The sequence below is a fragment of the Protomyctophum bolini genome (genome assembly GCF_963924005.1).
Source record: "Protomyctophum bolini genome assembly, chromosome: 3".
NCBI lineage: Eukaryota > Metazoa > Chordata > Actinopteri > Myctophiformes > Myctophidae > Protomyctophum > Protomyctophum bolini.
In genome coordinates, this window is record NC_137864.1 from 41153054 (window position 1) to 41225142 (window position 72089).

The following is a 72089-nucleotide window of genomic DNA, read 5'->3' on the forward strand; positions in this document are numbered from 1 at the left end:
TATGAATAATGACCTCATAGACAAACGGCTCCTACTATAATATGAATAATGACCTCATAGACCAATGGCTCCTACTATAATATGAATAATGACCTCATAGACGAATGGCTCCTACTATAATATGAATAATGACCTCATAGACGAACGGCTCCTACTATGATATGAATAATGACCTCATAGACGAATGGCTCCTACTATAATATGAATAATGACCTCATAGACGAATGGCTCCTACTATAATACGAATAATGACCTCATAGACGAATGGCTCCTACTATAATATGAATAATGACCTCATAGACGAATGGCTCCTACTATAATATGAATCATGACCTCATAGACGAATGGCTCCTACTATGATATGAATAATGACCTCATAGACGAATGGCTCCTACTATAATATCAATAATGACCTCATAGACGAACGGCTCCTACTATAATATGAATAATGACCTCATAGACGAATGGCTCCTACTATAATACCAAGAATGACCTCATAGACGAATGGCTCCTACTATGATATGAATAATGACCTCATAGACGAACGGCTCCTACTATAATATGAATAATGACCTCATAGACGAATGGCTCCTACTATGATATGAATAATGACCTCATAGACGAATGGCTCCTACTATAATATGAATAATGACCTCATAGACGAATGGCTCCTACTATAATATGAATAATGACCTCATAGACGAATGGCTCCTACTATAATATGAATAATGACCTCATAGACGAATGGCTCCTACTATAATATGAATAATGACCTCATAGACGAATGGCTCCTACTATAAAATGAATAATGACCTCATAGACGAATGGCTCCTACTATAATATGAATAATGACCTCATAGACGAATGGCTCCTACTATAATATGAATAATGACCTCATAGACGAATGGCTCCTACTATAATATGAATAATGACCTCATAGACGAATGGCTCCTACTATAATATGAATAATGACCTCATAGACGAATGGCTCCTACTATAATATGAATAATGACCTCATAGACGAATGGCTCCTACTATAATATGAATAATGACCTCATAGACGAATGGCTCCTACTATAATATGAATAATGACCTCATAGACGAATGGCTCCTACTATGATATGAATAATGACCTCATAGACGAATGGCTCCTACTATAATATGAATAATGACCTCATAGACGAATGGCTCCTACTATAATATGAATAATGACCTCATAGACGAATGGCTCCTACTATAATATGAATAATGACCTCATAGACGAATGGCTCCTACTATAATATGAATAATGACCTCATAGACGAATGGCTCCTACTATGATATGAATAATGACCTCATAGACGAATGGCTCCTACTATAATATGAATAATGACCTCATAGACCAATGGCTCCTACTATAATATGAATAATGACCTCATAGACGAATGGCTCCTACTATAATATGAATAATGACCTCATAGACGAATGGCTCCTACTATAATATCAATAATGACCTCATAGACGAATGGCTCCTACTATAATATGAATAATGACCTCATAGACGAATGGCTCCTACTATAATATGAATAATGACCTCATAGACGAATGGCTCCTACTATAATATGAATAATGACCTCATAGACGAATGGCTCCTACTATAATACGAATAATGACCTCATAGACGAATGGCTCCTACTATAATATGAATAATGACCTCATAGACGAATGGCTCCTACTATAATATGAATAATGACCTCATAGACGAATGGCTCCTACTATAATATGAATAATGACCTCATAGACGAATGGCTCCTACTATAATATGAATAATGACCTCATAGACGAATGGCTCCTACTATAATATGAATAATGACCTCATAGACGAATGGCTGACCTCATAGACCAATGGCTCCTACTATGATATGAATAATGACCTCATAGACGAATGGCTCCTACTATGATATGAATAATGACCTCATAGACGAATGGCTCCTACTATAATATGAATAATGACCTCATAGACGAATGGCTCCTACTATAATATGAATAATGACCTCATAGACGAATGGCTCCTACTATAATACGAATAATGACCTCATAGACGAATGGCTCCTACTATAATATGAATAATGACCTCATAGACGAATGGCTCCTACTATAATACGAATAATGACCTCATAGACGAATGGCTCCTACTATAATATGAATAATGACCTCATAGACGAATGGCTCCTACTATAATATGAATAATTACCTCATAGACGAACGGCTCCTACTATAATATGAATAATGACCTCATAGACGAATGGAGAGAACTAGGCATGTAACAATACACTCAACACACGATACGATACGTATCACGATATGAGGTTCACGATTCACAATTTATCACGATATTGTCAACACAATGATTTTCCAGACAAATGACCAATTTATTTTTTATGACTTCCCCCAAAGCTTTTTTCACAATTTTTATTTAACTACATTGCAAAGACAATTGCTTTCCTTGATGTATTAATGATTATTACATTTTTTATAACTCGATACATATCGTCGGGATATAATATCGATATATATCACGATATACGATATATTGTTACATGCCTAGAGAGAACGTTGCAGTTCTCCTACTAATAACCAAATAATGACCTCATAGACGAATGGCTGCTATCTGTGAACCAGCACAGCACAAAGGAACAGGGGTTCAACATCTTTACATCGTGCCTCGTGAGTCATTTTGATTCATTCTCATGGGGGACGGGGGGACCACTCTTATCAGCTACATCTAAATGTCTAAATTAAATGTAATTGCTCTGCATTCAAACATTTCAAAGGCCTCTGTTTCGGCTGCAAAGTGACCTTTGATTGCAGAGGCACTGAGCAGCGTTCAGCGTCCCGTGGATTCCCCACATACTGTATAGCAGTGTTTAGTTCCTCTGTGGAGGAGATCATGTGGTGGCAATCAGCAGAGATCAGAAAAGTCCCCACGATGAAGTATACCTAAACCACAATGTAGGGTTTGTGCATGTGTGAGTGAGTGCGTGCGTGCTTGGTGTGTGTGCTAGTGCGTGCTTGCTGTGCGTGCTTGGTGTGTGTGTGTGCTAGTGCGTGCTTGGTGTGCGTGCGTGGTCTGCGTGCATGTGTGCGTGCGTGGTGTGCATACATGTGTATGCATGTGTGCGTGCATACGTGTGGTGTGGCGTGTGCGTGGCGTGCATACATGCATGCGTGTGTGCTTGTCTTCCAGAACCACATCGTTCTTTAGCCCCGTGCCTGCCTCGCTTGCTTGTAACATTTTGTACTTCATGCCGTTCTATCATGTAAGAACTTCTCTTTTCATTTCCAGCACGCACAGCAGCGTTGACGTTAGGCAGGATTCCCATGTCAGCGTGTCAGCCATGCTGGTGTGATGAGGCACACACACATAGACACACAGCAGTGAGACACTAGACAGAGAACCAGAATAGATTATGAAAAGGCTTCTGTTCAAGTGGTGCAATATTATAATATACGCGTCGTACGGTTGTTTCTGTTCCGTCGCGTTGCCGTTATCAAATTAAATATACGCGTGGTTGTTTCTGTTCTGTCGCGTCGCCGTTATCAAATTCCCTTCAAATGAAACACACGTTATGCCTGCATGTTCTGTTCCACTCTCTCTACTTATACGCAAACAATGTTCTCTCCAGTAGTTCTCTGTCTATGATATGCAGATACTGTAGGTGGTGATCCAGTAGTTATCTGGCATACGTGATCATAAATGTTGGTGTGTTGGTTAGGGTTATCTGTGTGTTAGTTATCTGCAGACTGAACATGTATTGAAGATGTACTGTATTTGTTTCCCTGGCACAAAAGGGGAGGAAATAAAAACAACAAAAACTACATATATGTATCGGTATATCGGCTAAAACAAATTCTAGTGTGAAGTCTGTCCTGGTCCTAACCCTTTCTTTTTGAGTGGCGCAACCGCTCCTATCGACAGCTATGTGTGTGTTTGTCCCTGTGTCGGAGCAGCACGGAAATATATAGCGTTTGTTACTTTTGTACAGCCTATAAATATAACATACAGACACACACACACACAGGCCAGGGAGGAAGGCTTGTACAGCACAAGTACAGTACAAGTACAGCACCACTTTTTAAAGCATCACAGAGCATGATTAAACATAAAAAGGAGGAGGGAATGAAAAGAAGACGAAAACAACTGCGTGGGTGAACTTAAGAAACAAATACAAAAAGTAGCTGGAGTTCATTATCCCATTTAGGCCTGACGTCGACATTTAAAAAAATGTTTTCTGAAATACCTCATGTTTCTGACTGTATCAGTGGTGCTCCATATTTCATGTCAAGGAACCCCAAAAATGATTGGCCACCAACCTCCATCTGAAAATTCCAGGACACTCTCAGAAGCAAAAGATTTTAGTTAAAAACGTTAAAAACGCTCTGAAAGAATATACACTCAAAGATTTGAGTTAAAAAACGATCGCTCTGAAAGAATATACACTCAGCCACATTTTCAAGAATTTTCTAAAACAGCAGACCTACAAGCTCGCAGCGCGGCACTCGCGCTGCGAGCTTGTAGATCTGCTTTTTTTCAATCGCTAAAGTATAGCTATAAAGGCTTAAAACACCATTCATTCCCGTCCAAAATGGGTTATTCAGTGAGAACTCTGAGTCTGCATTCTTTTCCACACAAGTCGTCTTTCTCTTCACATTCTGGCTGTTCATGCTGTTCAGTTTTAGAGGCTCTCACTGATCCCAGAATGTCTTTTATAGTTACACTGGAACATGACTTTGATTGTGTTATTCCCATGGCAGAGAGAGTGAGCTTCAAAGAACCCAGAAGCAGGTCAGGAACTCCTCTGCCCACACTGGATTAATCCATTCTGGGTGGGAAAAAACACCCTTTTGGTGTTTTATAAAAAGCATTATATTATGCTTTAGCTCGTAGCGCGGCCGCGCTACGAGCTTGTAGATCTTATATTGTTTTGAAAAATCGTGAAAATTGAGGCACAAATCTTTGAATATATGTTCTTTCAGAGCGAATGTTTTTAACTCAAATCTTTGCTTCTGGGGGGGTTCCTAGCTGGGACAACATATTTTCAGATGGGGATCGGCGGCCAATTTCATATAATTTTTGGGGGTCCTTGACTTGAAATATTGAGCACCACTGATACAGAAACATGAGGTATTTCAGAAAACTGAAAACATTTTAGATTTTTTTTTTAAATGTATTTCGACGTCTGGTCTAAACGGGTTAATTCAGAACACGGGACATCCAAAGATATGTCCACACCCTCCTCCTCCTCCTCCTCCCCCTCCTCCTCCTCCTCCTCCTCCTCCTCCTCCTCCTCTTCTTTGAGGATGTTGTTGTCGTGCTGCAGTTCAATGAGTTTCTCCATTTATAACGTGTTGGGTGTGACGGTTATGACACTCATAGTGAAGTGTATAAGTGGCTCGCCTTCGCCTCGCGTCGCGTCGCCTGTTCTCTGTCAACGGCAAGCAGGGATTTTCAAGGACTTTATGTCCACGGAAACTGGAGGAACAATTCCTGCTTCAGCTCCGTTATGGCGAGGCGCGGTGAAAATGAACCAGGTCGAGACTAAGAGACACTGCAGGGTGTAAAACAGGATATTATTGTTTAATCTGCTGTTCAAACAGGCTCCGTTTGCTTTCAAATGCAGCTTATAGCGTTAGACATATTATTATTGCAGAATATTTCTTCCCCCCCCCTATCCTGAAGTTTCAGTACTCAGAGCAACACAGACCTGTTGCACCTACATGAATCTGACCCGTTGCCCAGGCAAGGTGCCAGTAAATCGCACTGCCCAATTTTCACACAACTTTGCCAGCTAATTCCAATAACTGCTTTTACCATGCAGGCATTCAACAGGCAACAAAACTAAGCTTATTTTTTTTACCTATATTAGATGATCGTGACTACAGGGGGAATTGGTGTTTAGGGCCAAATTGCCTGTGATGCATCATTTTGACATACTGTAGCTAAATGGACGTTTTCATTTATTTTTTTTATTTTTTTACTATTTGTGGCTTGTCATTTCAGTCCTTTTACGAACAATAAGGAGGAAGACAATTAACACACTTAGTCATGGTAAAAAAAATAAAAAAATCATTTTACAATAAATAAGAAAAATGTACAATGTATGCATTTAGCAGACGCTCTTAATCCAGAACGACTTACATTAAGTAAGAACAAAAAGCATGGCAATACATCACATGCATAAAAAAGTAGTTATCATGAAACATGCGTAAGCTAAGAGCGTAAGAGTGGAATATCTACTGTATATAGGCTAATTAAACTATACATATAAACTAGGCATATATACTATACTATACTATACTATAAAGTGCTAGGACTACATAAAATGCAATTCTAGTGCTGTCTACGTAACATGCTATAAGTCTGTATAAAAGTATATCTAAGTGTACACAGGCGGTACTGCACCCTGGGTGCGTTTTCGTTTTTTATTCACTAATAAATTCATTATTAATTTCTAATTTGTTAAATTGGAAAAAGGGGATTCGTTAAGACCTCCATATTATTATGGTCAAGGCCTGTTGTGAAAAGTGGGAGCGTTTGGTGCTGGCAGTGAGGAGATATGGCGGTGTTTCTGACAGACACTCAGACATTCAGACAGACAGACATTGACTGAATTATAGTATGATATGATATGATATGATGATGATGTAATTGTATATGTGAATTGCGTATTTGAATATCTAAAACTAATAGACTACGGTCAAGACGCTCACATGGTAGAGGTACTGCTGGGTTTCAAAAGTATTGCATCAGAAAAATAGGAAAGAGAAAATAACTCATTAATCTGCTCCAAAAGTTCTACTTTATGGAGGACGTTTGTAGCCAAGGCTCTTCATCTGGTCAGAGTTTGACCAGAGATGGAGAGCCTTGGCTCCAAACGTTCCTCCATAAAGTATCACTTTGTGTGCGCCGGTTTCTATAATATATCTAACCCGTTATGTTTTACCATCACCTATCCATGATACTTTATTGTTCTGGTTCGGTTTGTCCTTGACGCAGAGCCACAGTGTACTGTATTCTTTCCGCCCTGTGCTTTTGGTAGGACTAGCGTACGGTAGTTATTGTACTGTCTGCTACCCGTGCTATCATGTAACATATAAAGCATCACCGCCTGGAATGTCACAACACTGACGCAGTGGTGTGTTGTGTATACACTAGTATACTAACCCATTTAGACCTGAGGACGATTCTACAAAATATTGTCTTCTAAATCCTGACAGTTTTCTCTGGAAAAACCCTATGTTTCTACAGTATGTCAGTCGTTCTCAAACATTTTCATGTCAAGGACCCCCAAGATTATAATATGTAACCCGACTCCCATCTGGAAATATGTAGTTCCAGCATGGACCCCCCCCCCCCCCCCCCCCCCAGAAGCTAAGATATGAGTTAAAAACGTTCGCTCTGAAATAATATATACTGTATTCAAAGATCTGCACTACACAAGCTCATAGCGCGGCACCGAGTGCCGCGCTATGAGCTTGTGTAGTGCAGATCTTTGAATTTGAATTGAGCTTGTAGATCTGCTATTTTTATCAATAGCTAAAGTATAACCTAATGCTTTAAAACACCAAAAGGGATTCCCGCCCAGAATGGGCTAGAGTAGCCTACGTCACAGATCACCTTGAGTGAAGCCATTCGATGCTCTCCAGAGTCGATAATGGGTGGAGTTCATAACGGCAACAACAGCACAGAGACATACAGAACTTGTCATTGTGCCGTTTCTTTTATTCTATGGCATTATTGTCACGTTATTGATTTGTACTGTACATGTACTGTTCAATAGTCAATGGAGATGCACTGGGAGAGCCGAGGCAGCCGTTGGCACGCTCGGAGCACTGTCCTTGAGATCACGGACTAGTGTGCCTTATTGTTGCAATGGGTCTAATTGATATCGATAACACAGACGGAACGTATACATAACTTTCATTGTGCTGTCTTTATAATATCGTCACCTTATTGATTTGATGAGAGAGGGAGAGAATAAGAAGTATATGAGACCCAAACCACACCGATGCAACTCCTTGATTACAACTGCCATTTGGGAATAATGGTTGCAAGTATAGTTGCATGTAATGTACGTAACACAGCTCTGTTTACACCTTCTTTTTTGTATTGCTATTTTTGAGTGGTGCAACCACTCCCTAACGGAGAGGTGTGTGTGGGTGGGTGGGTGGGTGCGACTGAGCACGAAAACAGCATGGTTGTTTTTCACCACCTGTGCGCAACCTAACGCACACAATTCAATTAAATTCAATTCAAATGGCTTTATTGGCATGGAAAACATACGTTTACATTGCCAAAGCAGAAAGAACAATACAGCAATACAATCAAAACAAGAATGATGTATACATTTGAAGGTCAGAATCTTCAATAGATAAATGTATATGTACCAAGATCACTGGATGCAGGTATAGTGCAGGAATATACACAATGATTAGTCTTTAGGGTGGTTGTGTGCCATTTGATATATCCTTCTCCTATCACAGCAACTCACACATCTTGCTGCTGTGTTTGCACATTGTTGCACTTCGCCCAGCAGATATGGGAGTACAGTACAGGGACCCCCACACGGTAACACCCTGGGTGTGTTCCTGTGGTTCTGGAACTTCCGCCCCCCCCCCCCCCCCCCATCCCCACACAGAGTTGCACCACTCACTTCACACGGGTGTGATTTTTATTCAATATGTATTTTGTACATAAATTGTTTAATCGTCATTGTCTTGTTCCGCTTTTGCTTTGGCAATGTAAACGTTCATTTTCTCATGCAGCACACAGTACTGTATAGAGCCATGGCTGAGTGGAACAAACTGCCAGCTGCAGAGCTACCAACCTGCACACATGTTGTGTACCAACCACGCAATTCTAGGCGTATAGACACCTAGAATTGCGTGGTTGGTACACAAAATGTGTGCAGGTTGGTAGCTCTGCAGCTATAATCACAAAAGAAAAAACTAAGTTTCAAGAGACAACTGAAGAGGCATCTTGAAACCCAAAAACTGTAGGGCGCTCGAACTTGCACACACACACACACACACACACACACACACACACGCAGTCATGATTATGATTAGGATAATATTTTCAATGTATGTCCTGTAATGTCATTCATGTCGAATGTCATGTTTTTATGTTCTGTGTGGACCCCAGGAAGATTAGCTGCTGCTATGCACCAGCTAATGGGGATCCTAATACAACTCTAAACTCTTTGAAGTTAATTGACTTGAGAGAGAGTTCTAGACAGAGTGAGGGGAAGTGAGGCTGCGAAAAAAGTGCTTTTTTTTGTACATTCTACTAAAAACACAACCACAGAACCGGAGCAATAAAAAAGCTGCCAAAAAGAGATTAAGAGTTCATCTGGCATTTTCAAAAGGCCAGGAGAACCTGTCAGTAATTTAATGGGGTTTTGGTTCAGGTTGATTCCTCTAGTGACTTGTTGACTGTGGCCTGAGAGATTATTGATAACTGCCTGGATGGAGTACATGTCAACAGGAGCTCACAGGTGGAAATAAAAATTGGCCAGTAAGATTTCTGGGAGAACCCAAAGCCCAACTTATAGATCTGTACAAGAGGCAGATGCTTAAGAGAACCTCCTCCCTCCTGGAGGTATCGGATCACCCACGTCGGTCTGAGTTTGAACTGTTGCCCTCAGGTCAGCTGAGGGTGCTCCGCCACAAAGACTAATCGGTTCAAACTATCCTTTGTTCCGGCTGCTATTCAACTGCTGAACAGCAAATAGCACTTTATTCCTGCCTCTTTGCACATACTGCCCACTAATGCACTTCTGCTGACTTTGCTTGACATGAATTATCCGTCTCTAGTGCCCTGTTCTTAGTCCTGTATTGAATGTTGTTGTTGTGTGTATTTTTACTATGATCTGGCTGCAAACCAAGTTCCCGCAAGGGACAATAAAGCTAACCTTGAACTTGAAATAAGTGCGACATGACTATAGCTCGGCTCACTTTGTATGATAGGATTTTGGGTTTTGGTCAATGGATACACACATGTTGACACAGCAACGTAATTGGCGATTAGCTGTGATCAGTGGTGGAAAGATACTTGTACTTTACTTGGGTGTTTTCAATTTCCAGTACTTTTACTTCTACTCCACTGCATCTCAGAGGCAAATATTGTACTTTTACTCCACGGCATTTATTTGAAAACTTTAGTTACTACTTACTTTGATTGTTATTACAAAACATAGGCCTACATGAACCACTTCAGCCCTATATACATTTTCAGCCATTTGAAAATAGCCGATCTACTTGTAGATCTGCTATTTTCAAAATATCTGTAAACATTTGAAACCTTGAAATGGGACCTTCTGCATAATGAGTATACTTTCTACTTTTGGTACTTTAAAGTACATTTTGATGCCAATGTTCTACATTGCAGTATTGATACTTTTATATGCGAGTAGTTTTTTGCACTACTACATTACTACCATGGTGTATCCATCTACTGACTATCTGAGTTTTGATTGATTGATTGAAATATTTATTAACAGTTTGCAGAATTACAGTACATTTCAAGCACAAACTCAATACAAAGACTGTTAACTGTGAGTCGACGACCCAATTAGGCATTACAATTGTTAAAACAGGGTCCACTTTGTTCAATTCATCAAAAACAATTCGAGTCGTACAAATAGACACTTATATATAGTTAAAGAACAGAACAGGAATTCATCATAAAGGAGGTAAAAAGGGAAAAGAAACATATACAGTGAGGGGAAAGGGCGGGGGGGATTCAGATTTTACAGGAGCCAGTTTAGAATTGCAGCCGTCCGTAGGTGCCCTTTGAGAGTGGTTTTGAAGGAGTCAAGGGATTCACATGTCTTAATGACTGTTGGTAGGGCGTTTCACATTTTGGTGGCATAGGAGGGAAAATAATTTAGTCTTGTTTGTGCCGAATCTGGGTTGTACATGGTTAGTTGCACTCCCTCTGGTGTTGTTAGTTAGTTAGTTAGTTTCATTTATTGTCCACGTGTGGAAATTCATCTTCGGTCTCAAACAGTAAAAAACAAACGGTTACAACAACAGCAACAACACTTAACACAATTATTTTCACATGGCAAAAAAGTGCAGGACAACAGTGGCAGATACATTGGAAAAACAAACAAATCTAGCGAGACATGGTATCATTTAGTGCCTTAATGGCATTTGGTATGAAAGAATTTTAAAAAATGTTACGGTTAGCTCTTGGTACTTTGTACCGTCTACCAGAGGGATGTAGTTGGAACTCCCTGCAGAGTGGATGAGAGGAGGTCGTTTGCTATCTTGATAGCTTTTTTTACGAAGTACCTCCTTGTAGATACAGCCTAATTGTTGCTGTCTCTTCCCAATTCTTTTTGAGGCTAGGTTTACTATTCGCTGCAGCTTGCTTCTTCCTTTTACATTTAGATTGCCAAACCACATTGCCATGTTAAAAGTCAAGATTCCCTCTATCAGGTTTTTATAGACTGTTTCCATAATATGCTTGCTCACTCTGAAGGAGTTGAGCTTGCGTAGTAGGTGGAGGCGTTGGTTACAAGTTTTAAAAATCTGGTCAGTATTTTCACTGAAATTGAGTTTGCTGTCAATATATGTGCCTAAGTATTTAAAAGTGTCTACTACCTCCACTATTTGTCCACCAATTGTAATGGACTGCACAGGTTCCTAGCCTCGGAAACCCAGACGTTTTTTTCCAGGGAGAAACGCACGCACGCACACATGCACGCGACGCACGCAAATCTTACAGGTTTAAATTCAAGCCGAACCCTGGACCATTAGCTTGTTGTTATGCAGCCAGGCAGCTACACAGAGATCCTAATGAACTCAAACTCCAAACCCCCAAACAGATAAATCTGCCTCCAATGCCTTCGTTCTGAAGTAAAAAGAAAAACATTTAACAGAATACATTCTACTCCAGGGAGTTAACGGAATAGATGAAGAGCCCTCTTTTGCGATCTATATGTACGATCCATTTGTAATAAAAAAGCATTCATATTGTGGAAGACATAATAAAAGCAACAGAGCCAATATACTTATCTGTAAAGATACACTATAATAGAATGGGAGCAGACCGAGAATAGTCTCATTTATAAAGGATTGATTATCCCATTCTGGGCGGGAATCCCTTTTGGTGTTAGCATTACGTTATGCTTTAGCTATTGAAAAATAGCAGATCTACAAGCTCATAGCGCGCCACCGAGTGGCGCACTATGAGCTTGTAGGTCTGCTATTTTTGAAAAGATCGAAGAGCGACTGACATGGAAACGTAGCTTTTTCAGAAAACTGTCAGGATGTAGAAGACATTTTTAGAATCTGATCTCAGGTCAGAATGGAAAACTGTCAGGATGCAGAAGACATTTTTTAGAATCTGATCTCAGGTCAGAATGAAAACTGTCAGGATTTAGAAGATATTTTAGAATCTGATCTCAGGTCAGAATGGAAAACTGTCAGAATGCAGAAGACATTTTTAGAATCTGATCTCAGGTCAGAATGGATTATACTTCCCGTGTCCCTGTTGGCTGCGAGCTGGGTTCACAGACACTGTACTTACTGTAGACTGCAGTGGTTCCCAAACTTTTCCATGTCAAGGACCCCCAAATTGACACTAATCAGCCCGTGGGCCCCCATTTGAAAAGATATGCCATGAGGGACAGTGATTCTCAACCCGTTTAATTTCAAGGACCCCCTCAGTTTTACATGCATTTAGGCTATGGATCTGTAGCCAAAGGCATTTATTTTTATCTCTGGGGCCGCAATATATATTGTAAAATCAATGTTAATTTAACTCTGAGTGTACAAATGGAACCAAATGGACCCGTCAGGGTCCGTTTGGTTCCATTTGTACACTCTCAGAGTTAAATGGTAAATGTGGTAAATGGTGCATTTATATAGCGCCTTTATCCAAGGCGCTTTTACAGAGATTGTGCATTACATTCACCCATTCATACACCGATGGCGGCGGAAACCATGCAAGGCACCAACCAGCACATCGGGAGCAATTAGGGGTTCAGTGTCTTGCTCAAGGACACTTCGACACTCTAACACACTAACTCTGGGGGAGCCCACAGGGTTCGAACTGGGAACCTTGCGGTTACCATCCAGCCACTCTACCCCTGAGCCACCGCCGCCCCTATATAGTTACAGACCCATAAGGGTCCATTTGGTCCATTTTTTATTCAATCCAAAAAACATGCTTGCTTTTTATGATCACCTCTTTCTGTGCAGGCTATTTCAATGGGATGTGTGTGTGTGTGTGTGTGTGTGTCTGTGCTCGTATTTGTTCATACTGTATTTGTGCGTGCGGTGGTCTTGTGGTTTATGTGTGTGTGAGACTGTGTGCTCGCCAGGCTGCTCGTGGTTAGAAGTAATTTTCCGCTCCACTTGTTCACTGTCTACCTTCAATTAAAGCAGGGGGTGATTGACAGGCCTGTATACTCTGACACCGGTCCTGACCATGTGTGCAGGATGCCATGCCCTGCCATGTATTGTGTGCATGCAAGCACGCACGCACGCACACACGCTCACGCACGTGTGCGTGTGTGTGTGTGTGTGTGTGTGTGTGTGGCATCCGGGTGACGAGAGGGGATAAACTGATCCACCCACCCCCCACCGCCCACGAAGACTGCCTAATTCTAAATGACGGAGCGGTTGCGCAAAGACCCGCCCGGCAGCACTGGGGAACCCCTTTTGGTGTTTTAATCATTATGTTATAATTTAGCTATTGAAAAATAGCAGGTCTGCTATTTTTGAAAAATCGTAAAAATTTGGCCCAAATCTTTGAATATATATTCTTTCTAAGTGAATGTTTTTAACTCTGGTCTAAATGGGTTAATGCAATGTATTTGTGCGACTTGTTATAAGTATTTTTTTGTTGAATTACTCATGACAAAGTTGTAAAAGTCAACAATATAACTATGTCCATAAAATAAGCAAGCGGCACGAGCAGACACAATTACACTAGTTCTCTAAAGAACTAGTGAATTGTTTGCTAGCGTGCTGCTTATTGTTTACGTTATGGATATACAATTATACATACTTTACAACTTTGTCATGAATAATGCAACAAAAAAATACTTAACACGCACAAATAAATTGCATTACACACTATAGTGCTGCCGGGCAACCGCTCCGTCATTTAGATATATGACGAGGAACACTGGGAGAGACACATTTTGCTCTCCAGGTGAATTAACCTATAATCAATTTGACACTTCAAATTCAATTCCCTGTCCATTGAAGCGTAATTACGTTTCAAATCGGTGTAATTACTCCCAATGCAGTGCAAGTCTGTTGATGATTGAATAATTCCATTGCACTGAAAGAGAATGATGCATATTATATATGGGTCTCACCAATGGAATGCTGATGCATCGTACTGTAAATAGCCAAAGCACAGAAAACATGATTCATTTATCAGTCCAATCATTTTCTTCACTTCACACAATGATTTATGTAGACCGTCATAGATGATAGAGAGATATTATTTCTACTTTTTGTCTTAATAGACACAGATATCTCTTTCCTGAAAATTAGATAAACAATAAAGGTCCCCACACACCGAGCGCAGATTTTTTGCGGCGTTTCTCTATCGGTTTTACGAAAAACGCTCCCCCAGTGTGCAAACCATCTTAAAGGAGAATTCTATGCTAGAATGCTTTCTTAACTTTTTTTACCTTTCTTTGTAGTTGTTACGTCCCCACCAAAGAGGTTCAGGTGTTTTTTTGTGCAAAAAACTCCTTATTGGCTATTTCCCCTACGATAAGCTCTCAATTAATTGCATTTAATTGAATGTGGCTATGGGATATTGTGCGAAATCGCTTATTTCCATATAAATAAGTAGTAAAGTGTGCCGCTTGGGATATTATTTACATTATGAAGAGAATATATATACAAAAAACTAATAAAAAATGAGCAAAGGAAATAAGCGAATTAGCACAACACCCCGTAGCCCCATTCGATTCCCATTAAATTAAATGCAATTCATTGAGGGCTTATGGTAGGGGAAATAGCCAATAAGGAGCTTTTGCACAAAATAACACCTCTGGACCTCTTTGGTGGGGACGTAACAACTACTGTACAAAGAAAGGTAAGAAAGCCTTTTAGTATGGAATTCTCCTTTAAGTGTGTGAACAAACTGACGTCCCTTTGTGGAACCTTTACTATGGTTGTAAGAAGGGGAAGCAAAAGACCACAGGCCAGACAGGCTGTGACCCATCGTACCGTCAACAGGCATTTCTTAAAGGTTTTCATAAGTGCGTACAGTATACGATATCGATCGCTGTGTCCATCCAGTCGTTGGGCTGCATGCACAACCCACCACTACTAAGCCACCAGTGACCTATTGGACACTAAGACCGCTCACTCACTCAAACCACTACTCTCAAAGTGCCCTCTTGTGCAAACGCTCTTCACCCCACCATGCATGCACACTGTCTACTCTTAAAGGTTTCGTGACATTCAGTTTCATTGATTTATTTTTTGATTTTTCGTTTTTCTTTCACAGGTTTTTATATGACCTCAATTACACCCAAACAAACTGAACTTTGAACATTCAGTGGGTTCTTCTGTGGTCTGGGGGGGGTTTCCTCTGTGTGTTCTGAAGCCTTTTGAGCCAGTTAACGATAACATTTTTGCCAGCAGATGCACTGCAATCGCCAGACCAATCACTGTCACCAGAATAGATAGTGTAGTATAACAAGACCAAGGCAGAAAATAACAGCACGCAAAGCTCAGCTCATCAGCTTCTCTGGACAGGTGTAGGTAATTAATTATACATCAATTTGATTGCTCTGACTAAATGAACGATAATTATCCGAGCCGATGCGGCTCAGTTAATTTGACCGCAGACAGTTAATTATTAGTCACACTTTGTTACAGTATGTATGTAGTGTTTCTTTTTTCTTTTATGGATCGAAGTGGTTGGCAGAACTATTTTGTGGGAATGGTAGAAGCAACAGAAAATATTCAGTGACTAGAAACTGACATGACAGAAAGTTCTGTCATCTCAGTTTCTTGTCACTGAATATTTTCTGTTGCTTCTACCATTCCGACAGAGGATAGTCTTATACCTCTTCTCTCGTTAATAACGCACACACGCACGCGCACACAAACACGCACGCACGCACACACGCACACGTACGCACGCACACACAAGTAGTGAAAGTAGACTAGGTATATTATGTGATCGGATTACTTTACTATCCACTGTCATCCCAGTTTCTCATCACTTCTTCTTATACCATTTTTCCTGTCAATTCTACATTCCCCCAAAATAGTTCTGTCACACAGTTTGATCCCTCACTCAAAAATAACTCTCAGCTGTCCTACAAACCTCAATAATGTTCTCATACCCCAAGAGCTAGAGTGGATAGACACGGATAATAACCCATTTTGACCTGGGAACGATTCTACTGACTACTTTTCTGTCCAAGGATCCTCAATATTTTATATGTAATTGGCCGCCGACCCCCATCTGAAAATATGTTGTTCCAGGGACCTCACAGAAGATTTTTCAAAAATAGCAGACCTACAAGCTCATAGCGCGGCACTCGGTGCCGCGCTATGAGCTTGTAGATCTGCTATTTTTGAATAGCTAAAGTATAACATACAGTAATGCTTACAACACCAAAACGGGTTCCCGACCAGAATGTGATAAATTCAGTACATGTTTTCAGCCCGAGTGCTGTGATCGGTTGAGGATGAGGATGATTCTCCCCAGAGACAGAAGCACTAGTAATTGCTACTGTAGTCGACCCACCCAAAAATAAAACATTCATGAAGGCATGAAGCCATTATTTTAAACAACTTGATAGGGTTGGCATGCCGTGGCTATGATCTGTCTATGGAGGTATGGAGCAGTTCGTTGCTTGGTATGTATAGAACGTTCCCTGTTCAATCACGGCAATTAGAATCTTTTGTCTAAGCGTGGTGCAAGATTAATAAAAAAACTGTTGGAGCCATCCAGCGTAAGAGTATGCATCTGCTCGATGTGTTTCATTTCTATCTGTCCCCATTAGATGTTCAGATAATGATGTGCAAGAATACAATCTGGCCTAATGTTAATGGTGGTGGAAAGGCTGTTGCATCACCAAAAAGCAGCGGGGGTCGCCATCTTGGGAGGAGCATGAATGTGCAAATCAAATTCCATGGCAGTGGCGATAAGACATTCATGTTTCAGATTACTTCTCAGGGACATTAGGCACATTAATAGAAATTAAGGTAAAATATGCAGGGATTACTTTAGGCCGTACATATAGTCCCTGGGCCAGTTGTGTAACGCTTGACAGGGAAATCATCACTGTAGTATGATGTACTGTACTGTAGTAGTGTGATTCAAAGATGCATTCCACATTCCAATATTTCAGGCAGGGGATAGGACCATCACTCCAGCCTCTGTAGGACAGCAACTAGCCCATTTAAATGAAGGGGGGGGGAGTATTTTCTTATGACCTTGCACCAGTGTTAACCAAGACAAATCTCAGTTACGCAACAAATTCTTATCCTGACACTTGACGCTGGCAATATAGTTTAGCGGAACACATTTGTTGCATTCTGTTAATGCCTGTAAGAGGCATGGCCTTGTGTCGTGGTGAGGTGACGGAGTCCACATGCATACCAGGCAGCATTCGCATTATTGTCAATTCAACCCTAATGGTACTTACCGGTGGTACTGCATGGGCACGGTCACGAGCCTCTGATCGTACTCCAGACAGTCTCTTCCCTCTCCGTTCCATTTGAATCGTACTCCAGACAGTCTCTTCCCTCGCCGTTCCATTTGAATCGTACTCCAGACAGTCTCTTCCCTCGCCGTTCCATTTGAATCGTACTCCAGACAGTCTCTTCCCTCGCCGTTCCATTTGAATCGTACTCCAGACAGTCTCTTCCCTCGCCGTTCCATTTGAATCGTACTCCAGACAGTCTCTTCCCTCGCCGTTCCATTTGAACACATCCCATAATATAACCTCGCCACATCTGTTGTCATTTGTTCAAAGATTGTTGGACAACCACTTCAGAAACGTTATACGTCCACGTACGATAACAGCATCCTAAGGTTAGCAAGGCATATCACCTCTAATACTAAGCATGTGTTGTATGGAGAATATATAGGTTGCTACCTTCAGGAAAGAGATAAGGTGTACCATCATACAATAAAGTCAGACTAAAGAGGTCCTTTGTTTGTACACCAGTCGACCTTGAGGCTTAATCAGGAGTTGTAGTAGCCACGGGGTAATCTAAGCGGTGGATAATGCTCTTGTCTTCATGTCTTGTCTTCTATGTAAATATGTGTTCTGCATCTCTTGGCTGCTGGGTCGCAAGACAAATATCATATCTATGTTACCATTATGTTCTTGACCTGGGAATAGTATTGCCATACTGGTAATGACACTTTACGTGAATAAACAATTCCAAAATAATTATTAGCCCAGCGACCCCAAGCATTAACACATTTGTTGCTAAGGACGGGTATACTTGTCCTATTAACACATTCTGTACAAAACACGTCTGGAAACGTCATAAGGATCAGAAACGAGTAATACCTTAGACGTCTGTGGACGTCCTAGCGACGTCCAAACGACGCGGGGCGAGATAATAATAATCAGAATTATTCCTATTTTTGGCATTTCGCTTTTCGCTTGCCGTATGCTAACGCTCTGTGCAAATATTAGCTTGTCATTGACTCCCATGTTAGCGCGGCGGAAAGAATGACTCGTATCTCCTGATCCAGGGCGCTCTCCGTGGTGATGAATGGATCGATATGCTGGCGCTGCATTTCTGCTCCTCATCCGTCTCTCCCGCAAAATATGAACGCTTTTTGGAGTTTATATAAATATATTAAGATGATCGGGGATTATGAGCTCACTTTGTCAAGTCAATTTTTTTAAGAAAGTATTTCCGGTTCATGGCTTTCAGAGTAAAAGCGATCAGACTACTCTGGCACTATAAGGGCCTTTATTTTGATGCACGTTGGCGTACTCAATGTGTTAATAAGGGTGGAGGTGAGCGGGCGGGGTCGACATTTGCCCTTACTGAGCTGCATTCAAGAAACGTGTCTTGTGTCTGACACCTGACTTGTGTCTGAACACAGCTTTGATTGATGTAGTCCAGTTCCCTATGTTCAGCCATATGAGTTTGTAGGCTTTAGACGAAGATTTTTAAAACTATATATTTTTGGAAACCTTATAGCCTAACTAATCAGAAAATGTTTGTTGCCATTTTTTCCGAGGTCGGTAAAGCGGCCATCTTGGAGCTTTAAAAATGGCTACTTTCAAAAACGAATTTCTCAATATCTTGCCTACTAAATGACCTAAAATCAAGATTGCAGTGGTTAAATCTACATTTTTGGGGTCAAGTAATCCAATGGAGCTATGACTACATTGTAAATGAGACATGTATGGGTGGGTATTTTGCATTTTTACATGATCAAATGGTATTATTCTGGTAATCTGGATATGTATATCTTATCTTGGATAAGACAGGAGACAACTTTAATCAAGAAAAAGGGACCTTTAAGATGATCGGGGATTGTGAGGTCACTTTGTCAAGTCAACTTTTTTAAGAAAGTGTTTCCGGTTCATGGCTTTCAGAGTAAAAGCGCTCAGACAACTCTGGCACCCCCGGAGCTTCTATTTTGATGCACTTCCGGCACCAATTGTTAATCAAGAAGTTAAAAAAAAAAAAAATCACACCTGTGTGAAGTGAGGGGCGCTCTTATCATCGTGCATCATCATGACGTAGTACACTATGGCATCATCAGACACTATGACGTAAAATTCTCGATTCAGGACAAAGTTTGTGAACATACACTAAAAGCTGGACATAGGAGGGGATAGCGCCCCTCAAAAATCCAACATATCCCATAATATCTGTACATTGAACGTTCAATGAACTCTAACAAACAAGTCCAACATAATATCCATCAAAATTGTTTAACATAATATGTACAATCTCTCATTGTCTTTGTTGTTGAAAACACAGGCTGTTGAGTCCACATATAAGCATAATCTCCATCATTGTCATCACTGTCACTTGCATAAGTGATATCACGACAGTCTTCCTCATTCTGGCAGTCAGAGCTACAATGGAATATTTCACAAACACGTTATCACATCTCTCAAAAGACAGGAGACAACTTTAATCAAGACAAAGGGAAAATCACACCTGTGTGAAGTGAAGTGAGAGGCGCTCTTATCATTGTACATCATCTGTGCAGTTCTGTGCAGGGGAGCCCCACTGAATTGCACGAACATCTGTGTGAAGAGCAGTCTGCTTTACACTGACATCTGACCATCTCCATGATAGATTCTGGTGCAGGGAGGAGCTCAGTTGTGACTGGTTTCAGCTGGCCATCCTTGTCCTTGTGGTAGCCGTTCTGTAGTGGGTCAAGGAACTCTTGCTGAGCGATGTCAGCCTGACCCCACACGCTGGCCTGGATATGGGCCCTTAGGACATGCTGCTTGAGGTCACCAAGTATGGGTGGAAGCTTCTCACATTCTGCCATGTGTTTGCAGAAAAGATGCCACCTCAGTTCAGGTATTTTGATCCCTTTCGGAGAGTATACAGTGCAAACAAACGTCGCTAATGCAGAATGAAGATCCTCTGTCACTTTCCTAGTCTGAGAAAGCATTTGAAGAGCCTTAACGGCATGGTCATCTGCTTTTAGGTAGATGCTCAGCCAGGTAGCTTTGCCTATTCTAGAAAAGCGCCCTGTGTTGTCTGCTCCTGTAAATGTGTGAAACGCTGGAAAAGCTTTTGCTCGATCTGCACCAAGAGCATTCCATAATTGGCTTCACTTCCAAAATCCCAGATGCCATGGAAACAGACGTATTTTGCAGCATGAATGAATGATGATAAGAGCGCCCCTCACTTCACACAGGAGAATAATACCATTTGATCATGTAAAAATGCAAAATACCCACCCATACATGTCTCATTTACAATGTAGTCGGCTCCATTGGATTACTTGACCCCAAAAATGTAGATTTAACCACTGCAATCTTGATTTTAGGTAATTTAGTAGGCGATATTTTGAGAAATTCGTTTTTGAAAGTAGCCATTTTTAAAGCTCCAAGATGGCCGCTTTACCGATCTCGGAAAAAATGGCAACACACATTTTCAAATTAGTTATAGGCTATATAAGGTTTCCAAAAATATATAGTTTTAAAAATCTTCGTCTAAAGCCTACAAAATTACATAAAGAACCGGACTAACGTGTTCTGCCCCCCTCCCCTCCATCAAACAAAATGTTTGGCCAAACCATATGGGCTTCCATTGGAAATGTATTGGAGCAGCCATTAAACACAGACAAGACAAACACAAGACAGGGGTCTTGAATGTGTGAACGCAGCCCAGTAAGGGGCATATGTCGACCCCACCCGCTCACCTCCATCCCACCCTTTCCTGGTGCTGTGGCCATCTTGGATCCTAAAACACAATATCAACAAATGGACAAAAGGCAGGGAAACAAACTGGTGAGTGCCGAATCAAAATACCATAAAACCAAAACTCTTATCAGTTGAAAAATGTAAATAACTTCTCTATAGACAAAAACAAAACCTGCTACACAAAAAAAATCAAACAAACACAAATACAGGGGTTTTGTTTTTTTTTACGTGAAATATTGAGCATCACTGATATAGAAACATGAGGTATTTCAGAAAACCGTCAGGATTTAGAAGACAATTTTTAATGTCGACGTCGGATCTAAATGGTTGCAGATAAAGTGCTAGTGGAGAATGTCAGTCCCACACAACGGTCCTCATGTGTGGCTGCTTCTGTCTTCACGTCTAAAACACGCACCTTGTGGTTACGGGAGAGATCATTAAATAAAGTAATTATGGAGGAGAGGAGGGAAAGACACTCCTCGTGACACAGAGAGAGAGGGGACATTCCCACCAGATAATTCACAGAGTCAGCAGCTTTTTTCTTTTATATATTTCACATGGTTAGAGGATTTCTTTTTTCTTCTTCTCACTAAATGCCAATTGGTTGGAAATCAGATTACAGACGGAATTGGCATCAGTGTGGGTTCATTTGCAGGTAAAAGTAAAGGGAGGATATACTGTATTACTGTTTTGCTTCAAAGGTAAAAAATTGGTTATTATTTCATACGGCACGTCGTACGACTCCCAATAATAATAATAATGACTGACTGGAATGGAACTGTCGCTCATTAGGCACCAGATTACGTTGACGGCTCTCACTCTCTGTTTTCCAACTCTCAGGTCTCCAGCACACTTGTCATTACCCAGTGTCTCTCTCTCTCTCTCTCTCTCTCTCTCTGTATCTCTCTATCTCTCTCTCTCTCTCTCTCCCTCTCTTTCAGCTGAATTGATTGGCACTAAACGGCTCATACTTTTAATCAGGCAAAATTACTGCCTGTCTTTAATTAATGCGCTTCAAACAACTCTCTGTCAGCTCAGGCACGCACGCACGCACACACACACACACACACACACACACACACACACACACACACACACACACAGCGTTGATCTATCCATGATCTCTCTCTCTCTCTTCACAAACACCACACTTGCATGGTCTCTCTCTCACTCTCTCTTTAAAAACAGAGTCTGTCTATTCACTGCATGAAGTCAGTCTCAGGTCAGTATCGAGTCCAACAGAGACAATCTGACTGACGGGCAACAAAGTCCTTCTCTTGGCGCTTTGTTTAACATCCAGGCTGATTGATTGAATTCCTTATAACCAGTACAGTCAGAAGTGTAAAGCAGCACGGGGTATATATATATGTATACAGTCAGACATTAAGGTTGAAAGGATAACCCTATAACCCACAACAACAACAACAAGTCCTGTGGGGTTTTTTTGCATTGTGGTACTGTTACCATGCCGGTGTCTGGGGGGGACGGGGAGTCGCATAGAGTTCTGGCGAATGGGATGGCCCCTCTACTGTGACACTCCAGGGCATGGCGAATGGGAAGGCTTGCCAGCCCTAACTCAGCTACATTTTTCTGCTGTGTCTTGCAGTACATTGCAGCAGGCTCGCTCCGGGCATAACAATTTACAATTTAGCAGACGCTCCTTTAATCCAGAGCGACTTAAAGTTAAAGCAAGAACAACACATACATCAAATACATGCAAAAGATTTGTCATCACACATTATATGTGAGAATAACCTAACAGTGGAATATCTATGTAATGAAACTATATGCACATTACACTAATATTGCTATGTCTACATAAAATGCTATTCTAAGTTACATAAGTTGAGCCTTTGCATACACGCCTGTAGGAGGTCGAGGCTAAGGCAAGTGCTACGTGCTGAGATGGAGTCTGAACTCTATATAGGTTGTGTGTACAAGTTATAGAAAACATTCCCTGGCTTTTTCTGCCATCTCTCTGTCACTTTGTAAACAAACCACTGTGCATGAGACGGACCTATGGGACCCATAGCCTGGAGGGATGCGACGCTCTGATTGGTTCAGAAACTTCAGAACCAGTGTTTCAAGCTGAAACTTAAAAATAAAATGCCCGCCATTTCCGTTTCACTACACCTTTAATCTCTGTGATGATGACCCAAAGTCTCAGTGATGAGCGAGCAGGAAACTTATACTTTATTCTGTTTGGTTATGTGAGACTTCAAGCACTAATGGAGTCAGTTGCATTGTAGCGATGACGATGCGCTAAAACATTCGAACAGGGATTTCTTCTGAGGTTTCCTTTTATTGTATAATATAGTGTTTTGCTTTGGGCAGGCAACGTGTCAATTTGTGTGAGTTGTAATGCCATGGTTCAGTTGGTTTTCAACCCTTTTCATATCAAGGCCCATTCATTTATTCTGCATTTGAGCCTGCACGGAACCTCCATTTTGATGAGGTTTAGCCTCTCAGACCCTAAAGAATAATGTCCAAAATGTCCATTTTGTATTGATTTTGGAGTGATAACGGGCCAACAAAGAAAAAAAAAACAATTCCTCTACAATTCCTCTTTATTCTCTAATAGAGTTGAATTAACTTAAGTTATGCTGATGTTTAAAAATAATTGGACTCTTGAGGGTGTAAAATGAAACCAAATTCTTCTCTGGAATCCTCCTGCCTCAAAGGCTGTCGAAGCAGATCCAGAGGTAGAAAACGGTGGTTCCCTGATGTCATCGCTAGGGACACGTGGGATGCTAGGGATGCGTGCATGGCATTGTGAAATCAATGATGCACAAAATGACCATGATGGCCTTCCCTTTGATCTGGTCATTGGGCAACTGAGTAGGTTTTTCTTCTGCTCCAAAATGGCTCACATGCCCTTTTTTTCTTGTTCTTTGTTTTCTTGCAAATCTTATTTTTTTTTATATATATACTGTATTATTTGCCGTCCTTGATGTGCAAAATGAGGGTTATTGAATTGCCGGTATAGTCTGCCACTGCTAATTAAGGACAGTTCAAATCAAATGAAAACCTCCCTCTCTCTCTCTCTCTCTCTCTCCCTCCCACACACATGCGCGCACACACACACACATCCACATCCATTTCTTAAACCTTTCTCACGTTGCATTTTTTATCAAAAGGAGCTTTATTCATGTTGTTACAGAATGTACTTTTCGGGTGAATGAAGAATGAGAAGAAAATACATAATGCACAGTCTAAATGTTGATTGTACTATAGGAGAAAGATATTTTTTAAAGTGTACAGAAAATGTTAAAATTATGGTTTTATGTGGCCACACGTACCCACCTTGGGAACCACAGACGTACACTGTAGTGCACCAGCAGCATCCTTACAGGAGACAATCTCTCCTCAACTCTACACAACTAATACACAACTCTACACGCGTTAACGCTGATGTTTGTCTCACTTCTCCTCTGCAGAGAGAGAGAGAGAGGGGGTTTGAGACGAGCCCCAGCTGTCTAGCACATCCTCCTCCCGTTGGAAGCATCCGTTGTTTGTTTCTACAGAAGGTCACAGATGTTTGGTGTGTTATTGCCGTAGCGCCGCGCCGCCCACTTAGCGGGACCTTTACAGCGACTCAGCCTCCGTCCCACCAGGGCACGGAGCGCTGCGTCTGCACCTCATAACAAGCCCTGCGAGGGGAGCACGCACACACACACACACACACACGCACACACACACTGTGTGTTGTACAGGCGTTCTTCGTCAAGCTATATCACACGGCCGCGTTGCTGGGCTCTCTCTCCCCCTGGTGTGATGCCTTCTGCTTCACCAGACATTCTACATGTCTGTCTGACTGTGGCGGTTAAATGGATCTCAACTGAGAATAATATTATGCACGTCAGGCAAAAAGTAAAAGAAAAGTTGTTTGTGCTTGTGTGTGTGTGTGTGTGTAGTCATTATGTCATGGGATAATACTAAGTATATGTCATTTTGATAATTGATATAGTAATTTATGATAAAAGTAAAAAGCGTAATCAACGTTGTTTGGCTTGTTTGGTTTTTAGTAGGCTACTCGCCGATACCGAGTACCGATACGAGTACTTTTTCTTTGTTGAGTAACCACTCATTTGACCCTTTTCCTCATAGATGCAGATGGATCTCCGATCTACACTTGTCAGTTGTCATTTATGCTTTATAGATCGGCTGTTTTTGGCGATTTTCTGCAGTGTTGGGGTCAGACTAGCTCCTGTTGCCATTCGTTCAGCCTATAGTGTCAATTGGATGTTTTGGTACTCGGGTCGGAGTATCGGGGGCCGGTTCCGAGTACGAGTGGTATTGGCCCGAGTAACCGATATACCAGTATCGGAACAACTCTAGTTGAACGTCTAATCTAAGCCTATAGACCGTTAAAAAAACATCTTTAGACGTCTAATAGCCTGCGGGGAAAAACCAGCTCAGTGTGATGTTTGCGTGCAGCAGGTTGAGCATCGGACATCTCCATCTATTCATCTCCCCAATGAGATATTCACAGCTCGCTATATAGCGTGCCCAGCTCCAGAATGGCCATCATCAACACATGCAGGCCATTCTGGAAGCATCCGACGCAATAGGGTCTGATGGCGTCCCACAGGGTGGGAAGCTATTAGCCGCGGCCGCGTGCTAAATGGTCCCAGTGAAGATGCTATATAGGCTATACGACATTAGCTTGATCTCACACCGCGGTCATCTCAATGAGCAGCACCATTACTTTACGCAGGCACGCACACGCACACGCACACACACACACACACACACACACACACACACACACACACACACCGACACAGGGCCAATGTGCCGACATGAGTGAAGAACTGGCTAAGCAAATGTTTGCACACATTTACGGAAGGTTACTAGTGCATGTGGCTGGAAGGGATACAAGTATGCTCATTATGATATAAGGTTGTCTGGTTGTCATGAGCTTGCTGCTCGCGCCAACTAAGCATTATACAAAGCTTTGCAGTTGTACAAACTGTGTGGGATCTACAGTAGGGCTGCATGGTGAAATATATCAATATTACAGGCTACTGTACTGATATGCAACTACGTATCATCTGAGATTGTGGTTCAGTCAGACAACTCACGGATAGATTTAACCAATATTTATTATAGAATAATAATAGTGCGTTCGGCTCTGCTGCATTTGCCATTCACTCTCTGCTCGACACGATTAAAGACCATTAATAAAAAAAAACAAGGCGAGCATAAATAACACAGCCCACCGGTGGTGCTGGGGTGGTGGTGCAGGGAGCAAAGAGAACTAATAGCAGAGCCCACCGGTGGTGCTGGGGTGGTGGTGGTGGGAGCAAACATCACACAACAACCAGGAACCATACAATGCAGAAGGAAGGGAAGGCAGGAAGAGCATGCAGTCTAGTGAGCTTAAGTATAGCCCGCCCAATTGGTCAGCTGACTGCCACATCAGCGGAAGACGTGTGGATCTTGCACACACTTATATACGCCCACATAGTATTGCAGCATATTATTAACCCCTTGAGTATATGAATGCGTCCTATAGCACGGCATGAAACCCCTCGAGTATATCTGACTGAACTAACTCCGCAAGCTACATACTGTACAGTATATCGTATAATACTAAAATCTTTAGTGTTGTCTTTTCCTGGTTTTACCATTCATGATGGGAACCCCATAAAGCATTATGTTATACTTAATACATTATGTTATAGCCGATTGTACTGTACGTAGATATGCTATATTTTTTAGAGAAATCGTGAAAAACATTTGTTGCAAACCTTTGAATATATATATTATTTCAGAGCAAAGGTTTTTAACTCAAATCTTTGCGTCCCTAGTTGGAACAACATTATTTTCCGATAGGTGCGGTTGGAGGCCAATTACATCCTTGACATGAATGCGTTGCAACGCATTGTGAGCTTGTAGATCTGCTATTGGAAATAGATTTTGTACACATTTTTTAACTTGTGCAATGTCACATTCTGCACAATGAGTACTTTTACTTTTAGTATAAAGTATATTTTGACGCCGATACTTTTGCACTTTTACGCAAGTACATTTTCAATTCCGTATACTTTTACTTGTAACGAAGTAGTTCTAAATTGCAGTATTGGTACGTTTACTTAAAACAATTGAGTAGTTTTTTTCCACCACTGTTCATAACCGATGCATCTCCATCTCTCCTGTGTGCGTTCTGAGTGGGAACATCATTATTATTATTATTATTATTATTATTATCACAGCATCGTGTTCCATCTGAGGACTTTACTGTACGTACGGTGTGCTCCTCCATCCAGATCTGCATTCTTTATACCTCCTGTTGCTCTCTCTCTCTCTCTCTCTCTCTCTCTCTCCTACATGTACTTAATGTAGCAAAAGTAGAAATTATGCAGAATGTCTAATTTAACAAAAAAATATGTAGTGGAGTAAAAGTACAATATTTCAACTTCAGCTTCAACTTCTTTATCATGTTAGCATGATAGCATTACCATGTTAGCATGATAGCATTACCATGTTAGCATGATAGCATTACCATGTTAGCATTAGCTTGTTAGCATGCTAGCATGTTAGCATTAGCTTTATCATGTTAGCATGATAGCATTACCATGTTAGCATGATAGCATTACCATGTTAGCATGATAGCATTGGGAACCCCATTGAAATTGGGATTATCCCCATTGGGATACCCCATTGAAAGTCAATGGGGAGACCTGGCTCACATGTAACCAAATGAACCCTTCTGAGAGGCTAAATGTCATCAAATGGTGGTCCGTGGCTCAAATGCTGCACAGACTTGGCGAGCTTCAGGCACCCAGTAAAATTTCTTGAAATTTTGTTTCTAGTTATTAATGAATTCGAAATTAATCAGTAAAAATCCCTGCGCTAAATAAAAATATATTTTTTGGGGGTGAACTATCCCTTTAAGATCTTTCAACCTGCTCTGCTTATCTTGGCCACATGTCGTTCTGGCTGAACATCTGAACAACATTATTCATGAATATTCATACATTTTAAACATATTCATGAATATTCATACACTAAACCTATTATTACTCCAGAAATATTAAAAAACTCAAAAAGATCAAAAATAGCATATTATGTATACAAACTCAGAACACACTCTCTGAGCTTAGAGCGGCTTTTTTACTTTAGGGACTCAAGTAGTTAAAAGTTGTTCCCAACCTGTGGGTCAGGATCCCCTGGGTCCTACTGTCCACAGATGAATGAATGAATGAATGACATTTCCAAACATAGTTACAACGTGCTTTACAGACAGGTTATAAAACAGTAATCATATAAACATCAAAACAACAAAGCATCAAAATATCAGAGACAATAAAACATGAAGAAAATAACAGGTCAATAAGATATGGGGACTAGGTTGGTGGAGGGTGTGTAGAGCCCAGGATCACATTAGATGATTGACACAGGGGTGAAAAATGGGTTACAAAATTGTGGGATAAAAAATATATATTAAAAAAAAAGAAAACAGGTCAATAAGACAATTAAAAAACGATATTAGGAAAAACACTTACAGATGTGTTTTTAAAAGAAGGCACTGATTCTGCTAATCTAAGGGCCAGAAGGTTCCAGAGCAAAAGGTGCCTGAGCCGCAGATGACAGCAAATTGAAAAATACCAATAAAATAATTACAAAACAAAATCTATTACTGCATCAAAACTAATGCAACAAACTGTACTATAGATAGGAGGAAGCACGCACATCTCCAGACATTCTACAGGTGCTGAACAAGAAATATACGTACAATGAAAAGGAAGGGTTGTCCGTACAGTTGTGCGGACAACCCTTCCTTTTCAACAAACCGTACTATAACATAAGAAAGAGGCAACACTTGTGAAAATCACTGATATACAAGGTCACTTGTATAGCAGATGTACAAGCTCGCGTAGCGTCAGCGTGCATGGCACCGAGTGACGCGCTGTGTGAGGGCTTGAATATCTTCTATTTTTGAACGCTTGAATCTAAAATGACACGTGCTTTCCTGGTGTTAATGCGTTAAACTGGTTAAGGCTACAACAGTTTGTACTCGGTGCAATTTTGCTGTATTTGTACTTTACTGAGTATTTTCAATTCAAATCTACTCCAGATCCTCAGATCCTAATATTGTACTTTTACTCCACTACATTTTTTTTGAAAACTTTAGTTACTAGTTACTTTGTACATTTTTATTATTATTGCAGTAACAACTAACTTCAGCCCAACATACATTTCGGTCATTTGATCTTACTAGCTAACATTATTGTGACTCTGACGCATTGAGAGCTTGTAGATCTGCTATTTTCAAAAAGATTTTTAGACATTTGAAAACTTGAAATGATAGACATTCTACATAATGAGTACTTTTACTTTTGGTACTTTAAGTAAATCTTAATGCCAGAACCTTTGTAGGCCTACTTTTGAATTCCGGTCTTTTACTCGCAACATATAGTATTTGAATTCTGCAGTATTGATACTTTTACTTAAATAGAAAGTACTTTTCCCACCACTGTTTGTACTTAAATGTTTGGGTTTATATGATCTTCACTATATTACTACTGGAGCAGAAACACTGAGCTGCAGTTTGATCAATGAAGTGAAAACCATCACTTCTCACAGATTGATTGAGTTCCATGTAAACAGAAGTCATTAAACCATGTTCCAGGGTCAGTCAAGTGATTGTACGCTGAACAGTTCCTGTCTTCACCGTCATTGGGAAATCCACGGTCCCAGTACCTGCACAATAAACAACAATGTATTGAACCACATGCACTCAGTCACTCACATACAGTACCTGCACAATAAACAACAATGTATTGAACCTAGGGATGGCCAAATGGAAAGATTGTATTAACCTGTTACCGCCAGGACTTGCCGGCTAATTAACCGTTAGCCGTTAAGGGAAAAAAAGCGCTGTTTTGCGCATTAAAAATAGACAAATACACCGTTTACACGCGGCCTGCTGTCAATCAGTGCACTAGTGCGAAGGCTACAGTCTTCTATCCGCACATATGTATCGCGGACCGTTCAGGAAGGATTAGAGAGAGAGAGAGAGAGAGAGAAATACATAAAGACGTGTCTCTAACGCGCGCGCGCGAGCGAGAGAGAGAGAACGTCAGAGAGAGAGAGAGGGGGGGGGGTCCCGTTAGCAACAAGCTAACAGCATATCGGTACGTTCGTTCTATGATCCATAAAACAACAGATCTGCCGTTTAAGGAACCAACGTTCGTTGCATGAAGGGCAGATCTGCGGGCGCGCAATGCTGTGTGTGTTTTCGTCTTTTTTTCTTTTTCCCTCCTGCTTCCACAGTCCACTAGTACTTCATGCAGTTGCGTTGGTGTTTTTGTTTTGGGGGAAGTAAGTCACGGCACATGCGTGGTTGCACTGACAGTAAAGGTGGAAAGAGGGGGTGTGTGTGTGTGTGTGTGTGCTTGGTGTTTTGGCCGCGGTGCCCGCTCTCGGCGCTTCAAAATAAAATATATATTTTTTTATCGGTGAACCATTAGCCGTTAGTGTTGTCGGTAAACAAATTAATAAACGGCTAACGGCTAACGGTTGTCGGTGGCCATCCCTAATTGAACCACATGCACTCAGTCACTCACATACAGTACCTGCACAATAAACACAATGTATTGAACCACATGCACTCAGTCACTCACATACAGTACCTGCACAATAAACACAATGTATTGAACCACATGCACTCAGTCACTCACATACAGTGGCTTGTGATAGAATTACAATATAAAAACATGTTAAATGTCTCACTTTGTTGTCAGTGGTGTTCCATCCACCCACGTCCAGCTGCTTCTGCCCCCAGTCCTGGTCAGACCAATCCATGAATGAGAATCACCACCAGCCAATCCACGGATGAATACCTGATTATTTGTACATGATTGAATCATCATTAATTGTGTATCCAATACATTCACTTCTTCACTATAATCATGGATTTAGGTCACATGCAACTATGTGGACAATCCCATGAGAACCCATCGTCAAAAAATAAAGGAAAAATAGCACCCTATTTCCTTGAGTCCTATCTGGATGATGGACACACACACACACACTCACGCTCACACACTCACACGCACACGTACACACATACACACACACACACACACACACACACGGACACAACTAACCTGTTCTTCTCCACTGTTAACGACCACCAGATCAGCTCCTAGACTCCGACATTCGTCTCTACCTCCCTGCCAGATTTTCATCTTCTCAGTAGTTCTGTAGTAACAGCTGCGTCCAAACGTCGTCCATCCACTGGGACAGCACAACTTGTCTAAAAACATCAAACAGGAGATTTACTGATGGATCTTCAATGTACTGATAATTAATTCTAACACATAGTTGTAATACTAACAGTAGTCAGAGATGTAGTGGAGTCACTGGAGTGGAGGCTAAAACTATTCATCTATTATATCAATGGTGTTTTCTACTGCACACATTTACTCAAGTAAACCTTTCTGGTATTTGTACTTTGTTAATTAACCCCTTTTGGGCGGGAACACCTTTTGGTGTTAGCATTATGTTATGCTTTAGCTATTGAAAAATAGCAGATCTACAAGCTCATAGCGCGCCACTGAGTGGCGCGCTACGAGCTTGTAGGTCTTCTTTTTTATTTAAATTGAAGAACGGCTGACATAAACATAGCTTTTTCCGAAAACTGTCAGGATGTAGAAGACATTTTTAGAATCTGATCTCAGGTCAGAATGGGTTAAATATGTAAATGTTGTGGTAGGCCTATGTAGCGTTACGCGTAAGCGTGGATTGAACCCGGGGGGGGCGGGGCTCCGTGCAGCCTACCGTGCCAACAGGGCTGAGCCCGATTAGCAGGACTGTTGCAGGCTGGGTCTCGGCTGCATGGAGGCTACACCTACTTCCTACTACTAGTAGTTTTTACTCCACTACATGTATTTGACAGATTTAGTTATACTTTATATATTTAGATTATTAATATTAAATCTATTTCAGCAGCCATCCCCCTTGATGATGTCATTGGTAGGCAGGTTTCTGAACTGTCCACATAGACAAATTATGCCATGTTATAAATAATGAGCATTAGTGACGCCGATATATTATATAAAGATGAGCTTGAAAACGGGTGACGTGCATCTTAAGAATAATGACTGTTCTATGATAGTTATAGACTACCAACACCAGCAGTGATGAGCTCACTCAGAATCTCTACCTCTATATCCCAGATAATTAAAATATCAATGATATTATCTAAGTTATTTTGTATCTTCTATCACCTGCTGTCTGGTTCTTCAGCTGGTTTACTTCACTTTGAAGCTGGTCCTTCTCCCGCATAAGGTCGGTGTTGACGGACTTTAGCTGGTCCGTCAAGTCCGTCAGGTTGGTGAGGACGGACTTTAGCCGGTCCCTCTCCTGCGTCAGGTCGGTATTCTCCAAGCTCATAGTTTGGTAGTTGGACTTCAGAGTGTTATGATCATGTACCAGGGTGTCGTTGGCCATGATGTTACTGCAGAGTGAACGATCTGCGAAGGACAGAAAGGGATGATAAAGACAGTTATCACTACTGTTCATGATGAGGTCAAGCATCTGTGGTGGACCAGAAAATCTCAACGTTGTTAATTATCCTTTTTTCATGTGCATTGTCACTTGTCAACACTACTTTATTCATCATACTTTTCAGGTGCATATCATGCAATGCAATAATACAAAAAGAAACTATTACATGATTACAAAAATAAATACATAATAATAATAATAATAATAATAATAATAATAATAATAATAATAATGTCAACATTTTGGGTTAAAGCTGTGGTGGCCTTAATAGTGGTTTCCTGTATGCATCTACCTTAGTCCAGCACCAGCGAGGAACTGGGTGTGCGCAAGACTTCTGCTTTTTAAACAAGGCCGTAATAGTTGTCACAGCTAGAAAATGTCAGGAAAAAAACTCCATGAAATACTCACAGCTCACGCCCAGGCCTGTGATCCCACCCGCCAGTCCAAAACACAGCATACCGAGACACACAGCAACACATACAGCAACTCTGAAAGGACATCTCCCTGTTAAGACAAAAACAAGACAAGAGTAAATGCCGTTAGCTAAACCCAACCGGACCAAAGTACTTTGAAATGACCTCTAAAATACTTTTACACATAAGGTGAATCACTTCTATGACTGTCCTCGGCCTCACATCTCCTCTCCTCTGTCTCACATTCTTTGTCAAGACTGAAAAAGCATAAATATATGTAGACAGCTTTCAAGGATGAGAGGCTTGAACTATTGACAAGTTAACAAATGGTAACTATCTGGATTATTACTCTTAGAGTCCTTGATTGGTTTAATGAAAATGGCACTTATCATGATTTTTTGTAAATTATGTACTTAGTTAATTCAGTCAGATAACTCACAAATAGACATAAGATGTAATGATGTAATCTCTCTCTCTCTCTCGCACACACACACACACACACACACACACACACACACACACACACACACACACACACACACACACACACACACACACACAACACACAATGCACACGCACGCACATGCACACACACACAAACATATACATACTGTGGGAGAAGGAGGGAGATCATTTAAAATGGTTGACCGTATGGTTTTAAAAGGTTTAAACGTGTTTGTATTGGTGATTTTTGGTCTGAGTAATATCTCTTACCAGACTGCTTCTTCTTGTTGCGTAGATCTCCATAGACGGCATCGCCTCTCGTGTGCAGATCAAGACTCTCATAATGTCCTTCTTCAGCAGTTCTTCTTGCAGTGACGGTGGTGTCATTCTCGTAGTCTGGGTCTCCGTCTTGGACCTCGATGTTTTCAGAATGCCTCGCTACAGCCATCTTTACCGTTATGACTTCATATTCTTCCTGCAGGTTTTTGATCTCTTCACAACACACTGAGTTCTTACATAATATATACTATCTTCACTTCCCTAAACGATGACAGCGCTGTTATTTTGACAGCTCACACTGTATGCACACACCCACCCACACACACGCACACACACACACACACACACTCTGCTCACACACACACACACACACACACACACACACACACACACACACACACACACACACACACACACACACACACACACGCTTATGTTGTTTCCCTGCTATCATGTCATGATCTCTCTAAAGTTACACAACACACAACTGTCCAGTTTTAAGAACACCAACGATGTTAAATAAAAGTTCAATGACAAATAGGGACACATTTTGTTGAGCTGGTTTTAGTCAAAATGATGTAGCAGGTATATATAAGATATACAAGTGAATGAATGCATTCCACCAAAGATCCCTCACGTATTATTTATTGACACTTTTATTTTGTAATGTTTTGTGCAATAGATTGTTTTGGGAGCATATGGTGACGGGCGGAAACCCCTTTTGGTGTTTTAAGAATGATGTTATACTTGGCTATTGAAAAATAGCAGATCTACAAGCTCACCGAGTGCCGCGCTACGAGCTTGTAGGTCTGCTAATTTAACAAAAATTATAATATGTAGTGGAGTAAAAGTACAATATTTGGATCCCAGTGGAGCAGAAGTATTGGAAATACTCAGTACACTACAGTATACCTATATGTAAATGTATACTGTGGTTCCACCACTGTGCGTGCGTACGTGCGTGCTTGTGTGCGTGCATACATGCGTGCTTGTGTGTATGTGTGCCTGCGTGTATGTGTGCCTGCGTGTGTGTGTATGTGTGCCTGCGTGCGTGTGCGCGTGTGTGACTAATGTTCCCCACCAGCGGGATATCACACACCCTGCCAACAAAGGTCAGAGGTCAAGCCGATCACCATGGCAACAGATAGGTGTGTGTCTAGACTCCTCAATGCAGGGAGTTGTTGACAACAACAGATGGAATGTTTGGGACGGCCCTAGCGCAGTTTGCCATATTCATATCCCATTAAGACTTCTACAAAATGTCTTCTGATTCATTTCATGTTTCTATGTCAGTGGTTCTCTAAACTATAAAATTATATGTGATTGGACACTGGACTCCCATCTGAAAAGTATGTTGTTTCAGGGACCCAGAATCAAAGATATGAGTTAAAAACGTTCACTGTGAAAGAATATATATTCAAAGATTTGCACCTCATTTTCACTTTTTATTGAAAAAATTGCAGCTCTACAAGCTCGTGCGGCACTCGTAGAGCTGCTATTTTTCAACGGCTCAAGTTTAAAATAATGGTTTAAAAGTGGATAAACGCTAAAGCGACATCAGAAGCATTCCCGTTCTCAATGTGTTATTCTAGATCAGTATACTGTTGCAACATACTTTAACACTACCAGCTGAATATAAAAAAAAACACAGGGAAGGATTCAGAGTTCAAGCTTTGAAAATATTTAGTTTATCTCACTTTAACAAGTGTTGTTAACACGAACCTCATTTGATAAGTCTTCAGACTCGTACTCGTAATTACAATTATAATTTATTGTGGAACTTTTGTGTCTTTGGCAGCACACGCACGCACACACATTTGCTGCAACGGTAAATGAACCATTGATCGTGAGATTTTTAAGTGATCACCCATTTCAAGTGGAGTAAAGTTCTGTTTACTTCTCAAGGACAGACTTTGGGTAGAGAATGTTCTGCTCTCTCTCTCTCTCTCTCTCTCTCTCTCTCTCTCTCTCTTCCACAGTGAGGCTGTAATGCCAGGGCTCTCTCACTCAATGCAGGGCGCTCTCTCGCTCTCTCGCTTTCTCTCTCTCTCTCTCGCTCTCTCTCTCTCTCTCTCTCTCTCTCTCTCTCTCTCTCTCTCTCTCTCTCTCTCTCTCTCTCTCTCTCTCTCTCTCTCTCTCTCTCTCTCTCTCTCTCTCTCTCTCTCTCTCTCTCTCTCTCTCTCTCTCTCTCTCTCTCTCTCTCAATAGAACATTCCTCCCTGAGGATGACAAAGAGACTTCAAGGTGATGATGATCAAGAGGACATGAATCGCTCTGTGTAATTATTAATGCATTCTGGGGGCAGTTTAACTACAAATGACCATGGTTTTGTTATGGAGTGAAAATCTCAAAGGCTGTTCAGTTAACTCTCCGACAACAGACAGAGTGGAAACATGAGTCATGTTCTGGTATTGTACGGTATCGCATTATTTGACATTGTATACCGATCACAAGATGCACAATGTGCTGTGTGCCAGTATCCAGGGCTGAAAAAGCTAAGAAATGATCACGTTTCTCCTTTGCGTCGAGGGCTAAGGCCTCACGCATACCTAAAAAACACCCGTCTTGTGTCTTGTCCGTGTTTAATGGCCGCCCCCCCAATGCATTTCCAATGGAAGTCACATGGTTTGACCAAACATTTTTGTTTGATGGCTGTGTTGTGCCCCCCCCCCCCTCCCCCGCGTCAAACCATGTGACTTCCATTGGAAATGCATTGGACACGGACAAGACACGGACAAGGCACATGCTTTTTAGGTGTGATTGAGGCCTTTTTTTACACTCAGTCGCATAACTTCCACTTCTCTGTACATGATGATGATGTCACACGCACATACCATACCATACCATACCATACCATCTTATACAGCACATTTAAATGACAACAAAGTTGTACCAAAGTGCTTTACAACAATAAAAATAATAAAAACCCCAACTTAATTTAAAAACAAACAACATACACACAGTGTCACTTTCAACATAAAAAACATCTCATATATTATGCTTGGACATGCCAAAGAATAAAGATACGCCTTGAGGCGTGATTTAAACACCTGAAGGGCTTGTTCTTACGTGCAGAGGCAGCTCATTCCAGAGCTTGGGAGCTGCCACTGCAAAAGTATAATATACATACTGTATATATATATATATATATATATATATATATTATATACCCTATTCATGGGGGATACATGCACTGAAAATAGTTGTCCTCTCGGTGTACATAAGTCACGTGGAATAATTTCTCATACCCGCTGTGTAGCATCCACTCAGTGTAGACATACAGTACATAAGTCTATACTGTATAGCATCCACTCAGTGTAGACATACATAAGTCATATGGAATCAGTTAATGTATCCCTCGTAGCATCCTGTCTGCATGCATAATGTTAATGTAACGTGTTTTTTACAGAGGACTCAAACTGTTCATACTGTATGGTTAATTTAAATCAAATCAACGCGTGTTCACATGCAGAGTTTCTGCATACTGCTGTATATACCTGAACCAGTAAGACACGCAAACGCGGGAAGCGAACGCAGCTGAGACCCTGCAGATCATGTCTGTCTCTCTGTCTGTGTGTCTGTCCCGCTGTTACTGTATATGTGGACCTGGCCCCTTTTGTGCCCATATATGGAGCTGAGTGGACCTGGCCCCTTTTGTGCCCATATATGGAGCTGAGTGGACCTGGCCCCTTTTGTGCCCATATATGGAGCTGAGTGATTGCTGATGCAACACACTCCATATTTGGATAGCGGGACAGACACACGGACAGACAGACAGAAATGATCTGCTAGGTCTCATAGTAAGTGCTCACTGCGTTCGCAATGATTGTCTACATTTTGGTTTGGATTTACAAGTTAATGCTTTTGGCGATGTGAAGTGTTACTATTTGCGACTGTATATATAGGCCGCAGATTATTACTATGAAAACTTGCAAAACCGGTCAGTCTGTCACGCCTCCATATATGGGAGCCAGTCCGTCACGCCTTGTGACACGTCACACCACCATATCACTTATTGGACAGGCAACATGGTGACCCCTGACCTCTGTAGGACATGCTGGTGACCCCTGGCCTCTGTAGGACATGCTGGTGACCCCTGACCTCTGTAGGACATGCTGGTGACCCCTGGTGCCGACGCACCGCCTGTCCATCTCCAAAGAAAACAAAACCTCCTTTTGCATATTAACCCCTCAAAGGCGCCTCAGGTGAACGCTCCCCACTCCTCCCCACCAGGCACGTGCACACATAGACCTCAAAGGGGGCCTGAGCCCCTGCCCTTTTACTTTAAAAAAAACGACTGCCCTCTCCAGACCACAAATGCAGAACGGTGAAAATAATACAAATGCCCTCTTTTCCATGCCAGCAGCAGGAGAATTGACTCTTTTCAAACTCTCCTGAACTTCGACACGACGTTACAATGTTCTCCTATATTATAATGGTATGCCTTAAATATAGGGATGCAGGGTTGAAGTTTGGCCTTCATGACAAGTTGAAGGCCACACGCACACACACACACACACACGCACACACACACACACACACACACACACACACACACACACACACACACACACACTCTGACTGGCATGCAGTATACACCCTTAATGCATAAAACATCACAGTAATTCATCCTAAGTATTAACTCATCACTAATTCATAACCCTCCAATGGCCACTGCGGGGTGAGAGAGAGAGAGAACTAGCATGTCTTCTCTTTTACTCTCTCTCACACAGAAAAAAGAGTGACAGACACACAGACAGACAGACGGACACAGACAGACACACACACAGACACACACAGACATACACACACACACACACACACACAGACATACACACACACAGACATATACAGACAGAGACACACAGACACACACACACAGACAGACTCGTTGAACGTATATCATATTTGTGAAGCCCACTGTACAGTACAGTACAGTACAGTACAGGGCATGTACAGTACATCATTTTAACTATACAAATTCATTTTTGGCACGGAAGGGAAAGCAAAAACCCGGAGATGATGAATTCATGTATCTGTCCCCAGTCTTCATTATTGAGGCGCGATGCCAACATGGCCATTATAATAAGCAGGCATCTCTTCCACAACAATAATTATCTTGCAACACAGTGTGTTGCTTGTCATTTTGTCTGCAGTGACTGCATGGAGAGTCCAGATTAGTTTATTGTTTTTGCTGAAGTTAACAGTTAACCCATTTTGAGCCGGGAACCCCTTTTTGGCGTTTCAAGCATTACGTTATACTTTTAGCTATTGAAAAACAGCAGATCTACAAGCTCATAGCGCGCCACCGAGTGCCGCTACGAGCTTGTATAGGTCTGCTATTTTTGGCGCTAATCTTTGAATATATATATATATATATATTCTTTCAGAGCGAACATTTTTAACTCAAATCTTTGCTTCTGGGGCGGGTCCCTGGAGGAACAACATGTTTTCAGATGGGGGTCGAGAACCACCGACATTAGAAACATGGGGTTTTCCAGAAAACTTTCAGGATTTAGAAGACATATGTAGAATCGTCCTCAGGTCTAAATGTGTTAACCCATTCTGAACGGGAACCCATTTTGGTGTTGGCATCATGTTATGCTTTAGCTATTGAAAAATAGCAGATCTACAAGCTCATAGCGCGCCACCGAGTGGCGCGCTATGAGCTTGTATAGGTCTGCTATTTTTGACAAAAATCGAAGAATGACTGACATTTTTAGAATCTGATCTCAGGTCAGAATGGGTTAATCAGACCAGTGTGTGTCCAGTGGAAACCTCGTATGAATCTGATCTCAGGTCAGAATGTGTTAAACAAGGAGTAAAACAAGCTAATGTGCAGAGCTGGCGCGTGGTGGACAGTCCTTATACTGCACTGCGTTGGTCAATCTATGGCATTAATGTTTCACATGATTTACGCTGCCTTTTTTTTTTACGTGTTCTTGGGGCTGGCTTCAAGAGAACTTTTCTGCAGCCAAACCTACAGTCTAGATAGAACCCACCGAACCAACCCTTTAAAGTTATGTTGTGGAGTTTGTGGAAAGAAGTCTGAAGATTCAGCCGCGATAATTATACTTATACTGACAGTGTAACAACATGGGACGTTTGCCCTTAAGAATGTGTTCTGGAAACCCCCCTCTCCCCCCCAAAGAAGAAATAAATAAATAAATATACAGGGTAACTTTTACATGTCTGCCTGCCTGCCTCGCACGCACGCATCTTTGTGGAAAGCTTTTCTGCTTGCTGGCCAACCCATAACCTCGACCATAGCATTCCTCTCCCTAAATCCCCCAAATTAACCCTAAACTCCCCCCTAACCCTCAACCTAACCCATTAAGTGCTTCAATTCTAAACAAAACCGGTCTGAATCTGTTTCCCTAATTGTAACCCTATAACTCTAAGAGTCTTCTGTAATTGTGAAAATTATTCTTCATTTCCCTGCATGCGTTCAGTGTCCCCCACACAACGTCTTTTTTTCGGGGACAAAAACACACATAAACATAAAATGAGAATGTCCGAACCAGTGTACGGTATTGTTAAAATGTGGACAAGCCCACAAGTTCATTAAGTATGCCTGGTTTGCCTGATGGGTGGTGATCCACCTGAACTGAAGACGCACGTCGCACGCACAGTTGCATGATAGAGGGGGAGGGTTTTGGGGAGGGGATGATATTGTACCACTGTTTTTTCCATCGGCACGTTTGACTGTCAAGGTTTCAGCCTCCATGAAGAAACCCTAAATACAAAGGGAAGACATCATTGCACATAGCAACCACACCAATGTGTCTAATGTATGTACTGTCACCACATAAACACATGACAAACTGGGAAAAATGAAGAAAAAAAACATGGCACCACATCATTAACCAGTTGTCACTCACTCTGCACGGCATTGGTCCATGGAAAGCACCTATACATAAATAAAAACCATAAATATGCTATATAAATGCACAATTTGCTATTTACCATGTATAATACTGCAGCTCACATTATCAAAACTATTTTTATTATTATTATTATTATTATAATCATATTCATGCCGCATTGTGCTCATGTTGAGCTAGGTCATATCAGGCTGTGCAGTGTGGGCGGAGAATAAATGAAATTAGTATGGTCAGCCTTCAAATTTCCCTCCTGACTGCTCTATTATTAATAAGCCGGATTCAGCCAGTCAGTCAGAGCAGCGATGGATGGGCCAGTGGTCTGGTGTCTCTCCGTTTACATGGGGCAGGGGCCAGTGGTCTGGTGTCTCTCCGTTTACATGGAGCAGGGGCCAGTGGTCTGGTGTCTCTCCGTTTACATGGAGCAGGGGCCAGTGGTCTGGTGTCTCTCCGTTTACATGGAGCAGGGGCCAGTGGTCTGGTGTCTCTCCGTTTACATGGAGCAGGGGCCAGTGGTCTGGTGTCTCTCCGTTTACATGGAGCAGGGGCCAGTGGTCTGGTTTCTCTCCGTTTACAATTTTACATGGAGCAGGCAACATATTGACCGAGGTTCATACCCACTAAGACCTGAGACCACCACATTCTATGACTGTTTTCTGAAGAAATTAAACAAAATATATATCCTTATTTATATCCCATGGCTGAGAGGTCGGCTAGAGGCTAAAAAGTGTGTGGTTGCCTAGAGACGAGTTCGAGGCACAGCCAATCAGGACCATATATTGTCAGTACAGCCAATGAGAAACATAGGTCTCAACTACAGCAAGTGGGCGTGACAGCACCGCAGAGAGAACATTGACCAGCTGTGCTTGTAAACACAGCAGCTGGTTAAAAAAAAGTATGTTTCAATATCAGTCGTTCTCAAACTATCTCATGGCAAGGAGCCCCAAAAATGTATGTAATTGGCCGCCGATCCTCATCTGGAAATGTGTTCCAGGGACCCCCCCAAGAAGAAAATGTGTTGTTCCAGGGACCCCCCAAGAAGAAAATGTGTTGTTCCAGGGACCCCCCCAAGAAGAAAATGTGGTGTTCCAGGGACCCCCCAAGAAGAAAATGTGTTGTTCCAGGGACCCCCCCCCCCCAAGAAGAAAATGTGTTGTTCCAGGGACCCCCCCAAGAAGAAAATATTTCTTTAAAACGTTTGATTCAAAAGATTGAAAGTGAATTCAAAGATTTTTCGCACATTTTCACGGTAAAAAAAAAAAAGCAGATCTACAAGCTTGTAGTTAAACTAATAGTTAAAGTGGTTATAAGCCTACAAGGTGCACACAGATGCTTCCTCGGGCCCAAATGGATTAAAACACCACATCATAATTAATTTATGATTATGAATAGGCTACAGAATAGAGCTTCTTCTCCATTAGGGAGTCATACTGTATGCAGATTGCAGCTCCATCCCCATGCACAATTCAGCTAACGTACAAGCATTTAACCACTCTTGCGCCAGGCTAAGACGCTATTCATACATTGTGCAATAACATTTAGAAAAGTCCATTTCCTGAGGCCAAAAATGGCTTCAGTTTTCTGAAAAACCCTATGTTTCTATGTCAGTGGTGCTCAACCTTTTCCATGTCAAGGACCCCCAGAGTTATCTGTATTTGGCTGCGGACCCCCCATCTGAAAATATGTTGGCAGCCATACTCTCTCTTCTCTGCTTCCCCGGCCAGCTCTGCCTCCAAGCAGCAGTTAACTACGCCTTATTCCTAAGCCTTGTTACCTGTCATGCCCAGACGACAGGACTGTTGACTGGAACCAACCCAACAACCCATTTCCACTGGGTTTATTTCTGTACAAGACAAGACAGACGAGACAAGACAGACAGACAAGACATTTTTCATTCTTCATTCTTCATTCGGATGCACACTATCTTCCGCTGCTGCGGTCACTATAGTCTTCACAGAACATCACAACATAAAAAAACAACATACAATACCATATACATACAAAACAACAACTGACACTTGTCAGTCTAAATCTAAATTCAATTACATTAGAATGCCAAAGATTTATAGATAATGCAGGTTACATTATCATGTACAAAAGGCTAAGCACATCACGCACACCACGCACACCACGCAGGCTCGCGAGTTCCAAGATGGCCGCTGAGTGAGTAGGCTGGGTCTGAGCTCCTGTCTGTTTGACTCTTTCATTTGAAAAACTGTAGCCGGCTATAAACTTTGCAAACCTCATCTATAGTCTGTAGCTTTAAACTACTAAAAGTCTACCAACTCTGCTTGAAAGGAGGACTGTTTGTTGCTTTCTACTGCCAACCTCAAGCCGACGCCTCAAACAATGGATGAAGCCATGGTGAATGCCTTATCTCAGGCCATTGTGCAGCAGTTAAAAGCTGAAATGATTGCTCACTTTGACACCAAAGTAGAGCCTATTCTGCGCTCGCTGCAGGGCATCCAGAACTCCTTATCCACATTAGGAGACCATGTGCAACATATGGAGCAGCGTGTTGGAGCTAATGAAGATAATGTGAATGATCTCACCACTCGGATGTTACAACTTGAGAAAGACAATGCCTACCTGATGTCGAAGATCGATGACCTGGAAAATAGGAGCAGGTCCTTGAACCTTCGTGTCCTAAGAATCCCAGAAAGAGCTGAAGCTAAGGACCCAATCGGGTTCATGGCTGGCCTGATTCCTCAACTCCTGGGGCAGGAGAACTTCCCCAATCCACTGTCCATCGAAAAGGCTCATCGTAACCCGGCGTTCTCCCGACAGAACGACAGAACCACTCCGAGGCCTATCCTGATAAAGTTACAACACTTTCAGGATAAGGTGAAGATCCTCCGCCTTGCTCGTGAAAAAAAGGAGCTGTTCTACAATGGTTCCCGTGTCCTAATTTATCCTGACTACAGTGCTGAATTGATGAAGAGGCGCCAGGCCTTCCTCCCAGTTAAACAACGTCTCAGAGAACTTAATTTAAGATACTCATTACGTTTTCCAAGCACCCTGAGTGTCACCGTGGATGGAAAGGAGGAGCTGTTCCGAGACCACAAAGTTGCCGAAGCTCTCTTCATGCCCAACGTCTAATCCTCCATTCGCGCCAATGTCTTTTGAAGATGAAAGTGATGAAGACCTTGTTTACTGCTCTATGGTGACAGAGACCCGCAGCTACTAACTCTGATTACCAGACGATCCTATCAGGCTAGTTGTAGCCTGTCACTCGCCACTAAGTATTCTGAAGACCTCCTAAGTTTCTGATGATTCCTCTTCATGATCGATGATGACACTTCTAATATGTAAGTGATGACATTTGAACTAACTGATGGAATCCGTTTGCTTTTGCCCTTATCCCGTGGCTGTTTGTTTTTGTTATGCTGCTCAGCTTGCGTCTTGCATGCTGGTCTGACTCTGGTCTGTGTGTTTGCTGGAAAACACTGCAGCGCCGGCTATTTTCAATTGCCGTAAAGCAGTGACATAGTGTCGTAAAGTGCTGCAAAACGTATTTTTCTTTTTCTGTGTAGTGCTTTGAGCACCAATGTTACTACGAGGCATAATAGTCTTTTCTCTTATATAGCACTTAGTTATTCTGTGCAACGTAGTGATCTATTTCATTTTCCTATTACTACTAATGTTTATTAGTATAATTATACTGAGGGTATTGTTTAATTTATTAACAGTTATGTTTCTTTTTATTACCCCCCTCTTTTTTCTTCCATAAATGATAATCTTGCTTGAGAAGCTACCTTCTCAGTTTAGCGCTGCCTTTTGTTTTGTTTATTTATTTATATTACCTTTTGTTTTTCTTGACTTTTGCACTGAGCTACATGTTTGCGTGCGTGCGTGCGTGCGTACGTGCGTGCATGCATTATGAAACGGACAGGGGCTCAGTGGGTTTGAGGTTCTGGCCTATTCACCTAATTCCTTGAGCCTAAGGGGTCACGGATTAATGGGCCTGTCTTGGTCTTGTTTTTTTCTTTTCTGTTATTTGTTATTTTGCTGTTGTTCACCTGCTTTTGTGTCTGTCCTGTGCCGTCTGTTTGTCTTGTTTGTCTTGTCTGGGTATGACTTATCACTTTTTATGTCTGTAGCATGTAAACCTTGTAACCTCTACAAACCTTGGGCTTGGATCCATCCATTACCTAATCTATGTTTAAACAGTGAGAGTGAGACAATTGTTTTTAATTATCAGTCTGGATAATATCAAGGGATTAAAAGTTATTCATGTGAATATCCGGAGTCTAGAACATAAAATGGTGCTACTAAGGCCATGGGTTGCTCTATATAAACCTAACATTATTACACTCTCTGAAACATGGCTTACCAGTGACATTCCAGATAATAGATTAAGCATCACTAATTATGTTCTCTATAGATCTGACAGGTGCTCCAAGAGTGGAGGAGGCGTGGCCATATATGTTTCCACTGATCTCATAAGTGAGTTAATCACTCCCACAGTAGACCCTCTACATTTTGAAGGTATCTTTGTTAAGATACATTTTCACGAAAATAAGTACATAACTATTGGTAGCATATATAGGCCACCCTCCGCACCAGCTGAGTCATTTAACTGTATCATTACTACTATCAACTCCATTCCCTTCAGGAATGAACTGATTGTTTTGGGTGACTTCAATAAAAACTATTTACACAGATCTTGCTCCAAAGAAAAATACATGATTAACAATATAAATCTTACTCAACTAATCACTGAACCAACACGAATCACACCTACTACTCAGACACTGCTCGACTGGATACTCGTTTCACATCCTAACAGAATTCTGAAATCAGGTGTGTTAGCTGACTGCTTTAGTGACCACTCCATTATATACTGTGTATGGAAAATTAAATTACCCAAATCTCCCCCAAGAACAATAAAAATCAGACAATATAAAAAAATAAATGTAGATATTTTTATTAATGATTTGTTGGCGATAAATTGGGATAGATATCAACTCATACCTAATGTTCAAGATGCCTGGGATTTTTTTTGTTCAGAATTTACCCTGATTGTTGACAAACATGCACCATGGAAATTAGTGAAAGTGAAGGGCCAACATCTCCCGTGGGTCAGTCCTGAACTTATACAGCTTTTCAGGCAAAGGGACAAAGCGTGGGCAACATTTCGGCGGACGAGGAGCGGTGCTGATTGGGAAGCTTATAGGCAGCTTAGAAATAGGAGCAAGACAAAAACCAGAGATGCGGAAGCAAATTATTATAAAGAAAGTCTCACAAATGATTTTAAGAATCCCAAGCAATTTTGGAAAAAAATCAAATCGGTTATGAATACATCAGATAAGCATCATATCAATCAAATAAGATGCAATGACACAATATTAAATGACTCATTATCAATTGCCCAGGCTTTCAATCAGCATTTTTCCTCTGTCGGCTCCACTCTAGTAAATGACACATATCTTACCCCTGGTTCTTTCAATAATGGTCCACAGTGTACTAGCCTGTTTAACTTTCGGAGAATTTCACCTGTTGAGGTCCAGGAGGTCATCAATGAATTAAAAATTGATGGTGGTGCTGGACTGGATGGAGTTGAAAACAGATTTCTAAAATTAGCTGCCCACATTATTATGTATCCACTTGCCGATTTATTTAATCTTTCCTTGTCTACATGTGAGCTTCCTGTTATCTTTAAAAGTGCCCGTATCACACCACTTCACAAAGGTGGTGATGTACTCAATTGTGATAATTATAGACCTATTTCAATTATTTGCTCTACAGCCAAAGTCTTTGAAAAATTGATATATAACCAACTTTCGCAATATACCAATACGAATAACATTCTTTCGGAATTTCAATCTGGTTTTAGGCCCAATCATTCCACTACAACTGCCTTACTTAAACTTACTAATGATGTATACTCTTCAGCAGAAAAAGGTCTACTCACTGGTGCCATATTTATTGATTTAACCAAGGCGTTTGATTTAGTTGATCGATATCTTCTTTTGGATAAATTACATGCGATTGGCCTCTCTCAAAATGCAATTCTGTGGTTCAACTCATACCTCCATAATAGAAAACAGTGTGTTGTCATGCATGGGAAGAAATCTGATATGGTGGTTCAACTTAAAGGTGTGCCCCAGGGGTCAACTTTAGGACCCCTTCTTTTTTCTATTTATGTGAACAATCTGCCATCAATTTTTAGACATTGTTGCTCCCAGCTATATGCCGATGATACGGTCATCTACACATCTAACTCTGATTTAGCACAAATCCAAACTTCTCTTCAATACGACTATAACATATTACAAAATTGGCTCCTACATAATAAATTACTGCTCAATAAGTCAAAATCTTTTATTATGATCTTTGGTACTAGTCCTAAACTCAAATCCATAACAGATTCCCTTACTATAACCAGTAATGATGGCACGACTTTGCAAAAAGCTGACAACATTAAATATTTAGGCGTATGGTTGGACCCAGAACTTGCTTTCAAATCTCACATTAACCATGTGTTAAAAAAGGTTAACTTCGGAATAAATGCTTTATATAGATCCAGAAACTGCTTTTCACTCAGTGTACGTAAGAAACTGGCTTTGCAATTAGTACTTCCACTATTTGACTATTGTGATGTGGTTTACCAAAATGCCTCAAAATCAGATCTTGTGCCGCTTAACACTGCATACAATAGACTCTGTAGATTTGTCCTTGGCTGTCCTTTTCTCACACACCATTGCATAATGTATGAAAGACTTCAATGGACACCTTTACATATAAGAAGACACATGCACTGGCTTCAACTGGTTTTTAAATGTATCTATTTCAATTATCCTATTTACCTCAAACGTTATTTAACTTCTATCCCTTCAACACAACGTACCAGACACTCCACTCAGGTTTATTTTAATGTTCCTTTGGTCAGTATCGAATTTGGTAAATATGCCTTTTCCTTTAAAGCCCCGTCAGACTGGAATACCTTACCAAATAACATTAGATCCATCTCATCATTCCCAGTTTTCAAAAGTGCATTGTCTTCATACTTCAAAGTCTTATGTTCTTGCTTTCAGTAAATATGCCATTATATCACCATGTTTATTCCGTTATTTTCTTATAATTTTTTTAATTTTGTATTACTATTATCATTATTTAATTATATTTTTTGCACTCACTGTATAGGACATAGAATCTTCATATGCTACATTATATTATGGGATTCAAAGCCGAAATGAGGTTGTAAGGTTTTCAAGGTTTCAATGTTTAATGTTTTGTGTTTTGTGTCCATGTTAGGTGTATGTAATTTGTTTTGTTTTACTGTTTACATGTACAAAAAAGTTGTGACATGTAACTGTTGGGAGCCCCTCGAAAACGAGATGATACATCTCAAGGGGTCTTTTTCCTAATAAAGAAACTTTAATCATCACAAGACAGACACAGACAGACAGACAGACAGACAGACAGACAGACAGACAGACAGACAGAAAGACACACAGACACAGACACACAGACACAGACAGACAGACAGACAGACAGACAGACCCTCATTGGAAGCCAGCTGGGTACACGCTGTATAGGGACTTCAGCACCAAGGACAGCGGCAGCTTAGCAAGGTGGTGCATGCAGGCAGAGGCAGGACTTACCTAGGCAGTATGTGAAGCACATGATTAATGGGTGTGGGAATATCTGCCAGCTGCCCTAATTACCACTGCCAGTTGCCCGCTATTTAACCCTTTTAACCCATTTTGGGCGAGAACCCCTTTTTGGTGTTATGTTATGCTTTATCTATAGAAAAAAATAGCAGATCTACAAGCTCGTAGCGCGCCACCGAGTGGCGCGCTACGAGCTTGTAGGTCTGCTATTTTTGAAAAATCGAAGAACCACTGACATAGAAACGTAGCTTTTTCAGAAAACTGTCAGGATGTAGAAGACATTTTTAGATTCTGATCTCAGGTCAGAATGGGTTAACACCATTGCCGTAGGATATATCTATACGGCAGTTGGAATTAGTATTACGCCCACCGACCGCAGATAATGTTTGTCCTTTTGTTGTTTTATAGTATTTATGATCAGTGGAGTCGCCGTGCTGCTTACGTTTCCACTGGGTCGCTACATGTTGCATGTCGACAGCAATGGAACGCGACATCTTTAAGTGCGCGCACAACCACGCCCACTCTTATCTGTTTCATTCGATCGCCTGCATCTCCTATATCTTGTCCCGCAGGTGGCATTTCTGGTCAAAACAAATTGGTTTATTCGACGGCCCATATATAGCCAACGCTGTATAGTTGTCGCGGTGGTCCTTTGTTGTGTCCGGGTGAGAGACCGGATCTGGGCCGTCACATCAACACACACTCCTATAAGTAACCATATATGGAGCGTGTCTTGAGTGTACCGGGTTTGATGAGGTCAGATTAACACAATGGGATGCCAGAACAGGTCAGCTCCGTATATGGAGATCTAAGGGTGGCAGCGGGGGCGGTGTCTTGAGTGTACACAGGGTTTGATGAGGGCCCAGGTATAGGGCTGGGACTACCTTAATTTTCGGGCCTGTTGAGGCCTCCTGTTGAGAACATGTTTTCGCCGGCTGCCGGGCGCACCTGCACTAATAACTTTGGGGCAGGCTCGTCTAGAGTTTAAATGGACAGGTTATCAGTCAAAAGGGAGACATTGGAGAGAAGGATGGATGGATGGGGAAGGATCAACATATGGAATGTCAGAACAGGCTCTGACACCATATCCATCCATATACTAATATTGATGACATCAGGGGTCTCCATATATGGGCTTAATTGCCACAGCAGGTCACATTTACTATGATCCCTGGTTTACTATCATCCCTGATGATGTCATAGTGATGTCACGAGACCCGGGCACAATATATGGGAGCTTTCCCCTTGTATGGGGATTTTGAGTGACAGAAATATTCTATATCGTCTGGGCGGCTGTGGCTCAGGAGGTAGAGCAGGTCGTCCAATGATCCATGGGTCGGCGGTTCGAATCCCGGCTCCTCCTCCTGTCCACACGTTGAAGTGTCCTTGGGCAAGAAGACACTGAACCATACACTGCCTCCAGTGAGTCGGTCGGTGTGAGCTCGCCACCATCGGTGTGTGAATGTGTGAAGTGAGGATGGTGGCGTCGACTGTTCGCCGCTTCACCTCCCAATGTATGAATGAATGAACCATTGTAAAGCGCTTTGAGCACTTGGAAAAGCACTATAAAAATGCAATTCATTATTATTATAGTTACCAGCGAACCTTCGGTCGCAATAAGCAACAACCGGTCACGGGTTTTGGCTCCTTTAAAATAAAGTAGGGAATAAAACAGGGGAAAATCCTGGCGGTATCCGGGCGAATTAATCAATGAATCCTGGCGGCCAGATGGTGAATCCCCCCCCCCCCCCCCCCACACACACACACCCCCCAGTCTGGGAAGAAATGTTGTACATTCCCACAGTTCTTGTTGGCAAAAGTGCATAATATTATAGCACAAAGAATAAAACACCAGTGAAGCTTGAGAGCTTATTTCCATTGTGGCCATTTGAGTGTGTAAACTGAACGCAATGCTTGTTTTATTTTTATTTTTTACACAGAATACATAATAATACAATACATACGAAATAGAGTAATGCGGGAACACAGCTGGCTGAGCGGTTGATGCGCCTTTACCACATACCGTATAGGCTCTGTCTGTCTGTCTGTCTGTCTGTCTGTCTGTCTGTCTGTCTGTCTGTCTGTCTGTCTGTCTGTCTGTCTGTCTCTCTCTCTCTCTCTGTGTGTCTCTCTCTCTGTCTGTCTCTCTTTCTTGCAGTTTCTATGTGTGTCTGTGACGGTAATGAGCACCCGTATATGACTGAGTACCAGACTGTTGTGCCAGAAACAGAGAGAGGGATAGTGCTGCACTGTTGCCTGCAAATGAGAGAGAGAGAGAGAGAGAGAGAGAGAGAGAGAGAGAGAGAGAGAGAGAGAGAGAGGTTTTTCTCCAGAGAACTTGATGAATGCTCTGAAAGAGTAGATATTGCAAAGGTGTGCAGCACGGCCCAAGAGAAACGCCCAGCCTCACAGAGGCTGAAACTGAAGCCCCGCTAAGCCTGAGCCAGTGTTGATTTTGAGAGCACATTTAGATTTTTAGTCTCTTGAATAGTTTCCAGGCACATTTGAGTCACATTTTAGTCGCCTGGAATGTTTTAGTCTCTTTGTAGTCGACCAAATAATATCATAAGACTATTTATTTAAAAAAAAAAAAATCGATTTAAAGAAAATGTGTTGACCTCTTGCACCGTATACTCCTTGTGTTTCGCTCATGCGCGCTGCCGTTCACTTCCTTGTTTACGGCTCAGAAATAATGGCTCGTAACTCCTACTCTAGTCACCAGACGGGCAATGTTCAGTCTTCATTTCTGACTTCAGCATGCCTCTCATTTGGAATATTAAGGCTTTTAGAGATACTTTAGACTAGAGTGACCAGGGCGAGGTAAGAATGGAAGATCAATGTTAATTTAACTCAAAATGGTCCATTTGGTTCCATTTGTACACCCTCAGAGTTACAGACCCACATAAGGGTCCATTTGGTTCCTAAACTATCATTTAGCTGCAGGGGGGACCCCCTGGAACTCCCTTCAAGGACACCCTGGGGGTCTCCGGACCCCACTTTGGGAACCCCCTGCTCCATTGTATACTCTCTCCACGCGTACAGTAGTACAGATGTGCAGTAACAGCTGAGGAACGTACAGTAGGCCATACAGTGACAGCTGCAAGGTGTCTTCTGTTTTTTTCTTTTTTTCTAAATTCATCGAGTTTCTATAATGACAAACTGTAACTGCAATTGAGTTGTCATGCGTTACCTCACATTGGCTGGTGTAATTCTGTCTTAACCCGTTCTGACCTGAGATCAGATTCTATAAATGTCTTCTACATCCTGACAGTTTTACCATTCTAACCTGAGATCAGATTCTAAAAAAATGTCTTCTATACATCCTGACAGTGTTCTGAAAAAGCTATGTTTCTATGTCAGTCGTTCTTCGATTTTTCAAAAAATAGCAGACCTACAAGCTCGTAGCGCGCCACTCGGTGGCGCGCTACGAGCTTGTAGATCTGCTATTTTTCAATAGCTATAAAGCATAACATGATGCTAACACCAAAAGGGGGTTCCCGCCCTGAATGCGTTAACATCACCTATCATAACAACGGCCAATTAGGCTGTCTTTTCCCTTTACATGCAGAGGTCCCACATAGACAGATGCCAGAGAGCCAATTATACACAACTTGGACTGAGTGTATGTGTGTGTGTGTGTGACGGCTGGCATTGCAAACGGCTACACCTACAGTAGCGAGCGTGCGTGCGTGCGTGCATGCACGTGCAAGGTGGGCACTACAGGGTGATAGTAGAAGGAAAGAGAAGTGGAATCGGTCTATTGCACAAGGGAGATGCCATGTTAATGTATAAGTCTGTATAGTATATAGTATGGATGCGCACGCCGCACACATGCACCTGCGTGTGTTTGTGCGTGTGTGTGTGTGTACACGCGCGCAAGGTGGTTAGGCCTACGGGGCGATGGAGAAGGAAAGAGAAGTGGAATCGGTCTATTGCACAAGAGAGATGCCATGTTAATGTAAGTCTGTGTGGATGCGCACACACCTGTGTGTGTGAGTGTGCGTGTGTGTGCATGTGTGTGCGTGTGTTACACGCGCGCAAAGGTGGGTGCGGGGCGATGGAGAAGGAGAGAGAAGTGGAATTGGTCTATTGCAAGAGAGATTACATGTTAATGTGAGTGTTTGCGGATGTGTGTGTGTGTGTGTGTGTGCACATGCCCGTGTGCATGTGTGCGCCTTGTCATTGTGCAGGTCTCATCATCATAGTATAGTGAGGGAGAGTTCTTGCAGAGGGGGAATGGATTTAGGCAGTGGGTGGTGTGGCGAGTGGTGGATGAAATATTCATCTGGCTGCATGGCTGTGTCTCTAAAGATTCCTGAGAGTTAAGTATCAATTCAAGGCCTTCAGGAAACCGGTTCCTGCCTGCTCCCCCCCCCCCCCCCCCCCCCCCCATGGCGGGTTCATTTGTGCTGAAGTGTTGCTACCTGTCGCGTTCCACCGATCCATTTTCCTCCTCCCACGTGACCATGTGACCATCTGAATGTATTCCTTTCAATTATATATAGCCTTAACCCATTCTGACCTGAGATCAGATTCATACGAGGTTTCCACTGGACACACACTGGTCTGATGAACCCATTCTGACCTGAGATCAGATTTAAAAAAAATGTCAGTCGTTCTTCGATTAAAAAAAAAATAGCAGACCTACAAGCTCGCTTGTAGATCTGCTATTTTTCAATAGCTAAAGCATAACATGATGCTAACACCAAAACGGGTTCCCGTTCAGAATGGGTTAATCCATTCTGGACGGGGACCAGCATTATGTTACGCTTTTTAGCTGTTGAAAAAAAAATGCAGATCTACAAGCTCATAGCGCGGCACCGAGCTATGAGCTTGTATAGGTCTGCTATTTTTGGAGAAAATCGTGAAAATGTATGTGGCGCACATGAATCTTTGAATATTTATTCTTTCAGAGCGAACGTTTTAGGTTTTAGATATTTATAGATTGATAGTATAGACTGACAGGAAATGGGGAGAGAGATGGGGGGTGGGAAGGCAAAGGCCGTCGGGATCGGGAGTCGAACCCGCGGCACACCGTCAGGCTGACTCAGCAGCCTATATGTTGAGCTAACCGCCCGGGAGAGAGCGAACGTTTTTTAACTAAAATCTTTGCTTCTTGGGGGTCAATGGAACTACATATTTTCAGATGAGGGGTCAGCTGGCCAATTACATATATTTTTGGGGGTCCTTGACATGAAAATGTTTGAGAACCACTGACACATATAGAACCATGAGGTTTTTCAGAAAACTGTCAGGATTTAGAAGGCGTTCGTAGAATGGTCCTCAGGTTTAAATGGGCTAACATTGCCTTGGATACACCATTATAACCATATCTCCCATGGTATGAGATTCACTGCAAGCACTGTAGCTTAGTTGCACTGTGAGTACAGTCAACAATGAGTGATGATATATTATACTTCAAATTAAGGGACAACCTTCAGTGTTAAATGTTTCATTTCAACATGTTTTTTTGACAATTATAATGTCAAGGAAATTGGTTGCAAATTATATACTGTATGTACACAACTAACAATATTCTATGTGTACCGTCCCTGACCAAATGGAGAAAATATTATATTGTGTACAAGTATGGTACAGTTTTCTGAAATACCTCATGTTTCTGTATCAGTGGTGCTCAATATTTCATGTCAAGGACCCCAAAAATTATATGTATTGGACCACCGACCTCCATCTGAAAATATGTTATTCCAGGAACCTCCCAGAAGCAAAGATTTGAGATAAAAACGTTCGCTCTGAAAGAATATACTGTATATTCAAAGATTTGTGCCGCGTTTTCACTTTTTTTTTTTAAATAGCAGACCTACAAGCTCATAGCGCGGCACTCGGTGCCGTGCTATGCGCTTGTAGATCTGCTATTTTTCAATAGCTAAATTATAACAAATACACATTTAACCCAAAATTGGTCAAATGTGTTTCTGTGCTATAATATTCCAGTGAGATAGTGTTGTTACAGCATGCTAGCAGCTTGCAGAATATAACAAGTCAGCTCTCGGTGTCTTTGCCAAAGGAACATATGTCACTGCTGTTGTTGGACAATGGATAGGTTGAAACTCTTTCTTTTCATAATCCCTGATATCACTCCATAGCAGATCTGTTTTACACAGTCATTGATCAAATTAAGGAATATAGAAGAGATGTAGACACTAAACTCCTCCATACTGAATCTAGATGGATTTTTTTATTTAAAGTCTGTCAATCCAGGTGGCTCTCCCTAGTGCTACCTATAAGGAAAAGGTTATATTCTAAAAGTGATTGTATAAGTCTGTCAACATGTTATGTATGCAATATGATTGTTTCCCATATGATTTTGTATATCCTTTCTGTAATGTCCACGCCCACATTCTGGTGATGTCACCAATTAGTCATTCTCAGCACCTGAGCTGTATTGTTTTGGAGCTCTTTAAGAGTAAGTTCTTTGTCTGTGAAAAACCATAGCACTGACGAAGGTCTGAGGACCGAAACGTTTGCTTTTTAATTGCACCATGAGCACTTTGCATTGGACTCAGTTTCCCAGAAGCCCTTGCATGCATGTCAGGTCATAGGTCGATTTCCGGTTGCATCATAAACACTTCCGCCTCGTCACGATGTCCGCGACAAAGCCGGGGTTTTTCAAGTTATTAAACAACGACGAATTAAACATAATACAAATAGTGGGTTTAGCGTGTATGTTTAGCGGGGAAAGACAAAATAATAAGGAATAAAATGTGGGTTTAGCGGGTTATGAAGTGAAGCTTTTAATTTGCTATTCCCCCGCTTTTCCTCTGCACAGTCCCATACACCACTCCACCAGTCATCTGCCACCCTATCTCCTTTAACCCATTCAGACCCCAAGTCCAAGTTCTACAAACATCTTCTAAATCCTGACAGTTTTCTGTAAAAAATCTATATCAGTGGTTCTCACACTATTTAATGTCCAAGGACCCCAGAATTATATGAATTTGTCCACTGACCCCCATCCCAAAATATGTTGTTCCAGGGACCCCCCTCGAGAAGCAAACATTTGAGTTAAAAAAAACGTTCGCTCTGAAATAATATATATATTCATAGATTTGCACCACATTTTCACGATTTTTCGAAAAATTGCAGACCATACAAGCTCGTAGCGCGGCACTCGGTGCCGCGCTATGAGCTTGTAGATCTGCTATTTTAGAACAGCTAAAGTATAACTTAATGCTTATAAACACCCAACAAGGGTGTTTTCCCGTCCATAACGGCTTAATGAGCCATGTGTCACTGGGACTGTGTGCTTGATGACAGGAGAGGCTACAGAAGAGAGCGATAGAGGTGGAGAGGGAAGGAGTCTATCAGACGTAGTGTAGCTACTCATGCTAACTTCACTAGCGTCGGAGGCAGCTTGAAAGGAGTGCCATATTGCCCATGACAGGAGGAAGTGTGTTTGAGATGGAAATCACTTAAAAGGTGGAAAAAATCCATGGAGGCGGCATGCATGCATATGCTGGGTGAAGAAAATATATAAACTAAGCACGCACACACACACATATGCTGGGTGAAGAAAATATATAAACTAAGCACGCACACACACACATATGCTGGGTGAAGAAAATATATAAACTAAGCACGCACACACACACATATGCTGGGTGAAGAAAATATATAAACTAAGCACGCACACACACACATATGCTGGGTGAAGAAAATATATAAACTAAGCACGCACACACACACATATGCTGGGTGAAGAAAATATATAAACTAAGCACGCACACACACACATATGCTGGGTGAAGAAAATATATAAACTAAGCACGCACACACACACATATGCTGCGTGAAGAAAATATATAAACTAAGCACGCACACACACACATATGCTGCGTGAAGAAAATATATAAACTAAGCACGCACACACACACATATGCTGGGTGAAGAAAATATATAAACTAAGCACGCACACACACATATGCTGGGTGAAGAAAATATATAAACTAAGCACGCACACACACACATATGCTGGGTGAAGAAAATATATAAACTAAGCACGCACACACACACACACACACATATGCTGGGTGAAGAAAATATATAAACTAAGCACGCACACACACACATATGCTGGGTGAAGAAAATATATAAACTAAGCACCCACACACACACACACATATGCTGGGTGAAGAAAATATATAAACTAAGCACCCACACACACACACACATATGCTGGGTGAAGAAAATATATAAACTAAGCACACAGACACGCACACACACGCAAAGGCACACACGCATGCACACACACTCCCACCCTCCATATCTCTCTGAAGTGAATATCCTTACATTTCCCGTGCTCATATGTCTCATACACTCTCTCTCTCTCCCTCCCCCCATATCTCTCTCTCTCTCTCTCCCCCCATCTCTCTCTCTCTCTCTCTCTCTCTCTCTCTCTCTCGTGTCATCCCCTATGCATTCATTGACCCAGAAGGTTATAATTATCAACACCATGGTGTTTGTGAATAGCATCTTCTTCGTCATCATTAGTATCCTCGTCGACATCATCATTATCATGGGGTGATCAGGCTCTTTCAGCATACTATGCAAATATAAGAATGCCTGCTTTGCCCGAGGATAATACAAGACTATTATAGCAAAGTACAGTGCCATGTTTAAAAGGATAATACAAGACTATATAGCAAAGTACAGTGTCATGTCATGTTTAAAATCAATTTTGAAAACCTTCATCAACTGGCACAGTCTGACTCGGTAGTGCTGTCGCCTCACAGCTAGAAGGTCGTGGGTTCGATTCACGCTGGGGAGTTTCTGTGGAGTTTGCATGTTCTAAGTAAAAGTATTGGCCATTGGAAATACTCAAGAAAAGTACAAATACCTCAAATTTGTACAGTACTTGAGTGAATTTACTTATAGTTACTTTACACCCTGAACAAATGTCATGACTGTTTGTTGCAGAAACGTAATTTCACCACTATTACATGAGAAATGACGATAATGTATAATCATTATGCCTTCATCATAATCTCTCATGTCATTGTCATTCACCTTTTTACACCATTTACGGGCAGGTTTCCCAGCTTCTATAGACACTTTTAACCCATTTAGACCTGAGGACGATTCTACAAATGCCTTCTAAATCCTGACAGCTTTCTGAAAAACCTCATGTTTCTATGTGAGTGACATAGACCCCATCTCAAAATATCTAGTTCCAGGGACCCCCCCCAGAAGCAAAGATTTGAGTAAAAAATGTCCGCTCTAAAAAATAATATATTCAAAGACTTTTGCCACATTTTAACGATTTTTCTAAAATAGCAGACCTACAATTTCATAGCGTGGCACTCGGTGCCGCACTATGAGCTTGTAAATCTGCAATTGTTCAAGCGCTAAAGCATGACATATAATGCTTAAAACACCAAAAGGGCTTCCCCCCCGCCCAGAATGGGTTAAGCAGTTTAACCTGTAACTCGTCTTCCCTCCTGCCCGTCCGTCTCTGAAGGGAGACGACTCGTGCGGTATATTACCTCCCCTCTTCCTGCAATGATGTCGTCATGCCTTGATGGAGGTTAATTTGCCGCCACGGATTCCTCTGCGACGGGGCAAGGCGGGGGGAACGGGGGCGGGGAGGGGGGGGGACACACACCGCACGGCACGCGCTTGGTGTTAGCGTCATGCTATGCTTTAGCTATTGAAAAATAGCAGATCTACAAGCTCATAGCGCGCCACCGAGTGGCGCGCTACAAGCTTGTAGGTCTGCTATTTTTTAAAAATCGAAGAACGACTGACATATAGAAACATAGCTTTTTCAGAAAACTGTCAGGATGTAGAAGACATGCAGCCTCACTCCGCGCCGCGCAGCGCAGCAAGGACCCCTGTGTTGTCACAGTGTCTGAGTCGTGTCTCAGCACCGTGGATTAGCCCCTCCAGACCTGCAATATTTATTTCCTATTTATTATATACTATACAGTACATACTGTACATTATGTACATTCAACAAACAAGTGTATTTATTCCCATTACTGCATCACTGTATTGCTCTTCTGGTTGGACGCCACTATTCATTGCATTGTCAAAGTATTTGCATACTATGTGCAGTGACAATTAATTTAATTTAATCTAATCTAATGAGGACAATTCTACAAAAAATACAAAAATTAAATAAATACTGTCTATATGTTGCTTTGGCCATAGACCCCATTTCAAAATGATGTGTATTTATTTGGCCATAGACCCCATTTCAAAATGTTTTCTTCCAGGGCCTGCAGAAGCAAATATTTGAGTAAAAAAAAAATGCTTTAAAAAACATATTGGAAGATTATTTATTTTTGAGAGAGAGAGAGAGAGAGAGATAGAGAGAGAGAGAGAGAGGCGCGCTAGCCCCTCCTACAGTATGTCCAGCTTTGAGGGTGTGTGTAAACGGAAACATTGTCCTAACGTAAACATCAAATGCCGTTGACCATGAATGGCCATAAGTGTGTGTGTGTATACACAAACATTGAAGCGAAGGAGAGGATGATTATTTTTTTATAGCTGATCTACAAGCTCATAACCCGGCACGAAGGGACAGCGCTATATGAGCTTGCATATCTGCTATTCCTTTTTTTAATATAGCCGCGCCAAAGTATAAAAGAATCCTTTTTTGAGCTGAAATGTAAAACGCCACAGATGCATGCAGCTTCCCCGGTCTTACTGGGTTATTGAGAGGCCTGGGTTTGGAACTGTGAAGACATGGTGGAACATCACATGTCTTCTGTTCTATATCTGGATACAGCCAGGGAATTTAGGGGAAAAAAGTGCCCAGGTAGCACTTTATTCTGTACCGATAACAATATGTTTTCCAGGAGCCTCGTTAGAGAGTGTATTGGTGCATATAGTGTACCACCATGGCAGATATTTAACCCATTTTGGTGTTTTAAGCATTATGCTATGTATGCTTTTGCTGTTGAAAAATAGCAGATCTACAAGCTCGTATAGCTTGTAGGTCAATTGTAGGCCAATTACATATCATTCTTGATGGTCCTTGACATGAAATATTGAGCACCACTGATATAGAAACATAGGTAATTCAGTTTTAAGCATTATGTTATGCTTTAGCTGTTGACAAATTGCTTGTAGGTCTGCTATTTTAGAAAAATCGTGAAAATGTGGCGCAAATCATTGAATGCATATTCTTTCAGAGCGAACGTTTTGAACTCATCTTTGCTTCTGTGGGGGTTCCTGGAATAACATATTTTCAGATGCGGGCCAGGGGCCAATTATATCATTTTTGGGGTCCAAACATTTTTGGGGTATAGAAACATAGGTAATTCAGAAAACTGTCAGGATTTAGAATATTATCTTTACATTTCGACGTCAGGCCTAAATGGGTTAAAATATCTGATGGGGCTCTGTATGGACAATAATATACTGAGTGACAAGGTGTAACTGTATGTGTAGGCAGGGTGTAGCTATAGGTTGTACAGTATGCGTAAGCCAATATTATGCACGGCTCAGCAGACTGTAATAAGATAATGACTACTGTGTTTACATGCTCCTCACACTAATGTAATGACATACTGTAGTGAGACAATGCTGGTGTTCATTAATATCTAAGTATGTTAAGTTAGCATTCCCATTGTGTTATCACGCCGTCTGAATATTGTTTAGTTTTGTTTATTTGATCATCCTTCAGTTTCAAATGCAATATTTACAGACAATGAATGGAAGCTGTTATACAAAAACAAAACATGAAGATGATTAAAAGGAGTAGGCAGAAGATAAAAGATTATAAATGCCTATCCTACTTACAACAGAACATGATTCGTAAAACTCATTACATTAACATTAACGGAATCACAAAAGAAAAGTCAGATACGAGAGTTCAGCCCTACACCAAAACCACCCCCGTGTCACCGTGGAGATCCAGCATTTCCGTTTACCGTTGAAATGGTGTTTGTTCAAACACACATTTAGGGCTTGGAGTCTATTATGGGCTCTATTTTGGTCACCGCTAAACCTCTTATCCCTAAACGTCTTTGCCTTTCCTTTTTTTTTTTTTTTTTTTACTATTTTGCAAAACATTTTTGAATAGTTAAAATGGCCAGTCTACAAGCTCACAACGTGTCAATGTAGATTGGCTAGTTTAAATATTCAAAAATGTTTTTTTCAAAATAGTTTAAAAAAAAAGGCAAATAAGTTTAGGGAGAAGGGGTTTAGCGGTGACGAAAACGGAGACCTATGTACTCTATTTTAACCCATTTTGGGGCGGGAACCCATTTTGGTGTTTTAACTAAGCATTATGTTATACTTTAGCTATTAAAAAATAGCAGATCTACAAGCTTGTAGGTCTGCTATTTTTGAAAAATTGAAGGACGACTGACACAGAAACATAGCTTTTTCAGAAAACTGTCGGGATGTAGAAGACATCTTTTAGAATCTGATCTCAGGTCAGAATGGGTTAATCCATGCTAAACCCTTTATCCCTAAAATATATACTTTGCCTTTGTTTTACTACAATAGAGCCCCTTGTGTGCAGAAACACACTATATAGCCTTGATGTGAACATCTATCGACCGTAGGGCTTCTGTACTGTACGTGTGTACTGTACACACTCTACACATGTAATATCTCTGTTCAAACAGACTCTGGTTTGTATTATAGTTCTGTGGGCGCATTAATTATTGCAAGGCACGCCGCAATGTTCCTGGAACTTGTTCAAAATAATTAATACCTTGACAACCGAACTCAACCTTCCATCAATCGCTTGAATAAAGGCTATTCATGCATCACACAGGCAGGAATGCTCACATCATGCACACACGCACACACACACACACACACACACACACACACACACACACGCACACACACACACGCACACGTGCACACATGCTCGCACACACACGCACACTGTGACATCCTTCACTGCTTCCCGATGCCCATTCACATAGACTTCTCACCCGGACCAATTTGCACACATTAACCCATTCTGACCTGAGATCAGATTCTTAAAAAAAAGTGTCTTCTACATCCTGACAGTTTTCCATTCTGACCTGAGATCAGATTCTTAAAAAAAAGTGTCTTCTACATCCTGACAGTTTTCCATTCTGACCTGAGATCAGATTCTAAAAAAAATGTCTTCTATACATCCTGACAGTTTTCCATTCTGACCTGAGATCAGATTCTAAAAAAAAGTCTTCTATACATCCTGACAGTTTTCCATTCTGACCTGAGATCAGATTCTAAAAAAAAAGTCTTCTATAGTATGTCAGTCGCTCTTCGATTAAAAAAATAAATAGCAGACCTACAAGCTCGCTACGAGCTTGTAGATCTGCTATTTTTTTCAATAGCTATAAAGCACGAGATGATGCTTGAACACCAAAATGGGTTCCCGCCCACAATGGGTTAAACATGTTGACTTGTGGTGATGTGTGTGCGTGGGCGCTCTAGAAGACATATGCCTTATGCCGTCGTACAGTATGTACAGTAGCCGCATACATCACTGGAAACAGCTCTTTGAAAAGAGTTGACAGTTAACCCATTCTGAACGGGAACCCATTTTGGTGTTCTAGCATCATGTCGTGCTTAGCTATTTAAAAAAAAAAGATCTACAAGCTTGTAGCGCGCCACCGAGTGGCGCGCTACGAGCTTGTAGGTCTGCTATTTTTTGAAAAATCGAAGAGCGACTGACATTTTTAGAATCTGATCTCAGGTCAGAATGGGTTAATCAGACCAGTGTGGGTCCAGTGGAAACCTTGTATGAATCTAATCTCAGGTCAGAATGGGTTAATTAGAGTGACGGTCTGACTGATCTGTCCTCTGCTCCATACCGTATGTGTATTCATGGCACACATGACGGGTGTCACAGATAATCAATGGACCCATCACGCTGTCACCCATTTAACCCATCTTGTGAACCCGAGGACGATTATATACAAAATGCCTTCTATAAATCCTGACAGTTTTCTGAAAAACCCCCCCCAAAAAAAACCCTATGATTCTGTGAGAGTCGTTTATCAAACATTTTCATGTCAAGGACCCCCAAAATTACATGTAATTTGGCCCCGCCGACACCCGTCTGAAAATATGTTGTTCCAGGGGACGACCCTCAAAGATTTGAGTTGAAAACATCCGCTATATGAAAGAATATATATTCAAAGATTTGAGTTGAAAACATCCGCTATATGAAAGAATATATATTCAAAGATTTGCGCCACATATTCACGAGAACCATCTAAGTCCTTCCGTAGGGGGGAGAGAACCATCTAAGTCCTAATAAGGATGAGTGAACCATTTGCACTTTTATATTATAGACAAACCATGTACTGTATATTGCGCCAAATATATATAAGACAATTTACAATGTAGGGCATTTAGCAGACACTCTTAATCCAGAGCGACTTCCATTAAGCAATATCAAAAACATGGCATACATCACATATAATACAAAGTAGATTGGGGACGGCAACACATAATCGGAAAATCGATGAATCGGCGGCATCCCTAAACATAAGAGTGACTCTGATTATAAGCATCCCTAAACATAAGAGTGACTCTGATTATAAGCATCCCTAAACATAAGAGTGACTCTGATTATAAGACGCCCCCCACATTTTTCAAGACTCATTTGTGGGAAAAAAAATAACATTTAATGTGAAATAGTCCAGTGAAGTTCTCAAACCTTTTCATGTCAAGAACCCCCAGATTGACACTAATTAGGCCGCCGACCCCCATTTTGAAAAGATATGCCAGAGAGATGATTTCTACGGCTCTATAGGAGTGATTCTCAACCCGTTTAATTTCAAGGACCCCACCCAGTTTGACATGCATATAGTCTACGGACCACCATTTATGTAAAGCGCCTTGGATAAAGTCGCTATAATATGATATGATATGATATAGTACTTCATTGTCAGTTCACACTGAAATTTGTCTTGCGACACAGCAGCCAAGTATGCAGAACACATACAAAACACAAAGAACAAGACAATTTACATACATAAAGACATGAGCAATATCCACCGCTTAGATTACCCCGTGGCTACTACATCTCCTGATTAAGCCTCAATGTCGACTGGTGGACAAAGGACCTCTTTAGTCTGACCTTATTGTATGCTGGTAGTACACCATATCTCCTTCCTGAAGGCAGCAACCTATATTCTCCATACAACACATGCTTAGTATCAGAGGTGATATTCCTTGCTAACCTTGGATGCTGTTATCATATATAAATGCACCATTTACCATTTAAGTACTTGTATTCATACTCTTATGTCTGAAAGAAATGGTATCGGGGGCAACTTGTAATATACTGTATGTATACAATACGGGTTCCTGGAACATGACAGAATGTTCCAGTGAAGGATAAACAGTCCATTGTGCGTGCAATGGGATTTGTCTCTACACTATTTTATTACTAAACAGTAAACACCTGCAGCCCGTAGAGAAAAACCAGGGATGTTGGCAGGGAAACGGCGAACCTAGTTACCTTCTATGATGTCATTGTTTTACTCCCAAGCATTTGATTGCCCGTGACCCTGTTCTTGTTTTTAAACCATTCTGACCTGAGATCAGATTCTAAAAAAAATGTCTTCTACATCCAGACAGTTTTCATTCTGAACTGAGATCAGATTCTAAAAAAATGTCTTCTACATCCAGACAGTTTTCTGAAAAAAGCTATGTTTCTATATGTCAGTCATTCTTTGATTTAAAAAAAAAATAGCAGATCTACAAGCTGATTTGATTTGATTTGAGCATCACAGAGGTACTACAGTATAAGACCTCAGATTATGAAAATTACAAAAATATATATATATAATTGTCCGGGTGAAAATCTGATCACCCCTGTTTAGTGTTTCTATAGGGATACGATTAACTGATAATTTAATTTTTCATACCCCAGTTTATCCTCTGCGAACCCTGCCCAACCCCCCCCCCCCCCACACACACACACACACCCCCACCCCCGGCAAACTATATTTTTATACACACGACCACCACCACACTAATGCATGGTTTCACTTCCTCTGCATGGCTAAGGGGGTCTGGCTTTAAGGCCTAGCATATGGCCAGTGGCAGTGGGTGGGGGGGGGGGGGGGGGGGGGTTGGCGAGGGTGGGTGGCTGTCAGTGTGGGGGGGGGGGGGGTGCTGTATTAGGGTGAAAAAAAAGAGGAATTGTGCCAAAGTTGGCAGGAGAAATGCTTCACTGTCATTTTATATGCCAGGCTGAGCGCTGAGCACACACACACACAGCTCATTTTCTCTATTTCTTGCCCTTGTTTCATATTTTCGTGTCTATATTTGTACCACACAGACACACCCTTCAACAGTGCACGCACCCTCGCTCACTCTATCATGCTACGTGAGGCGTGAGGTGTGTGTGTGTGTGTGTGTGTGTGTGTGTGTGTCTGGCTCGTGGGCCTTCTTGTCAAAGCGTGTGTGAGAAAATGTGGAGTGACAGATGTATCCTTTCTGCTCTCGCACACTAATATGGTACTGTCCTGCTTCAGTGCACACACACACACACACACACACACAAAATATATACACAGATTTACACAGAAAAACAAGTCAAGCAACAACATTAAAGACGGAGTGCCGTGCTTTTTTTTACCCCACCCTAAAACATGATCATCAGTTATTAGTATTATTATTATTATTATTATTATTATTATTAAATAAGGAGGAAGAAATGTAAGCCGCACCCACAGCTGTGGTTGTATGGTGAAGGTGGATGGGGTTAGGAATGATATTATGATGTCACTGTTTGTTTGTTTTTAGTTAAATGCTTGTTTTAAAAACGCCATTTACAATGAAGATAATTTAATGTTTGTTTTGTTTTACATTTACATTCACCTCTTCATGTTGTAAGATGAGAAGAGTGCCCAAATAAAATCACTGCACTCAGTCTTTAATTACATTGTGCATATAATTATACCCAAACACAAAGTATCCACATTGGGATGCTGACGTCTTCAGATACGACAGTGTGTCAACTGTTTAATCCTTTTAAACCCTCAACCCTTCATGTTTCTAAGCGGATATTACCTCACACAACAACTCTCTCTCTCTCTCTCGACACAAACGCTTCCGAGATCAGCGCTGTTTAACTCTAATGAAGTTCAAACGATGTTTCTGATTGCAGAAACACAGCGATGAGGCTTCTTCTCTGAGCCCGTCAAGCTTGTCGCAGATGGAGGGCCCCTACTGTATATCTCAGATCATAAATCAATGCCACTTCACATCGCTAGATCCTCCTGCAACGCATTATCCCGCGGCAGCAGCACTGTCAAAGATACAGCAGTACGAATGAGAAAACAATGGAGAGAGAGAGAGAGAGAGAGATGGAGAGAGAGGTTTGAATATTCATAGAGAAGGATAAGGATGCAACTGGGATGTTTATCCCATTTATACCTATATGGACGATTCTACAAATGTCTTCTAAATGGGTTTTTTTAAATGAGTTTTCTGGTAAACCTCATGTTTCTGTGTCAGCCGTTCTCAAACATTGTTCACGTCAAGGATCCCCAACAAATATATGTAATTGGCCGCCGCCGACGAAGAAAAAGATATGAGTTAAAAAAACGTTCGCTCTGAAAGAAAATATATTCAAAAGATTTCCGGCACATTTTCAACGATTAAAAAAAATAAATAGCAGATCTACAAAGCTATGAGCTTGTAGATCTGCTATTTCTTTTTCAATATAGCTAAAGTATAACATAATGCCTATAAAACACCGAAAGCGGGTTCCCGTCCAGAATGGGTTATGGGGCTTTATGGCCTCTAACAGGATCTGAGCCGTGGTAATTCATGGTAAATCCAAGCCCAAATCGGCCCCAAATGCTGTTTCTCTACCGGAGAAGAATGTGCAGTCAAAACATTAGATTGAACAACCTTGAGGTTTAATCTCCTGATTGTTTTGTTTATTTAAAAACAGAAATATTCATAATTAATTCATGCTTTCTCTCAGTTCTCCGTCTGCCATTTTATCAAAACACAAGCGGAGGAGGTTGTGCTCCTTATGTTGTCTTGATTAGGTTCATCTCATCCAGCACATTGTATATTTTGTAGCATGAGGCACAGAGATATAGAACAGAGAGAGAGAGAGAGAGACAGCAGCACTTCAGTCAGAGACACACAGAGACTAAACTGAATCGTCTCGCTGTGCATTTTGTAAATGAAGGATCTGTGTGCAGCATTATGCAAGAGATCAAGTTGAACAGACATAGTGTTGAGAGTCATCTGCTTTAACCCATTTTAGGCGGGGACCCCTTTTGGTGTAAAGCATTACCTTATGCTTTAGCTATTTACAAATAGCAGATCTATAAGCTTATAGCGCGCCACAGAGTGGCGCGCTACGAGCTTGTAGGTCTGCTGTTTTTGAAAAAATCGAAGAGCGACTGACATGGAAGACATTTTTATAATCTGATCTCAGGTCAGAATGGAAAACTGTCAGGATGCAGAAGACATTTTTAGAATCTGATCTCAGGTCAGAATGGAAAACTGTCAGGATGCAGAAGACATTTTTAGAATCTGATCTCAGGTCAGAATGGGTTAAAGGGGGGGGGGGGGGGGGGAGGCTCAGACAGATCCTGAGAGTGAATATGCAACCTTGAGGAAAATACTCTATTCGGCACTTTTTGTTGTTCCGGCCCCATGCTCCACTGCCCCCCCGCCACACCCCCCTCCCCCACCCCCCCATCTAGAGCGTTTGACCTTCGGAGACTCTGACTTCACCACTTCTCAAAATGAAATGGGGAGCAACTAATACTGTACTTCCTCTGAGACTCAACTAAAGACATTAGTATCTGACTGACTGGGGGGGCAACCTTTCCTTCTGCAGGGCTTCTGGGTCAAATAAAAGGAAGTGACCCATGATGTGGCCCCTGTCAACTCTCAAACATTATTGTTTCCTTTTTGTGTTTGTTATACTGTGTGTGTGTGTGTGTGTGTGTGTGTGTGTGTGTGTGTGTGTGTGTGTGTGTGTGTATACACACACACACCTTTGTACAAGTGTGCGTGTTTGTATATCTCTCGCTATGGGCTGTATTTTGCGTGTCTTAAATAGGTCTTATTCCCTAACTTGAGTAAACTAAAGACCTGGAGGCGTGGTCAATGCTCTTTGGCTATTCTGAGTGGCCAAAGAGCATTGATCACGGCTCCAGGTCTTTATAGTTTACTCAAGTTAGGTAATAATTACTTAAGACACGCAAAATACAGCCCTATTTCTCTGCGTCTCTCTCTGTGTCTGTGTGGACGTGTGAAGTTGGTTTGTTGATTGACACAGACTTAAGTGAAAGCTGCTTATAAGAACACATACCAGCGGTCAGACGAATCCAATCGATCTGCTTTTGTGTTGTTGTTTTGATGTTGGCGTTTGTGTATAAACAGCCAACATCTCCTGAGGGGCCTCCGGCCGTAGATCATAAAACGTGGCCCCTGAGGGCCTCCAGCCGTATAGATCATAAAACATGTATTTTTGGGGGTCCTTGACATGACAACGTTTGAGAACGACTGACGTGGAAACATGAGGTTTTTTCAGAAAGCCGTCAGAATTTTAGAAGGCATTTTGTAGCATCGTCCTCAGGTCCAAATGGGCTATAGGGGCAGATTATATTTACAGTGCAAATAATGCATGGATCGGCCGACTTCAGAGGATTAAAGGCTAACACACCTGACAACAACACATGCATTATTTAGTCTTCGGCACTCGTGGGTTTTGTTCGACGTTCAGGCAGTTTGTTAGACACACTTTGTAGTTTGATGATATTGACTTTTGTTGCTGTTCTTCGTGTCATGTCTATGAATTGATCGCGTGGGGCCTAAATGGAAAACAAGACCGCGAGGAGTGGTGGTGCTAAATATCCCTTTAGAACTGAGTGTTTGACTGTATTGTAAGGAGTGGTGGTGCTAAATATCCCTTTAGAACTGAGTGTTTGACTGTATTGTAAGGAGTGGTGGTGCTAAATATCCCTTTAGAACTGAGTGTTTGACTGTATTGTAAGGAGTGGTGGTGCTAAATATCCCTTTAGAACTGAGTGTTTGACTGTATTGTAAGGAGTGGTGGTGCTAAATATCCCTTTAGAACTGAGTGTTTGACTGTATTGTAAGGAGTGGTGGTGCTAAATATCCCTTTAGAACTGAGTGTTTGACTGTATTGTAAGGAGTGGTGGTGCTAAATATCCCTTTAGAACTGAGTGTGTGACTGTATTGTAAGGAGTGGTGGTGCTATGTATCCCTTTAGAACTGAGTGTTTGACTGTATTGTAAGGAGTGGTGGTGCTAAATATCCCTTTATAACTGAGTGTTTGACTGTATTGTAAGGAGTGGTGGTGCTATGTATCCCTTTAGAACTGAGTGTTTGACTGTATTGTAAGGAGTGGTGGTGCTAAATATCCCTTTATAACTGAGTGTGTGACTGTATTGTAAGGAGTGGTGGTGCTATGTATCCCTTTAGAACTGAGTGTTTGACTGTATTGTAAGGAGTGGTGGTGCTAAATATCCCTTTAGAACTGAGTGTCTGACTGTATTGTAAGGAGTGGTGGTGCTAAGTATCCCTTTAGAACTGAGTGTTTGACTGTATTGTAAGGACTGGTGGTGCTATGTATCCCTTTAGAACTGAGTGTTTGACTGTACTCGGTTTTTACATTTATGTTCAACATTAGCATTAGCATTAGTCCGACAACATCGTCGCTCCCGACATGCGCTGCTGGACACAACTGACCCGTGGCTTCTCTCTGACCTGAGATCAGATTCTAAAAAAATGTCTTCTATACATCCTGACAGTTTTCTGAAAGTTTCCAGAAGTCAGTCCATCAGTCAGAATAACAACAACAACAAACTTTCAAGTTCAATTTAGCAGTGATCATGCTCGGTTGGCTTGTGATCGTGAGCTTTTTTCTAAAAAGGCATCTTCAGAGAAGCAGCACATTGTCAGCGTCTAACAAGGACTCGGACATGAAGGACAGAGAGAGAGAGACATTATAGAATGAGAGACTTTAATCCATTCTGAACGGGTTCCCCTTTTGGTGTTTTATGCATTGTTATACTTTAGCTATTGGAAAATAGCAGATCTACAAGCTCATAGCGCGGCACCGAGTGCCGCACTGCAAGCTTGTAGGGCTGCTATTTTTGAAAAATCATGAAAATGTTGCACAAATCTTTTAATATATATAGTCTTTCAGAGCGAACGTTTTTGACTCATCTTTGCTTCTGAGGGGTTCTTGGAATAATATTTTCTGATGGGGGTTGGCGGCCTATTGCATACTTTTTTGGGGTCCTTGACATGAAATATTGAGCACCACTATATAGAAACATGAGGTATTTCAGAAAACTGTTAGAAGACATTTTTTTAATTTCGAAGAAAGAGAAGAAGGATTCAGAGCTAAACAAAGGAGACAGATTGAACGCAGCGATGAAAACGGGGGGGGGGGGGAGAAGAATGTGGAATAATAATTTGTATCATTACCATTTAGAAAGGCAGACGGTTCCGTCGGGCCAAAGCAATTGCGTCTGACCCGGTACCAAATGGACCCTGTGTACCGTCACGGTGAATGTGGAGCAGAGTGCTCGGGTCACAAGGATAATTGGTAAATTGTGAATACTAATAATACTACGTCCGCCTGTCATTACAACGCTGACCGTGATGGAGGATGTTTAACACATTTAGACCTGAGGCCCATTCTACAAATGTCTTCTACATTGATATAACCGTTGTGAAAAATCTGTGTTTCTATGTCTGTGGTTCTCGAAGCTTTTCATGCCTTTAAGGACCCCCGGAATGATAGGAACAGGCTGCCGATCCGCATCTCAAAATACAGTATGTTGTTACTAGGGTTATTATATTAAATATGTTATACTAGGGATACTAGGGGTTATTTGTTTAATATGTTGTTTAATTTGTTGTTACTACAACATTGTTGTGAGCTTGTCGATCGGGTATTTTCAACCAAGTGTAAAATGACTTATACTGGATCTCTTGTCCACTAGTCCCTTCCTAACATGTTAGTCTAGTTGACAACATTGTCAGTAGCTTAATTGTCAGTTTGTTTCCATGTTGTTTTCGTCAGTGAAAAAGGGTAGTCGACGAAAAAGAAAATGTCATAGTTTTAGTCAAACGAAAACAACACTGCTTTCCTCTATTCAACGTCTAAGATGGTTGGAACGCTATAATGGCGACACATTATGCGTTCCCGGTCCCAGTGGATTAATGAATCACAATGTGATAACTTTTATGTCCTCCCTCTTTGGCAGAGAGAGAGACGTTCTGAGGGGGGGCGGGTGGACGGACGGACGGACGGACGGACGGACGGATAGACGGAATATAGAATACAATAGATTGGATCTTTGTGTGAGATCATAAGATACTGTACCTGCTATTATTACCTTGTCAGAAAAGGAATGAGTCCGGTGGAAAGACCTGTGCATATTAATTGGTTTTAGTCATAGTCTTTTGAATAGTTTTAGTCACATTTTTGTCAACCGGAAAGGTGTAATGTTAGTCTAGTTTTAGTACACTAAATAACGTTAGATTTTAGTTGACTAAATTTACAGTTGAATTAGTCGACTAAAATGTATTTAGGCAGGCCTTGAGGATGTCATAACGGCAGATTTGTATACACTTGCTGAAAAAGCTCACAACGTGTTGCGCTGCAACATGTTGTGGGCTTGTTGATCTGCTATTTTCAGCATGCAATCAAGTGTAAAATGACTTACTGTATACTGGCTCTCTTGTCCACTAGTCCCTTTTACACATTTTAGTCCAGTTTTTTATTTGTTAAGCTATTGAAAAATAACATATGAGCTTGTAGATCTGCTATTTTTGAAAAATCATGAAAATGTGCCGCAAATCTTTGAATATACATTCTTTCCCTCTTAACTCATATCTTTGCATCTGGGGGGTCCCCGGTACGAGCAGACCTACAAGCTTGTAGGTCTGCTATTTTTGAAAGAATTGTGAAAATGCAACACAAATCTTTGAATATAATATTTCAGAGTGGACGTTTTCAACTCAAATCTTTGCTTCTGGGGGTGGGGGGTCCCTGGAACAACATATTTTCAGATGGGGGTCGGTGGCCAATTACATATATTTCTTGGGGTCGTTGACATGAAATATAGTTTGAGAACCACTGACATATAGAACGATGACTGTTTTCAGAAAATTGTCATGATTTGGAAGACTTTCTTTTTTTTTAAATGTCGTCCTCAGGTCTAAATGGGTGAAATGAGACATGTTTTCTGTTACCACCCTGATTGATTGATTGATTGAAATATGTATTAACAGTTTGCAGAATTACAGTACATTTCAAGCACAAACTCAATACAAAGACTGTTAACTGTGAGTGGACGACCCAATTAAGCCTTACACTTGTTTACAACAGGGTCCACATTGTTCAATTCATCAAAACATTTAGAGACAAACAAATAGACACTTCTATGTAGTTAAAGAACAGAACAGGAATTCATCCCCTCCCCCTCCCCCGCTCCTCCTTTCTCGGGGGGGTACTTAAAGGTGAAGTGGCGAGGGGCTCCAGATGGTGGAAAAACCCTGCATGCATATAAACTTGTTATCCA

General features: G+C 41.4%; 1 protein-coding gene across 1 annotated transcript; it reads right to left on the bottom strand.

The window, feature by feature from the left end:
* Nucleotides 1-20093: 20093 nt before the first annotated feature.
* On the bottom strand, nt 20094-34233 carry LOC308312443 (uncharacterized protein; the record flags this gene model as incomplete). The annotated part of the gene is made up of 6 exons (XM_080759049.1): nt 20094-20099; nt 20312-20476; nt 31526-31674; nt 32648-32893; nt 33336-33431; nt 34056-34233. The coding sequence occupies 6 exons, from the start codon at nt 34231-34233 to the stop codon at nt 20094-20096; spliced, it is 840 nt and encodes a 279-aa protein (XP_080615175.1).
* Nucleotides 34234-72089: the final 37856 nt, after the last annotated feature.